At 46.6% G+C, this 72,089-nt stretch overlaps 1 protein-coding gene across 1 annotated transcript; it reads right to left on the minus strand.

Moving 5' to 3' along the window:
• Positions 1-9,286: 9,286 nt before the first annotated feature.
• Positions 9,287-30,487, minus strand: LOC135373312 (uncharacterized). The gene is made up of 4 exons (XM_064606537.1): positions 30,424-30,487; positions 22,928-23,019; positions 10,895-11,110; positions 9,287-9,329 (listed from the first exon to the last, which is right to left on the minus strand). Exons 1-4 carry the CDS (start codon positions 30,481-30,483, stop codon positions 9,299-9,301), a joined length of 399 nt encoding a protein of 132 aa, XP_064462607.1. The 5' UTR covers positions 30,484-30,487; the 3' UTR covers positions 9,287-9,298.
• Positions 30,488-72,089: the final 41,602 nt, after the last annotated feature.

Consider the following 72,089-nt stretch of genomic DNA (forward strand, 5'->3'; position numbering starts at 1 on the left):
TTCGCAAATTTACAAAGTATTGGTTATTTCTGTTGAAGCCGATATCGCTTAAGGTGCAGGTAGGACTTCTGAAATAAAGAAATAGACCTCCCCGTGTTATGTAAACATTGCACCGACTGAAGCGTCACAGTGGTGGGCGTGGAATATTCGCGTGTGCTGGCGTATCTAATCACTTGTCACAAAAACGTAGTTATCGGCGAACTCTGTTGGTAGGGGGTGGGGGTTTACACGTAATTTTACACTCACTACCTAGAAATGCAAAGTCATGTCCCTGATTTGATTATTCAAGACAGTCCTAGTATAAGGTCAGGGTCCTGTGGCGTAATATTCGAGCTTGTAGGAACCAATACATATACTAGCTCGTTAGGTATTTCTCATGCAATGCAAAAATAAATAAATAAATAATAATGAAGGAAAAATAATAATTTCTGGGTTTTCACTGCAGTGCCCACTGACCTCCATCATGACCTCAGTTCCTGGCATGTGCAAGAAATGTGGAAATAAATGCTGAATTTAACAAATGTTGTCATTTATCCCACATGAACAACAGCTTCTAAAAATGATTAATTAATCTTTCCATCACAGAGGGTAGAGCCAAGAAAACCACCTCCAACAAGACATAACATAGAGGTAGAGCAGGACGTCAACCATGAGATTTCACAGCCAGGACCATCGTGGGCTGCAGGTCCAGGGGTATTGTCACCTCAGCCAGTCCGATCCTCACATAACCTTGCTGCTGACCACACATACACAGTGCAAGAGAGTCCACGGACCTTAAAAAGGAAGATAGGCATCACAGTTGAAGCACTGGACAACGTGAAGAAGAAGCTCAAACGCTCTGAAGAAAATGCCCGAAGACTGAAGAAAAAGGTACTCACTGCGGAGAGTGTTATAGAAGATCTCGAGAAGAAATCTCTCGTATCAAGTCAATGCACTGACATGCTTCGTGGCACCTTGTCTGAGGTGCAGCTAGATTTAGTACTGCGCACCCTACAGAACAAAGCTGGAAAAGTAAGCAGAGAGCAGTATCCCCAGTCACTGCGTAGCCTTGCGCTCACTCTCCAGTTTTATTCAGCAAAGGCATACGAGTACGTCAGGAAGACATTTAACCTTTCGCTTCCACACCAGGCGACACTTAGGTCGTGGTACAGCTCTATACACGATGAACCAGGTTTCGCACAGGAAGCCTTTGATGCGCTCAAGGTTCTAGGCCCACATCTCTGAGACACAACATTTACCCTCTACGAGCACATGTTCGAGTGCTCTCCAGAAGAAAACCACGTCATTCGCCTCATAAAGCTTATAGCTAACTGCTATGGCAAGATTCGACTTCACCATCTTGCAAAGGAGCACACAGAAAACGTGAATGACAGACCACGACTACGAAAGAAGCTCTCAAGAATCATAGTATTCAACAATCAATGACAATGAGTAATGGCCGTAGAAGTCCAGTGTTGTAATATTAATTTATAAATTCTACATGTCATGTTCGCAGTGATGTTACTGTGCAATTTTATCCAAGCTTACTGGGTATCACTTTAAACAAGCCGTTTGTGAGGTAGGGTGGAAGTAAACTGCGGTGTTAACCTCGCAAGTGCAATCACACTTGCAGCACTTGTTACGTCATGCGCTCTTCGTGCACAGCGCTTCGAATTTCTGTAACGAACTGCGCCGACAGCTGAACAACTGCAACACACTCGTAGAACACAATACGAATGCCAACGGATTATGGAAAAGGCCAAACGAGAACCATATACAGCGCCTAACGAACCACACAATAACAAACGAAAACCACACACCAACGAAACTACCTTACAATAACAAACAGTGCAAACCCTTTCTAAGCAAAAGGAATTAAATTTATAAGTTGTCATTGACCAAATTCCTCTATTTTTATGCTTCCCGTGCACGTAACTAACGACACCATCTTCGGAGTACAGGAAGCGGAGAAGAAAAAGAACGTAATTACCATGAAAACTACAGACACACCGCCGAAGCACGGTAGGAATACACCAGCACACTGATTCCCAAGAAAGATGCGTGCTAATCAACAATGAGGAGCGTTTAAAGAGTAACAAATGCTCCAAATGGAATCGCTTCCCATTGTTTCCTATGGGAGCAGCCGGCGCCATTGGGCCCTCGAACATGGCGGCCGGTTGCCGCACCTCTCTCCCACGAGCCCCTCTCCTATGCGCGATCCAGCCTTTATACATAGAGATCAGTGGTTTTTATCGCTTCTTGCTTATCACGGCGAAATATAACCTCGACTTGGTCTTCTTGTGACGTCACATGTTTTGTAAATAAAGGGCCGTCTTTTGCATCATGAAATTCGGCATAATTTCGTCGCATCCTAAATTTTGACCTGGCTACCAAACCGAACTGACAGACGTTTTCACGTCAAAATGTAAAGTTCTACTACATGTGCTTCAGAACTGGCGCTTGAATAGGCAATTTTAAGAAATCCCACTTCTGCGAAGGCACGCGTTGCATCTTGGGCGCTTATTGACACTAGAATCATTAAATAGGGGTACAGAGAGTATCGTATTCCTTTTCCGCGCCGGAGCCGCCGTTCGGTGTCCGCGATTGGGTCGATCCTGTCACGTGGTTTCTCTTTCCAAGAACGGGAACGTCCATATTGAGTCCCCTCCATTCAAAACTGGTTCCCTCGGTTGCGAGCTGGCTTGACTGCGCGCTGTTCTCCGGCGGAGAAGGGGGAGATTGGCGGAGGCGAACGCTCCGCCCTCCCTCGGGTACAGGAGAGCGCACGTGACGTAAGCTGTGACGTTCATGCAGTTCGTGAATCGATCCCGGAGATCCGTCCACACCGTCTGAATCTACCCTAGGAATCGACGGGTTCCTATTAGGAAGAAGGAAACCCGATAGGCGTATCGACGGAAGCAAGAGTTTCAACTAAAGGCCGCCGTTCGAAAACCTGTCCTTCGGTGGCCTTTTCGTGCTTGCGAAAGGAAGTCCGAAAGGGAAGTACTGTATGAATTTGGACGGAAAAGTTCTCTTTCGAAGGAAAAGTGGGAGCGGAAAGGAGAGTAGAATCCAAAATTTTGGGCGCAATCACGTGCAAAACCAGATGCTTTAACTTTCGTTCGGCTATCGTAATTTACGCGAAAATGACGAGTTTCGCCGCTGCTGTTAAGCCTGGCGAAGACACTGATCCCAAGAATACAGCAAGAAAAATGCGTACAATTTTGTCTCGCGTTTTCCAACTTTACATAATCTCCCCGGCCCATTTTTGATTCCATCTGCTTATGCTGCGTACCTATAGTATTCTTCAGGCAGGGGCGTCTTTACCGACAAGCGGTTCAGCCTTTCTGAACGCCTCTCAGTGTTCTGAGCAAGCGAATCTCGCATTCAGCGTCATCATGCCAAGTCCAACAGGCCTCTTTCCGCCCAAATGGCATTGATAACCGGGGTCGCGAGAGCCGTTGTATTGGAAGGTCGTCAGGGAAATCCGTTTCAATGCAATTCAGTCCTGTTTCTCCATCCATTTTGGGTAGTCTCGAATAGTACCTAAGTGTACTTCGAACGGTAACTGGCCAGACGCCTCGAAAAGTGGGCGGAGCTTCGGATATGGGCAGGTGCCACGAATGGCCAGACTCACTTTTACAGGGAGACTGCGAGACAACCCGGAACTAGTATAATGGACGTGTAAATAATTTCTATACATTCTTCCGAAACGAGAAATAAAGTTGGTATGGAAGTCGGGGACTCGTTAGTTAACGTTAGTTGCCAAAAGAGCTGGGAATCTCAAAACAAAACCGAAACTCCATAAGGTTCCCTCTCCTACGGTGCTGTACCATGCGTGACGTCACCGGTAGTCTCGCGTGGGCCCCAGACCGTTTTTCGGGCACGCGCTTTGTAATTTCTTCGTGCCACAAGCAAGGCCAGTCATTTACTTTCTCGATTTCGTTCTAAAATATTCGCCAGCGGTAAAAGCAAAACCTACAGAAAGCCACACGCGAGGACTACCGGCGGGATGAAGTCCAATGTTGCTGAACTGTTTTTCCGTGGAGGAGCGTCTAATCACTCAAAGAAAAACATTCATTCGTTCATGCACCATCAAACATCAAGACGTTCGGCACCACAGAACAAAAACCTACCATCAGGCCTGGAAGGGCTCGGCCGAGCGTTTTCATCGACAGCTAAAGGCTGTCATTATGGCGCATGAAAACCCAAACCATTGCTAAGACCATCTTCCGCTGATACTGCTTTGCATTCGATTCACGTTGAAAGTCACCTCCAACACATCGGCAGCAGGAATGGTATACGGCAGCTGCCTTCGCCTGCCGTCACAACCTGCCTGCCGTCACTGTTCCCTGACCTGATCAGTCAGTGTCTCACCAGGAGTCCTTCAACCGTCTTCAAGTATGTCTCTCCTTTCTTCGACCTCTACCCACGCAGGACTCCCCGGAAGGCCCATTTTATATACATCCCGTCTAGAATGCATGTATTTCTGCGCACGGACACCGTACGCGTATCCTTGCAGCAACCACACACCATCCTTTTTCCATTTCTGAAGGCCGGCGACAAATACTACCGAATATGTATAGACTGCCTCAAGACCGCGTGCATTGAGACAGATATCACAGACACCGCCCCCACTGGAATAGAACTGACTCGCAGGCACAGGGGCGCGCGCCAGCACAGGCACGACTTCATCGTCGTCCACGGGCCGCCACATCACCCCCCCCCCCCCTCAGACGCGGAGCGGTGTTGAGCTAGCGGTTGAGGTCCGCGTCGATAGAAGAGAAAGAGGGGCGACACATGGAACAGGGACGGTTGCGCTTAAGTCTTGTTCACGTGAAGTAGCAGCGGATAGATGATGCGGACAAGCGCTGGCGGGGCGGGACCCAGAGGCGGGCCGAAGTGGAGAGCAGGCACATAGGCAGATGTGATGCAAAGGGGGCAGCGACAGAACCGCGACCGGTTCGTGAGCAGTGAGCTCCTAATGTTGTCGCCAAGGAGAGTGCCGTAGAGGACCATCGTGGAGCACGGGGAGGCCAGGAGTAGATTTCAGTGGCCTCCGTGCGGGTCCCCGGTGGAACGTTGGTCCCGGTGCCTCTTGACGGCAACTGGATGGGCTGGCAGTATCCTGTATCGAAGCCTGGTTGAAAGGGCAAGGCGGTTAGGGTTCTTGGGATTGGCGTGGTGATGCGGATGGGGCAGTGGAGTCGCAAGCGGCGTACCGCGACCGGTACTGGAGCGTAATGCTCGTGAAGGTGCCGCATGGTGGAAGCCCGATGAGTGCCATCACGAAGCGTGTGGCGACATGACGTGGGGTGTGCGATCATGGTGACATGAGCTGGGTAGATGGACAAGGTTGGAGAACCGTAGTGTTAAGCGGCCGGGCGTTGCGATGAATGAGCCGCGGTGGATTGACGTCGTCGCCTAGCGGTTTGTCGGTAGAACGGTGCATCGGACCTTCAGCGATGGCTTCAAATGTGGTCGTGCAGAAATTTGGGATGTTAATGGACCGAATTGCGCCGAACTTGATGTTCGTCGTTCGGGTCACCAAATGTAGAGGACGATGGTCTTCCTCTACATGAGTCCTGACCGACAATGATGGAACGTCCCAGCGGGCAGATGTGCGTGGCCTCACGCTAGGAGGGTGCTGATAGAACTGGCTGGCAGGCGCAGGGACGCGCGCCAGCACGGGCACGTCTTCATGCAAAGGCTATGCATAATATCTACAACGTTGCACTCTCATTGGTCGTGTGCCCAGTGTTGTGTGGGTTATCTTAAACAATGGGCACCATAAGATTGGAGCCTGATAATACTCACAAGTCACAACAGAGCAGGCGCTCAGCCCATCCACTCACTCTTACATGTTTCCTCGCTCGTTCATACAAGAGGCAAGCAGCTGCTCATAGCGCATTGACTTTATAGCAAATGACTGGTTGACTTTGCCCTTAAGCCCAAACTTTGCTATCCTGTGACCCATGAAAAATGTAAAATATAGCGTCGCGACCTCCCCCACCCCAACCGGTCCTTTCGCGACGCCACAAGCCTTCCGATCGATCTCAGTGCAGAGACCGTAATGAAAAAATCGACGCTGACTGATTTTGACACTTCAGACAGAGTGAGTCCACTGAAATCATCGACAGAGAGAGAGAGAGAGAAAGAACAAGAAGAAAACGAGCCTGCCAGCGGAATGACTTTTCCTAATGACTAAAGTGAGCTTGTTTGTTTGTCTGCAAGTATATAAGAACGCAAGCGCACAGGACCACTCTGTCGTCTTCCAATGGATCCTGGGTCATGTGGGCATCAGCGCAAAAGAGGACACAGATCGAACAGCCGCAGGCGCGCATCAGTACACCCTGCGAGTCCCCATCATCTTCATCGTGACTAAGCAGCACAAGGACGCGGACAAAGAGCGTAGACAGCAGTCGTCCTCAGCAGTTGTCCGCGTCCTTGTGCTGCTTAGTCACGATGAATGTACACCAACTACCCTGCCTCCACACACTCCCCCATCATCTTGTCTCTGGGGGATCGCCGTTGCTTCGTCTCATGCCTCTCTGGCCCCATGATGCAGTCTCAATGGCAACTTGACATCACCACCCAATCTCTGCTTTACTACGTTGACCCTACACTGTCCCTTACTCTCCCCCGCCGAATGCCGCGTTCCTTTACCACAGTCTTCCACCGCATGAGATTTAATGTGGCTTTTACACCAGCTTTCAAACACCTCCTCGGTGTCGGCGCATCACCTTCTGTTCCACATGTGGTGTGCGCGGTGACCTCCACCACATCCTCCTTGTGAAGGTCGTAGCTAATGGTCGAATGACGCGGCCGACACTGCAAGGACATTTCTGAGTGCATCCTCGGAAAAGGGTTAATGAGCGGAGGGGAAACACGAGGGGAACGTGACCTGGGGGAAAACAAGGAACTCCAGTGCAAAGTCCAGACGACGACGGCGCCATGGTTTAGCGCTGCCAAAGCTACGGGTCTCGCAGTGCAATCAGTCATGGTTTGCAAATCTCATAGTCCGCCATAGCGGACAGACAATCGGGATATTCCCCGTCCGCCCGCGACCGAGCGCTAATCCCACTTCAGCCAAGGACGCTCGAGTCACAACAAAGTTATTGTTCAACCCAGTAAAGGAACCGCGACGTTGGGCGCGGCCTTTATAAGGATACGGCAGCAAGAGGGAAGGGGACTCGGGCAGTGGGGACTCTACCAGTCCACATCTCCATTTTTCCCCAGCCGAGTTTTAACCAACATGTAAATAACAGTGTGTATGATAACTTGTAAATAAACCCTCGCATATCACGGCAACCTAGTCTGGGCTCCAGTCAGTGACAGGCAGCAGGAACAACATATCCGGGCCCGGGAACGACGAAAGGGACGACCAGCTCGGACGAGCGTCAACATCGTCGGGGACTCCGGAGGATCAAGCACAACAAGGCTTCTTCTACTCTCCTGGTCTGCGGACAGTACGATCGCGAGCGCGCCCTCATGCCACCTGCTCTGCAACGCGTCCATCAACGCCAATTCGACTTAGCTAAAGTTTTCGGGCCATGGTCGGACCCATGACATCAGATGTAGGGTCTATGAGTTGCTGATGAGTTCCTCTCCAACACTCGAGTAATGGACGAAGGAAAGCGTCATCATCACCTTCTCATGCTTCCACAAGCGCAATGGGGCAGTATACTGCCATAACGGCGGTGAATGACCCCCACATCATCATCCTATTTATGTGAGTGTGTGTGTTGCTTGTTAGAGCAAAACAAGGGCGGAATTTGGATACAACCACTTTCAGTTCCAGCTTGATCTTGAACTGCGTCTTGTACTTTGTTTTCAGCGACGCCACTGCGGTAAGCCAAGCTCGCACAAGTGTGTTCTGGCAAAGGGAACAATGATCCTTATGGCTTTAGTACTCAAGGGCGTGTACTTTCCTGGAAGCCCTACCCAAAATTCGGGAAGCCACCTCAGTGGAAACTGTCGATGTTCCTCTTCCATGCTTCCGAGCCGCTTCGCGACTCCCCCCCACCCACGTGAACCAGCCGCGATGCCCTGGAGGATCTCGACCCGCAGTTTGAGAGGCACTGCAGGGCTCTATGTGTTGTGTACATGGACCTCGCCCATGCTCGTTTGCCTCTCCCTTATGGTGACTTGCAAGTTGCAAGCGTGAGCAACATACGCCAAAACCGCAAAGAAGAAACCGTTTTGTGTATCTGAAAAAAAAAGAAAGAAAAGATGAATGAAAAAGAAAAAAGTGATGCTAGCACGTATCCCTCATGTCATCCATATAGATTTCAGTATATACGATGATTCTTCAAAGTTGACAGCGTCTTATTTTTTTCTATACAATTGAAAATTCGGTAAGCACTAAAATTGGCTATTTTTGCAAAATATTCTCCGTGTCGCGTGTAGACGCCGCTGTCTTCGCTATGGCAACTCTTTGATGCCTTTGGCGTAGAAACAAGTGGGCTGCTGTTGTAGTCACTGGAGGACATCTTCATAGAGGACTGAGTATGGCTATGGCGGCGTACAGCAACAGAGCCGCGTCTATGGGACGTTTTTTCCGTTTTTTCCGGGACCATTTTTTCCGGATCCCGTCTATGCCGGGTGCGAGAGGGGCATTATAGCCCCAGATTTCTTTGCCACATTTTTCCTCACTCTTGTTTCCAGAGCGTCTAATTGGTGGGGGGGGGGGGGGCTTAGCCCTACAGGGAGGCTCGCCTCGCGGCGTCTCTGTACTGCAATGATGACGAAGAGTGCCTGACTGTGCACGTGGGCATTTACGTTCCGACTGCCAATGAGGAATGCGCAGTTTCACTTTTAGAACGTTTATTCAGACAATTTGGGTATTTAATAATAGTTCCAAGCTACGCGAAAGCTTTAGGGCATCGTAATATTTCTTCATATAACGTTCATACTTGGGCGTTTCGCGTCGCGTTTTTTATTGCATACTTTGGAAGATTTTTCTGCATAAAGTCCCGGGTTACCTTGCTCCTTACAAGCAGTTTGGTTTCGTACGTCCCATGGAGGTTCAAATTATTTCGCGTCGTCAATTTCTACGGCAGTATTATCAACGTGTCACGTGATATCGATGCAAATAATTCGCGCAACGACTAGAACCCTGGAGCCACCTGCCACAAACCATTTATTCTACGCTTCGACACGTTCACTAGAAGAAGAAGTTTGCACTTACGCTGCATATGATTGCGGTCTTTTATTTCACCTCAACCACACGTGAAGAAAGAAAAAAAAACAAAACGAAACAAAATGGAAGGAAGGGGATCCTGTCCTCCAGGCTCACCGGGTCAACGTTTATTTTAAGTCACCAGCTTGCTGTCGCTGAGGCCTGTCCTCTGAAACGCGAATCAAGAGTGTTATGTTAATTTTAAGCATGTGCGACTACAAAAGTTATATTCTCTGTATTATTCAGAAGTCGGCACAGGCGGACATTCATCTATAAGTAGCATCTTATTTCTGTAAAAGTCACGTTACGAAAACTGTCGCATTGATTTCGTATCACGTTCAAAATATCAGTTCGGTCAAAGTTGGCTCATTCGTTAGTAGATTGGCAAGTTTATACATGATCCTTCGACGCAGCGAAACAGGAACGCGGAGAAACGAGTCTGTCGTGTTTGTCCTCGTTCCTGATTCGTTGCATCCAAGGAAGGAAGAAAAGTTGGCTCACTCCGTTCAAAAAGCCTTCTGATATCCCTGCAGTTCTCGTGTCACTGACCCATAACGGTGTTAATGGGAGATTTCGCAAGGATTCGAAAAAAATAAACCTCTACCCGACAAACGTCATCATGACGTTGGTAGACAAACCGAAACCAAAACAGATCGGAAGGGGAAAGCTGGGTTCCACGAATGAGCAATTGTTCGCTGAAAGAAAGTAGGACCGAAGGTCGCGTCCCTTTCAGAGACCACCGTAATCCCCTCAAGACCATGGCTTTCGGGCGCGACCTTGTTCGCCACTAGCTTTGAACGTAGTTCAACTCTACCAAACTCGTGGCGCTGTCGAACATTATGACGTTATTTGTTTACAAACAGGTAGAGGTCTATTAGGTGAGCATCATACCGAACACGGACCGCTCCCTTGATAACGAATACAGCGTTCGCATTCATTTTGTGCGAGTAATAGACCTCTACCCGAGAAACGTCATCATGATGTTGGTAGACAGACTGAAACCGAAACAAATCGAAACGGGAGGGCTGGATTCCACGAATGGGCACTTGTTCGCTGTCTCCTATTGAAAGAAAAGTAGGACCGAAGGTAGCGACACTTTCAGGAACCATCGTAATCCCCTCATGATCGTGGCTTTTGGGCGCGACCTTGTTCACCCCTAGCTTCGAGCGTAGTTCAACTCTACCAAACTGGTGGCGCTGTCGAACAGTATGACGTCATTTGTTTACAAACAGGGAGAGGTCTATTAATTCGTAAATGGTGACAATACCAAACCGAAACCAAAATGCAAAGCGCAGAGCGGTTCGCCCGGAGGAAGATACTGTGACGTCACCCAGCATTGTCGTCTGCTATGAAACTTGCATCCTTCCATGTCGGATGACGTCAGCAGTGCTGCTTTCAGCGCCCACTTGCTTCCCAAGCCTCACTTGGTAATAATTCAAAAATGTGAGCGTCCGAACTTATAATTATAATTAGAAAACCGACCGATTAATTTTACGTAATTAATTTGTAGTTACGAATCAGAAAACAACAATAGTTTGAGTACCCTCACGGCACTGGTACATAACACGAGCCAATCTTTTGGTGTGTGATAAGCTTTTTTTTTACCCTGTGGCTCATATTTCCTGAAACGCACCCTGTATAAGAAGCCGCTATACGATGATTAAAAATGAATCACTCACAAATTCCATGCTGTTGGTGTCAAAGTTTTTTACTTTTTTTAAGTTTTTTACTTACTTTAGTTTTTTACTGTCAAAGTTTTTTACTTTGACAGCGGGTGGGTCATACGAAGCAAAGACCGGAGCAATCTGAATTTCCTTCCCGCCGATAAGGCATGTCAGGAGATGTCCTCGGTTGGAAATCACGAGGTCCACTTCTCCATCGGCTCCACTAGGTTTCGACAAGGTCTTCGGCGGATTCACGGTCTTCGCTTGTTTTGACTCTATAGTTACACTGAGGGAAAAGAAAAGCACACACCGTGAGGAGACGACCCCGTGCCATTTCCAGGAACTTGAAATGGTCTAGTTCAGTAAAGGACGCGTGATTTCTGGTTCAGCTCGAAGGGTTAAAGATACCGTAAAACAATGGAAGCAATGTCACAGAAAATGCGATCATTCGTTAGCGTTAGCTGACAGGCAAAACACCGTCACTATTTTCGTCACAATCGCACGCTTAAAAAAAAAGTTTACTTTTGCTACTTTTTCTTGCCACAGTAGCACTCCTTTTTGGAGAGTACAATTACTTCCAAAGAGGAGTCTCCTCATACCCTTCAGAGAGTGAGGATACCCTTTAACGCCCTACTGGTGTGTTATATTACTCTCTAGTAGGGAGTTAAAGGGCCTGAAGGGAGTGAGGAGACTCTTTTTTTAGAGTAATTATACTCTACAAAAGGGAGCAATATACGTGGCAAGGAAAATGAGTTAAAGTACAACCTGTTTTTTAAGAGTGCACACTCATTGATATGTTGCGAAATTAAGATCGCGGGTAACAGCGTGCCGATGTAGACATCGGCACCCGCACTGCCTGTCAAATGCGGTTTTGAAACTACATTGTGTGAGTTTAACACGGGCATAATGCTGCGAAGTCTACGGCGCGCCGCGCCAAAAACCAAAATCACAGCAGAAAATACTGAACACGTGAGCAGTAACGTTCCCCGCTAAAAAAGTTCGAGGGCGATTAATGTAACTAATGCGATGACAATGCGTTAGACATTCGTCTTGCTTCTAATTGCTTCTCTTATGCTTCTTACATTTTTAAATATTTTGACAAGTATTTCGACTAGTAGAATGTCTGGGATCCATTAGAGAACGCTGCAGTTTAACGGCGCGCACTAAACAGCTTGACGAACGTTCTCCAATTATTATGTTCCATGAAAGAACGTAGCTCACGATATCCAAATATGGAATTCATTTACTTCGAGCGAGCGTCTTTACCACGAGACAATGCCATTCAAAGAGCATAACCCTCGTGAGTCTCTCCTTCATCCCTGGAACCGGATCACGTCACAACGTCCCAACGCATAGCAACACCGCATTCCAGGCGCTGGGGGTCGGGGAGATTTTGCTCTCCTAGCCAATGACGGGCTCCACTGAGGCAAGCTGCAGCTCGCGAAGGAAGCGGTTGCGGGAGCATCCCGGTGAACTCGCGGAGGAATACCGCACTGAAAACATAGTGCGCATATGAAATGGAACATTGTGGGCTTTTGGTACCGTTTGATCTAGCTACCTTGGGATTGACAAGTGGACAGCTGTTCAGAATTGACCTCACTTCCCGATATGACAGCATAATCAATGTATAAGCGTCCCGCATTTTGATTGATTGATGGTGCGCGTTGTCCAAATGATGTGTGGCTATTGTCGCCAGGGCATCGGAAGGCGGGGCATGAGCGCGAAAGAGTGCAGTGAACATTCGGTCGGTTTTGAGCCATTATTTACTTTTTTGCGACAACGAATTTTGGAAAACGTTCACCGTAGGCAACGAATCACACTGTATTAGAAAAAAGTGCACTTTGTATACCTGGTTATTGCCCCTTTAAGCTAACACACGACGTGAGACACAAACTCAGCCGCTCACGAAACTCTCGGAGAAGGCACGAGACACGTCCGAGTACGTCCAGAGACGAGGAGCAACCGACGACGACGGGTCCAGCTGACGAGCTCCGCGCTTCCACGTGACGAGGACGAGCGAATCACCTTGCGGAGCGCAGCCTGATTCGCTCTTCTCCGTCACGTGCCGCGCTGCACATGGGCACTTCACTTCAGTGGTTTATCAAGAATCCCAACCATGAAGGTGTGTTGGAAAAAAATTGTGTGTGTGTGTGTGGGGGTCATTACTATAGTTACGTCCTAACCGCTTAACGTATCATTATCGACGTCTGTCTGAAGCCGAAATCGCAAGGTCACCCCGTCTAGAGAGTATACAGGTGAAAAAGTTAGGAGTGTCACTGAACATTTGGGGGGTGTTAGGGGGTGTAGGGGGTCTGGATAAATCCCTGTCTCACTTACACTACTACGACGCCGGTTCAAAATGGGGCTCTAATGCTTATGCATTAATAATGGAAGACGACCGTACAGCTGACCACAAACTAGTCCTTGGTGCATATATCTCAAGCATGTATGATGAAATTCATTGAAAAGGTTAGCCAGCTGTGAGAGAGAGTGGTTGATTTGTCCCTGTAGATGACGCGCCCTTGGAAGTGGCTAGGGAGGTGTGTGAGCTTAGCTCAATTGGTAGAGCCATAGACCGGTAATCCAGAAGATGTGGGTTCGAGTCCTACAGCTGGGTAACCTTTTCAGTGACTTCCATCTTTCATCGTTAATTTCTTATGCACTTGAGGCTTTGTATGTATTTGTCGTTTCTATGTGTTCCGGCCTCAGAACATCAGTTCTTTCATCTCAAGCATGCCCGTGTTACTTCTGAAAGCGTAATTTGTGTCACGACGACTGGGTAAAAAATGCAGAATGTTTATAGAGCCGTAGAGTATTCCGTGCATTAATAGGGACACTTTATAGGGAACAAGATGATGAATATCATGAACTCTCAGCAAGTTAAATACAACTGTTCTGGAATTCCGAATTGAATGTATTTTATGTAGGCGAAGCTAGCCTCAGTTCCCCACAACGCAGGTTCCCTTTCCAGTTGACGGTGGAGCGGAGTGGTGATAGCCGCACAATCTCTGACGACTCGGCGATAGTAAGACGCTAAGCCCAGGAATGATGGCCAGGTAACGACCTTCGCAGCCCTTGCAGGGCCATCAGGGACATCATCTGGACCAACACGATGCACCAGGTAAAGACTTCGTTGGAAAAATAATCCACTTAACTGGAATTTGATCTTGAGTTGCGCTGACCTTGGACGAGAGAACAAAGCGTTAATGTGTCACAGATGTTCTTGAGGAGTCCTACTGAAAATCATAACGTTGTTCAAATCACAGAGACAGAATTTGAGGTCCCCTACAACGTGCTGCATGAGCCGTTGGAATGTGGAGGGTGCATTGAAAAGCCTAAAAGACAGAACGTTGAACTCGCAGATACCGGCATGTGTCGTGAACGCAGCCTGCTGTCCGTATACTGCGTCCAGCTCTGCTTACCAACAGCCAGACGCTAGATCACATGTAGTGAGGTGCATCGAACCCTCAGCGAGAACATTTCGTTAACGTAACGATAATCGATGCAGAATCGAGGACTGGCATCCTTTTATCGAACCAGTACGGTTGGTGCCGTCCAATGGCTGTCAGAAGATAGGAGATATCCATGTCCAGCTTACTGGTTATTATCTTGTCAACTGCCTTGCGTCCGGTGGGGGCATACGACGTGAACGCAACTTGATTGCCGTTGCTTCGCCCATGCATGTGAACACCGCGATGAATTAGGAGCGTTCTACCTAAGTCGCAATCGCCTTGTGATGTGTAGGCGGTCCACCAGGGACGCACAATGGTTAATGTCCAGGTCCGGCCAATAAGAAAAAGACGTGGCAACCGCTGGTTTGTTCCAGGTACTGCGGCGCTGGGCAGGGTTGAAAAAAATCCGAGTATTTTAAAAAAGATCCTCTATAGTGGGCTTTTTTGGATAAAACCCGGATCTTTTTGGATATTTTTGGAGAATATATACGAGGCTAGAGATGTGACACAGAGTAAAAACAAACGCGCTTTGGTGTTCTTGATTTCGGGTGACCTCTCGTTGTTTTTGTTTTTTTTTTGAACTGCCTGTCCCAGCAACATTGTATCAGCTTCTATTGTTTTTCTAAAAGTGGAGTTTCATGCACGCGCGGTTGAATGGTGTGGACCCTACACGCCTGGATTAGCTGTCGTGTTTCGGCGCACTTTAGTTACAGTGCCTCCAGGAAGCGGAACAAAGTCTCTCCCTGAATGGGCAGAAGTAGAAGAAAGCGGGAAAAAGCTAAATCTGAAGAGTTATAACTAAAAAAAGTTAAATTAAAAGTTACAAAATTAAAAAGTTAAAATCTAACGTTGCGCGTACCTGGGCTTTTGCAAAGAGCCAACACCTCAAGAAAATGAACCAGGAGTTTTCCGTGTGACTATGAATTCAGATTGTCTTTCACATCACATCTGGAGAAAATGTCTAATCCCGATAAAATTGTGTGGATAAAATCCAAAAAATCCGCAGGATAAAATCCATATGGGTTAAACCCAAACAACCCTGGCGATGGGTCGCCGTCCTGGGCACAATGTGGGCGTTCTGAGAGTCGTCCAATCCTGAGGGGTAAACCGGGTTTTTACGCAAGCGTAAGTGCAATCGGGCTAACGTTGTGCCGCGATACAGAGTAACTGGGTCGGGAGATGGATCCGCGACAAGGACGGGAGTACCTCCCACGCCAACTTCTGCTGAAGACCACACTGTGAGGGTCCCTTCCCTCGAATACAAATCTGGCCTCTACTCGATAACTGCTGCGCCACACAGCTACAGGGGCTCAGTGGTGGAAGTCTTCGCATCCAGGAAGCGCTGCGTTAGTGGCTGCAGTACGGCAGTTATCACTGAGTAGAGGTAGAGAGGTTGATATATACGATTTCTTGTGGTTCTCTTATGTCCTGTTTGCAATGGAGCCGTGAGGGTGTCAGCTTCGACGTCGATGATACAACGCTGTCGTGTGGTGGTTCCCGGGACAAATATATCCAGGTCATAAATTCCCGCGACTTCGAGGACGGCGTGATTACCATTGGCGAGTCGCAAAACGGGTTGGGGATGATTCGCTTGGGTCGGGCAACGACAGTTGCTTCCGGATATCGAAGTTCATGATAGTCACCCTGGTTTCAGAGGCGTAGTAACCGGCGAACCTTAAACGGCACAGGTAATCATGAATGGGGGACCTCCGATGTTGCCGGTGGCCTCTCTTTACATGCGTTCCGAGCGTCGCCGTCGTTCGAGCGATAAGTAGGGAGCACCGATTAGTTTACCTGTGCTGGACGAGCGGAAAACCAGGACGGAACTTATCTCCGAGGACTTTGTAAGGTGGCCCGGATTACCGCAGCGGTATGTATAGCAGACTGTGACGTACGCAGGGCGCGTATTCTACGGCCCGATAGAGGTGGAGTCCATTTTCCTTCCAAACTCAGCTTGTACTGATACAAGTGCTGCTATGTTTGTGACTTGGGACACATTGACCAGTGTGTGCGTTCCGACGAAAAGAGATGGGGGAGGGGCAGGGGCGGATTTAGGGTGGTCCGGATGTCCTGACCCCCCCCCCCCCCCCCTCAATTCCAGACTTGAACATAGGGTTCAATGGACCAATCCCAGCATGCACCTGGCACTTGTCCATAGCGGGCCCCCTCCTCGGAAAAATCCTAGATCCACCCCTGGGGAGGTGGGAGGAAGTTGGCGAATAGCTGGAAAACGTGCCCCTACTGCAAGCGCGTCAGCGAACGTATCCTACCAGCGCGTCGAATCCAGACGAACGTCAGCGCGCAGTTCGCCCTGAAGTCGGCCCAGGACGCATACTGACACCCCTATGTCCCCCACTCCCTCCTGCTGTCCTCTGTCCATCTGTCTGTATACCGCTCATACACTCCTAAAAATGAACTTCACCACATAGCACGCTCCTAGCCAACCATCACCCCGAATGACAACGTTCTCGCCCTAGATTTGTTGAAAACGGGAGGAGGAGCCTATTTTGTGTTCATTATGCACGGCACAAAATAGGCTCCTCCTCCCATTTTCAACGAATCTAGGGCGAGAACGTTGTCATTCGGGGTGATGGTTGGCTAGGAGCGTGCTATGTGGTGAAGTTAATTTCTAAGAGTGTAGCCACGGTTGCTTCGCGGCGCTAACACGAAATAAAAAAAATAAAGGTTCGCACTCCGTCTGCAGTTAAGCCGCGCACACGAACGGGAGCACAGCGCAGGTGACCGCCTAGGAGGACGTCTGCTTCGCGTTCGCACCGCAATATACTACTACGTGAAAAGAGCTCGGTAAACACGCCGACTTCCGCTTAAAAGTGCGAGCGCTGACTGACGCGACCATGTTCCTTGGAACACGGTGTTACGCTCTTGGCTGTACAAACACGTACGGCACTAACCCTAAGCAGCATTCCAGGAGCAGGTCTCACACTTCTACGCGACTCGCAGACGCTACCCATAACTCCCGGGCGGCGGTCGGACGCCAAGGCCTATCGCCGCTCCCTGACTGGCGTTGTCTGCGCCGAAGGGGCGCTCACTGATTGGCCTCGTCCGAGTGACGTTTACAGAGAGGGAATTCCGGAATGTCCTCAACATCCGTCGTCTGCCGTTGTCGTGCATTACGTGAAATTGGACAGAAACAACTCCGCTGATTCGCATCGGATTTTCGGCGTGTAACATGGCGCTAATTAATTAATTCATGTGTAACATGGCGCTAATTCGCATCGGGTTTTCGGCGTCATTATCGGTGATGAGCGAGGAGTAACATATAGCACTGTATTTCCCGCGTCTCGTGCAGATGCTGTCGCTGCGGTGCGCTAGACGATAAAGTCCCTTTACTAGAGGATCTGGAGCACATTCTTCTTCATTGCCCACACTACCAACGTTACCCGAATCGCGCTCTCCGGGTAGTCAGCTGGGCTCTCGCCCCGTCTCCTTATCAAAACTGCTTGGTCCCTGTCCTAATCCAGCCGACCAACGCTCTGCGCTCACAACTTATTTTAACCGTTCTGGACACAATAGGACTTGGGTGCTTATTGTGAAGGGGCTCATTATTTCATTCCTCGCCAGAAAATGAGGTAGACTATCGCCTCTGGCAGTGAAACTCCCCATTCTTCATCTTAACACAAAGTTGTTGTTGTTGTTCTTGTTGTTGTTATTTTTGGAATCGACTGCGACGGACTCCATATTCCCTTTAAAAAGGTGGATTTATTTAAATAATATCGGGCTTTAATACTGCCATCTCGCATTTTCCAGAAAACGTCTAACTAACAATTTAAGTGATGAATCTTAGGTAATTGGAGCTGGACGGAGCTGGACGGACTCTTAGGTAATTAATCGTCAAGTATACGTTGTGTTTCCCACAGGTTGTCCTCTCATCCGCATGACCCACATGTGAAAGCCACACCTGCACTCTTAAAAATGAACTTCACCGCATAGCACGCTCCTGCCCACCATAATCTCGAATGATATCGTTATCTGCCCCGATTTGTTGAAAATATGGGCGTACGCCTTTTTTGTGACACTTATGCTGTTCATAATTGTCACAAAAAAGGCGTACGCCCCCCGTTTTCAACAAATCAGGGCTGATAACAATATCATTCGAGATGATGGTTGGCTAGGAGTGTGCTATGCGGTGAAGTTCATTTTTAAGAGTGTGGGTATCTCTCGTAGCTTCATTATAAGAATTGTGTAAAGGATGCCCTGTATTTTGCGCACTGAGTCCTTGCGCGGGGTTGGTTTACCATACGGCATAAACTTGCGATGGGCCAATCGAATCCGCGAATCCTCGAATCCTAGGCAGGGATTCGAGATTCGGGAATCCGAATCCCAACTTCCGAAACCGCGAATCGAATCTTTCGAATCCACCAGCCACGTTTGCTTGTTTCTTTTCCAAAGTTGTGCCTCCGCCGAAAGCCTGAGCGGGTTCCATGGCGGGTTCCATGGCGCGCCAAAACGACTGCACAGAGCTCCGACATTACAAGCTTAAAAGTAAAACGGTTTCGATTAACTTTTATGAAAAGAATTCAGAGTCGAGAGTTTATGTATTTCCTATAGCCTATGAACAACATGTTAGACAAATTACACTTAGGAACAAGCATATGGGCCATGTTTTCTCTTGAATGTGAAATATTATTTCATTTGTTCTTCATTAAACAAAGATATCAAATTCTGCTTCAAAACACTTTTAAGTAAAAGTGTTTTTTTTCCGGCCTTTTGAACTTCATTCTTCTTTCTTTTTCTTTTTTTCGAGAAAGGATTCGAAAGATTGGAGATTCGTAAGATTTGTGGATTCGCAGAACCTTCCTTGGATTCGGATTAGGGAAATTCTGGATTCGTCCCCTCCATAAAATAATATATCTTCCCCTCTAGAGTCACTGAATAGCATCGCTCAGAGTATTGCATTCTTTTTCCCCCGCCACTATGCCGAACCCCGTCTGGCAACATTGAAAGCGCCGCTCTCCCCACCCACCACACTCTTAGAAACGAACTTCACTGCATAGCACGCACCTAGCCAACCATTATCTCGAATTATATCGTTACGTGCCCTGATTTGTTGAAAACGGGAGGCCTTTTTTGTGACACTTATGCTGTTCATAATTGCCACCAAAAAGGCGTACGCCTACCGTTTTCAGCGTACCGAGCGTAGGAAGTTCATTTTTAAGAGTGCACAACCCCACCCTTAAAAATTAACATCACCGCATAGCACGCTCCCAAAGCCAACTATAATCCCTATATACGAGGGGCGTTCAAGTCAAACCGGGACTTTTCATTTCTCGCAAAAGTAAAATGAACTTACAGACGAGAAATTAGTTTTATTTTTCAACATAATCCCCAGCTGCACTAATGCTCATGTCCCAGCGTTTCAGGAGGGCTTGGATGCCAGCAGCGTAGAAATCCTTACCGGCGCGTAGCATCCATGGTCGGAACGTATATTCTTGACGTCGTCGTCGCAGCTGAAGTGGCGGCTGTCTATTGTAATTAACATTCCAAGCTCCTGTCTGTTGTAATTAACCTTTCAGTTTCCTGTCTGTTGTAATTATCGTTTCAGTTTCCTCTTTATTGTAATTAACATTTTAGTTTTCTCTCGGTAGTTACTGGCCTTTCAGTTTCCTGTCGTAATTAACATTTCAGTTTCATGTCTGTTGTAATTAACCTTTCAGTTTCCTCTCTATTGTAATTAACATTTCAGTTTCCTGTCTGACGTAATTAACATTTCAGTTTTCTCTCTCTAGTTACTAGCCTCTCAGTTTCCTGTCTGTTGTACGAGGCGCGTTCAAGTCAAACCGGGACTTTTCATTTTTCACAAAAGTAAAATGAACTTACAGACGAGAAATTAGTTTTATTTTTTCAACATAATCCCCAGCTGCACTAATGCTCATGTCCCAGCGTTTCAGGAGGGCTTGGATGCCAGCAGCGTAGAAATCCTTACCGGCGCGTAGCATCCATGATCGGACCGTATATTCTTGACGTCGTCGTCGCAGCTGAAGTGGCTGCTGTCTATTGTAATTAACATTCCAAGCTCCTGTCTGTTGTAATTAACCTTTCAGTTTCCTGTCTGTTGTAATTATCGTTTCAGTTTCCTCTTTATTGTAATTAACATTTTAGTTTTCTCTCGGTAGTTACTGGCCTTTCAGTTTCCTGTCGTAATTAACATTTCAGTTTCATGTCTGTTGCAATTAACCTTTCAGTTTCCTCTCTATTGTAATTAACATTTCAGTTTCCTGTCTGACGTAATTAACATTTCAGTTTTCTCTCTGTAGTTACTAGCCTCTCAGTTTCCTGTCTGTTGTACGAGGCGCGTTCAAGTCAAACCGGGACTTTTCATTTTTCGCAAAAGTAAAATGAACTTACAGACGAGAAATTAGTTTTATTTTTCAACATAATCCCCAGCTGCACTAATGCTCATGTCCCAGCGTTTCAGGAGGGCTTGGATGCCAGCAGCGTAGAAATCCTTACCGGCGCGTAGCATCCATGATCGGACCGTATATTCTTGACGTCGTCGTCGCAGCTGAAGTGGCGGCTGTCTATTGTAATTAACATTCCAAGCTCCTGTCTGTTGTAATTAACCTTTCAGTTTCCTGTCTGTTGTAATTATCGTTTCAGTTTCCTCTTTATTGCAATTAACATTTTAGTTTTCTCTCGGTAGGTACTGGCCTTTCAGTTTCCTGACGTAATTAACATTTCAGTTTCATGTCTGTTGTAATTAACCTTTCAGATTCCTCTCTATTGTAATTAACATTTCAGTTTCCTGTCTGACGTAATTAACATTTCAGTTTTCTCTCTGTAGTTACTAGCCTCTCAGTTTCCTGTCTGTTGTACGAGGCGCGTTCAAGTCAAACCGGGACTTTTCATTTTTCGCAAAAGTAAAATGAACTTACAGACGAGAAATTAGTTTTATTTTTCAACATAATCCCCAGCTGCACTAATGCTCATGTCCCAGCGTTTCAGGAGGGCTTGGATGCCAGCAGCGTAGAAATCCTTACCGGCGCGTAGCATCCATGATCGGAACGTATATTCTTGACGTCGTCGTCGCAGCTGAAGTGGCGGCTGTCTATTGTAATTAACATTCCAAGCTCCTGTCTGTTCTAATTAACCTTTTAGTTTCCTGTCTATTGTTATTAACATTTCAGTTTCCTGTCTGACGTAATTAACATTTCAGTTTTCTCTCTGTACTTACTAGCCTCTCAGTTTCCTGTCGTAATTAACATTTCAGTTTTCTCTCTGTAGTTACTAGCCTCTCAGTTTCCTGTTTGCTGTAGGAGGGGCGTTCAAGTCAAACCGGGACTTTTCATTTTTCGCAAAAGTAAAATGAACTTACAGGCGAGAAATTAATTTTATTTTTCAACGTAAACTCCAGCTGCACTAATGTACTTGTCCCAGCGTTTCACGAGTGCTTGGATGCCAGCAGCGTAGAAATCCCTACCGGCGCGTAGCAGCCATGATCGGACCGTATATTCTTGACGTCGTCGTCTCTGCTGAAGTGGCGGCTCCCAAGGAACGCCTCCAGTGGCCCGAAGAGATGGAAATCGCTGGGTGCGAGGTCTGGACTGTAAGGGGGATGTGGGAGCAACTCCCAGCCAAGTTTCTGTAAGGTGCGTGTCGTGAGATGCGCGGTATGCGGGCGTGCATTGTCCTGTACGAGGAGAACTCCTTTGCTGATGAGGCCCGGCCGCTTTTGCTTCAGCTCCTTATGCACAATCCCGAGAACCTGGCAGTAATATGTACTATTTATAGCCCTATATGCACCATTGATACCGAGACATGTTATCCGTCGGTCCTTGACGATCGGGCGCTCCACAGGTTGGATGTTCTCAGGAACTCTGACACTGGACTCTGAGCCGCGCCGGCCGGGATCGCCCAGCACTGATGTACGGCCGTCTCGGAACCGTTTGCGCCACTCAAACGCTTTGCTGCGGCTAAGTGTATCGTGACCATACTGAGCCTGAGGTTTTCTGTGAGTTTCAGATGACTTTACGCATTCATTCACGAGAAACTTCATGACAATTCAGTGTTCGATGTGTGCGCTCACCTCGTTGTCGGCCATCTTGTCCACCACGTGCCTTCTGTTTTGCACAGCCTTTGGACCACCACGGGGTGAACGCGGAGGCCTGTCGCGTGTGAAAATAACGAAAAAGAAGTAGCTCGAGCCATTTGTACACTCAGGAGACAGAAAGTCCCACTTTGACTTGAACGCCCCCGTACATCCGTCTCGCACCTGATTTGTTGAAAATAGGGGGCGTACGCCTTTTTTGTACCAATTACGTACTGCATAAGCTGTAAAAAAAGAGAAAAAAACATAGAGGCGTACGCGTTGCATTTTCAACAAATCAGGGGAGAGGCCGACGTCATTCGGGATGAAAAAATTTGGAACCCGAGAAAGGGACAGAGGAGGGACGACACGACACGTTCTCGAACGTTCTGGACACGTGTCGTGTCGTCCCTCCTCTGTCCCTTTCTCGGGTTCCAAATTTTTTCACCATGTACCAGCTGGCCTGCACCCTTGCCCTTTTGTCATTCGGGATGATGGTTGGCATTAACCTCCATGTGTAAAATCTATGATTGGCTACGATAGCCAAAGTATGCATCACAATCCAATCACTCATTGTTTAAAATGTGATATCATATCAGCTTCCCACCTGGTGTCTCCTGATTTCTTGAATTCCCCAGTGATAGTTATAGAACCACCTGGGCCGATGAAGATCAGATTTTTCGAGTATATGAAGACATCCTACGAGAGAAAGGGGAAAAAATATTAGCAGTCGTACTGCCGCTAGCAGGCCACGCGGTCGAACCGTATCCGCTTATAAGGCTGTTGCAGCAAACAGTGCCGTGTATTAAAAGAGAGTCTGGTCATTAGGAGGAGCCCAAAAAGGGGGCTCGACCTACCAATCAAACTTGGGCGCATTTCATTGGTTGCCGTATTTCATAGGGGCTGTCATGACACTATAATTTCTCCAAAATGGAGAATGCCGCTTGGAACGGCCAAGCGAAGATTTCGTAACAACAAATTTTCACAGACAACATAAATTTCATACTGAGAGTTTATATCACCATCTGCAAAATCAGCTTCAACTTTCGCTCCGCCATCATTATTAAGGCGCTAACGTTAGGCCTAGGCCTAGGCTAAAGTTAGGCCTAGTGAAGACCGCGATCCCAAGAAAATATCAAGAAAGACGGACGTGATCAGTAAGTGTTTGCATCATATCGTTGAATTTTATTTATACATACATCTTACCGCAATTTTGATTCAATCTACTTACGTTACGTGATTTAAAAGTTAACACCGGCACTCGTCTGCTACGAGGAAGCGGTTGTACCACTCTCGTGGTCATTCACGTCTGCCAGCAACCATTTCTGCAATTCTGAGCCTTCCCAACATGCCCTTCTCTCCGTGCAGATGGCGTTGATCAAAGTGGGCGCAAAATCCGTCGTTTTTGTCTGTCACCAGCGATACCCGTTTCAATCCAAATCCGTCCAGTTTCTCCAAAATGGTGGCACCCAGTTTAATAAGGGTGAACTATAAGTACTGGATGGATGTAATAAAAAAAGAATTGTATGTCGACCTGTGATTGGCCAGAGAGCCCATAGAGTGGGTGGAGCTCGAGGTATAGGCAGGTCCCATGTATGGCCACGGAAAAAAAATTGGGGAGTTTCATCGGCGGGTTCTGCTTGGTTTTTCGAGCGGTATGCGTCTAGGACAGCTACAGAGCATGAGGGAAATTCACAGGAAAAGCGGTTTGTCTTGTCAAGTGCGAACAACTCGGGACCATGTATTTGAAAGTGCCACGTCGTCTGATAAACTACCGCGCGTTCCATATTATGGTCCGCTGACGTTCGCACCACCTGGCACACAGCAACAGGTCTATTGGTGTACGAGAAAGGCTGATTCACATTACCGCGTTTATACGGCTGCGTACACGTATACCTTCGTTCCATCCTGAAAGATGCTCCGTTGTGATGATTCGCTGTAAGCGGACGTAACACGCAAGCGCAGCTGTTATGCGGGTGCTCAAAAAGACAGTCACTGTTTAATGCCGTAATATTTCGTGCCATTCGTGCAGTGCCACAGGAACTGTTTATGCCGCTGTGACACACGCATCAGGCTGATCGCTGAACGGCAGGACAATTTAAGGTTTTGTACCGATTGAAACCATTTTGGAGCACCAGCCAGAGCTCCAAGGGCCTTTGACAAACTTCCAACCGATGACCACACGAGGCTATGATATTTCAAAGAGACCATGTTCCATCGTCGAGTGGCCATTAGTTCGGTCATCTGATCATTGATCATCGATGGATCATCGATATCTTTCAAACAACTCAGAGGGAAAAGGCGCTGGCGCCAATCGCATGAAGCCACGTCAGCACCTCTTTTCCGTGAGTTGTCTGAATTCGTTAATTTCTGGGTGTTTGAGGCTTATGTATCTGTGTCGTCCCTAATTGTGGTATGCCTCGGCCATCTCTTCTTGTTTGCGTCCATTGAAATCTTTGGGCGACAACTGTGGTTGTCGCATGTTGTTGTTATGCACAGAAATGCCTCAGGAGCAGCCTGTTGTTCGTAGCAACAGACCTTTGATGTGTATCGTCACATCGAAGCCCAGGGATACAGAATAGTAGCAAGTACCTCTGTACCAAGTACCGGCGAAAAAGTGTTCTCAGTCCCCCCCCCCCCACATTCTGTTAGTGTTCTCAGTAATCTGAAATCTATAAGTACATAGTTATTTCTTACATTACCAACATCTTCCAGATCATATAGAATTGCAAGCCAATGTTCAGATCAGCAGACACCAGTGTTGTTAGTTATTCAGATGCATATACCAGTTAGTCTTTTCAACTATGAAGGGAGACAACATATGGTGGATGCATGGAAACCATGTCTGAAACTCATGGGGGAATAAATACTGTAGGGCTTTCAACAATAAATTTGAAATTGGAAATTGTAAGACTCCAACGTACCAGTGAAACACAAACGCAGCTACATTACCATTTCATAAAATTTGTTTCGAGTCTTCAGATGTCTCCACATGCGTTCTTCCAGGCCATTCATAATGTTCTCTTCCAGGGGTGATTGCGTGAGCATCAAATTAATATAGGTAGTCACTGACCCTTCTGAAAGCTACAGATGGAAACCGCCATGAAGTAAATGCCTTGTCCCCAGTGCGTAGTATGATAAGCTAGCCTTCCACACAGGTGACTGTATCTGTCTTGCGGTTCAGTTTCACTCTTTCGTGGTCACTCACCTGCAAGCATAGCTGGGCGTCCTCACTCATGAGGACCCTCATGAAGACGCCTCACCCTCACCTCACGACGATGAGGTGAGGGTGAGTGAGGCCAGACCACGCTGAATGTTCCTCACGACGACAGTCGTGAGGCATTGTCCCTCATGAGGCCCACCGTGAGGCTCCTCATGAGTCCAGTCGTCGTGAGGCCAGCAATACGTGAGGGTACAAGGTATTCCGTGAGGAGCCTCACAGATGAGGCCTTTCGTGAGGGACCTCAGGGATGAGGCCGTGAGGCCTTTCGTGAGGGACCTCACGGTTGAGGCCATGAGGCCTTTCGTGAGGGGCCTCACGGATGAGGTGATGGGTTCGGGCTCCTTTTTGCAGATGCCAAACATTAACGTTAAGTCTCACTGTGGCAGTAACACCTGTCACCAAATTTATCCAAGCACAGCACGAAACCCTATAAGCAGTTTAATGCCGCGTAGTATCATTAGTACCAACTACCGACACAGTAGTTCAACGCCAACGTGTCATGTGAACGTGACAGAAAGTTCTTTTGAGGCTCATGTGCCTCCTAGTGACTTGAAGACACATCAGACCATGAGGGTATTCACGAGGCGACATCTGGGGGCACCTGGGTGGCGTATTCTGGGGGCACCTTGGCGAAGGGAACCGTCGTGTGCTGCCATCATGTGTTGTGCGGGCAATTCGGGAAAAGTTTCCTTCGACGTACTACACTGGATTTAGACCTACATCGCAGAGAGAAAACTGATGTACCATAACTATTTTCAATACATACTTTTGTGGATCTATGCTACATTGTCAACTCATTTCATACAAAGGAGCAGTGAAACAAAATTGCTGTTTGCTAATGTTCTCTTGTGCCGAGTCCCCTCATTGTCGAAATGTCGATAGTTGACATTTAGCACAATAATATCTGCTATGCACTTTTGACGATACAGCAACCGAATGGTTCACGTACTTTGCGAACCTTCCTTTCACAGGCAGCAGCGACACATCTCTAAACGGTGTTGCCTGGCCTCTACAAGTGCCTTCTTGTCTACAGGGAGCTCGTTCTTCGTTAGACTGGGCACTTCATCGGGAGGGTTTGCAGCCCATGCGTCGTCAAATGTAGGCCATTTATGGTAGAGCTCTACCACCTTGTCCAGAAGCTTGCGAGCATAATCTGAAAACGGCAACAAAATGTGCTCATGCTTTTGAATTTAATATGGATAGGCTGACATGGCACCGGCTCAGTACTTGTGTCTTGTTCGTGGTTCACTTACTGAAGGTAGGCTCCTCCTTGACGGGCAGTGCAACATACTCTCCAGAGTACACCCTCGATCGCTTCATGAGGTAGCGCAGTTCTCCATCTTCTGTGAAAGCATGGGCCCTGTTGGAGTTTTCATTGAAATGCAGGATGGCCAGCTGCGTCCTACATGTTCAATGGGGAAAGTAATTATCCTGGTGCCTTATATGTAAGCGTACTTCATAAATTCGCAATACATTTGCATGCACACAAATAATTTCCAGCAGAATGCAGCTTACTGAATAGGCCTACAAACCTGCATTTCATAGTTTTGGGGCCATACCCAACAGATTTGGAAGCAAACCGGATGAGAAGGCTGTGGAATGCTTCCAAGTTTGATGTCTGACCATCAGGAGAAAGCTTTGGAATATCCTTCAGCAGATACTTTGCCAGAGTTATCTCTGCCAGCTTCCTCTGAGGCTGTGACCCTTCACAGGAACATAATATATAATTAGAGTTAACACAAATGAGAAAAACTATTGCATGTTGAATAGCTCTGTTGCAAGTTCATTTACCAGGAGTGAGCCACGGTCGGTGGTTCTGGTCCAGGACAGGGTGCAGACAGCGTGTATATGGGTCTTCATGACCGTCATGAATGTTGCACACATGATTGTTGAGGCTCTTCCACATCGATAACGCACGTTCTGCATCTCCTTCGCTGTGGGTGACACAGTAGTACAGATGCGTCACCACGGGCTTTGAGCATAGCTCAAGTGGCATGGCCAGACCCCTCTTTTCAAGGGAGACTCCGGGACATTTCGAAACTATCTCAATAGCTGAGTAAATAGGTTCGATACATCCTTCTGATATGCGAAATAAAGTTGGTTTGGAAGTCAGGGACTCGTTAGTTGCCAAAAGAGCTGGGATGCTCAAAACAAAACCGAAACTTCTGAAGGTTCCCTTTCCTAGCTCCTGTACCACGCGTGACCTTTTAAAAGGGGGGTCTGGCCATTCGTGGGACCTGTCAATGTCCGAAGCTCCGCCCACTTTTATTACAGTCTGACGCACGAGACTACCGGTGACGTCACGCGTGGCACAGGAGTAGGAAAGGTAAGCTTTTGAAGTTTCGGTTTCGTTTTGAGCTTCCAAGCTCTTTTGGCAGCTAACGACTCCCCGACTTCAAACCGACTTTATTTCGCATATCCGAAGAATGTATCGAACCTCTTTCCACAGCCATTGTAACAGTTTCGGATTGTCCCGGAGTCTTCCTTTAACGATCGCGAGCTGCCAGATCCGGTTTGCTAAGGCCCTCTATTATTTCGCTCTGCGGTGTCTTATAGCTGTGCAATTGAATTGACAAAAAAAAAAAAAAAAGCCGTCTGAGAAATCAGTCGCGGACGCGTGTCAAGATCTTCTTGTGACGTAGTGAAGGTTCCGTGCGTCGTTTCTTCCGAGCTTATTATAGCGCTACTTATCGATGACCTGCGCCCCTACGTCAATGATTACGTTTTGCCGCCGCGCAAAGGATACTGGTAGCCACTATCGGCTTCCTCAGCCTATCAGCCGACGGGTTGTTCGCGCATCTTGCCCACTACAGCAAAATATGACATCGAACCGGTCTTGTCGTGACGTCACATGTTTGTAAACAGAGGGCCGTCCATACATGCTTGAGCCAACACCACCTAGATAGAGAAAGCCTGCTTACTCATCGCCGTGACGTAACAACTCAACCAGCCAATAAGGATCGGGTTTTCAACGGCTGATAGCCAATCGCGAACGTGCTCTCAGCGGTCGTAGCCATGAAGACGAGCCACCGTCAGCCACATGGGCAGCCACTGTCGTCTGCGACGGAGTCGTTTGGACGGGGAACGTCCTCGCGTACTAAATGGGAAAACAAAATAAGGCGCCAAATAGTTCCATATTTTTCTCGAGACTAATTTTTTGAAAGCCCGTTGCACTGTTAGTCCACAGGTTCAAATCTGCGTAGTTAGCCGCAATCATTGGCGAGTTCTTGAACTGACAACATTGGCAAATCGCTGTAGCGGACGAATTCTGACTATATGTATCCAGGAAGCGGAGGAAGGAGAGGAGGCATTAAACGGGCTTTCTGTATCAAGGTGACGTCGCTTGAGCTGCGCCGCCGCGCGTCACTGGTCACGTGAGCGGAGCAGCATACGTCACGACGTCCTCTCGTTCTGCGATGCGCTCTTTCCACGAGGGGACGAATTTTTCAAAGGTGGGCTGAAGAGAGCCCTCGCGCTCGCTCTGTATAATAGTCTTTTCGCACGAACTCATTTTATTCGTTGGAGAAAACTCTGCACCGAAAAAAATAAAGAAATAAATCGGAAGTCACCTCAGTGCTCCTTCAACGAAGGGGGATCGTCATCACATCTGTGGAAGTGATCAGCAGCGTACGTGGCCTTATGTGCAAATCTGCGCGTCTTACCGCGAGATTGTCGGATGACGTGTGTATTGACGTTCGCTGTGACGCGTGACCAGGACCCGTCCAGAATGCGTAGCGTTCTCTCGGCACGCCTCGGTTTCTTTGCTTTTCCTCGTTTTTGTGATTTCAAGTGAGCGCACCGATGCAACTGAGGCTACGAGTGGCGTACAGATGTGAACGGATAGATGGAGAGAGGATAGGCAGGAAGGAGTGTGGGGGGAAACGAGGTTCGTATGCACCCTGGACCGACTTCAGGGGAAACCGTGCAGACATCCGTTCGGAAAATAGAGGGAAAAACCTCATACAGCACAGCTGGTGGTAGGATTCGAACCCACGACCACCTTTGACCTCAGCACCAACTTGGCTACCACGCCAGAACGATAGAACGAGTGGGGCCCCTTAACCCGCTCAGTCATGCAGAAGGCGGCGCTTTCTTCTATGGACCAATACACTGGGGGACGGCTAGTGTTGACACTGCTGGTGCCTTCCCTTTGTATGTGCATTCAATGAGGTCACGTTGCACTTTTGTTGTGTTGGAAAACTTTTGTTTTGTTTTGTACACGTTTTGTCCACCCCTGCATTGGCCCCAACCGGGGGCTGGACTCAATAAAATGAAGCATAATGCTCACCGGGGTTGCGGAATGGGATCACCCATTCCATTCCAATCAATTCAATTCCGAGGAATGGAGATGTGTGATAATTCCATTCCTTTCAATTCCTCGGAATGAAAAGGTATGGCCAATTCCCACTCCTGGAATGGCTTGGCAATCCCATTCAATTCCTTTAATTCCATCAATAAAAGGAAAAGGACCGGTAACCGTGCTGGGCAGCCCAGCAGTGCTATAGAGGCGATTGACCCATTTACCCATCACGAAAAAAGCAAAAAGAGAAGGTTATTTTGCCCTTGACCGTGTGGCACCAAGACCAGTCCATTCCAATTCCATTCCGCCAGCGAAAAAATGCCTAATTCCATTCCATTTCCCGAACAGTTTCCGCCATTCCATATTCCAATTCCATTTCGGGCTCTGCTAAATCTGGAATGATTCCGGAATCATTCCAACCTCGGAGTGGCAACTCCGCAACCCTGATGTTCAGAATGGCCAATGCCTGCCACGTATTCGCAGCCCTCTCGAGATGTGTAGCCCGACTCCGTCCATGGGTAAGAGTGTCCCACCTTTATTTAATATTCGCTACAGTAACGACTCTGCTCGCGACACTCACCTCTGGTAAGAGCGTTGACATCATGTTCTTTGGACAAGTGACATGCATCTCTGTGAACATCACGTTATTGTAAGTTCTATCATTCGACGCTGGAACGTAATTGAAGATCTTGTAAAAAGTGGCGACTTCCAGCGTTCCTTCCTTTCCAACCATGACGCTCTGTGTACATGTACATCTCGTGGTCGTGCGTTGGCAGTGATGTAAATACGCGTACCATCCTGTACGATGTCGGATAACAACCTTTGTGCTTCTTCGGGTGTCGTGTTTTATCGCAAATAAAAAAAGAAAAAAAGAGAATAGCTTCTTGACTGCGAGAGCACTACGCTTACGGAGACATTCAAGCCATCCAGCCAACGCGGAGCCCCCTTCACGTCGGCTTCCCCGCATTCTAAAATAAAAGCTTCTCGCTTTGCACTATCGAAAACTGTAGGCGAAAAATTCACGGAGAGATCGTTCCTTGATACACGATAAGCGTGTTTACTTATCAAAAATTTTTTTCTGCTTCCACTGGACACACAAGTACATCTGAAAGAGTGCATTACAGCAACCTTATTTCAGAGGAGCAAGTACCTGACGGAGCGCGAGCGCCGCGGCCACAATTAGACTTGAGGAATCGGGACCACGCTTTCTCAACGGCGGCTCGGCAGAGTTCGTTCTCCTTACTTCTCCGTGCTCCAAATGCATCGACGGGGCAGCGCTTTCCTCGGAATGCGGAGAGGAATGGAAATTCGGCGCTAGCAGACGACGCGTGGTTATCGGGTCGCCATCTCTCCCGTGTGGTGGCGCTCGCGGCCCCGCCGTCACCAGGGGAACGGAATGACGCGAAGGCAGTAGAGCAATTACGAACAGCATGCGCTATGAGCGATATCATATTTTAACAGTTCCAATCACTTCAGGGCGTGGTCGGGCTAAGCCTAAACGACGAAATCCCGCCGAAGTCCCCTCGTCACAACACGTACACGAAAAACCTGGGCTACCCGCGATACCTTTTTCGCACAGTGCCAATCCCTTCAGCGCGTGGTCGGGCCAAGCCTAAACGACGTAATTTTGCTACAGCCCCTCCCCCCCCCCCCAAACACGCAGTAAACACGATAAGCCTGCAATTTTTTTTTCTCACAGTTCCAATCACTTCAGCGCGTGGTCGGGCTAAGCCTAAATGACAAAATTTCGCCGCAGCCCCGCCGTCCAAACACACAGTAAACACGAAAAGCCTGCGCTATCCGCGATATCTTTTCTTTTCACAGTTCCAATCACTTCTCGCGTTGACCCGTCCCTCCTTGGCATGCGTGGAAAATATGAACACTCTTCGCCATTGCTAACACCACATCTCTAATCACGCGCCCTGATTCAGCCTATTTTTCGCGAAAACCCGCCGGCTGTCCCCCTCCCCGACACGCGTCGTAAATAAGAACACTGTCCGCCATTACTAACATCACATCTCTAATCACGCGCCCAGGCACTCGAGCTAAGCCCACTTTTTTTTTTTTTTTTTCGGGACAACCCGCCACCTGCCCTCTTCTCAGACACGCGTCGAAAATATGAACACTCCGGGCTTGGAGCCATTGCTAACACCACTCTCTAATCACGCGCCCTGGTTCAGCCTATTTTTCGGGAAAACCCGCCGGCCGCCTCCCTCCCAGACACGCGTCGTAAAAATGAACACTCTCCACCATTGCTAACACCACATCTCTAATCACGCGCCCAGGCACTCTAGAGTGGCTAACCCGAACTGCGCCAGCGGACATCGACGCATGCCATCGATAGAAATACGTTCTAACGAAGGATCTCTAACGACGCCCGCCATAAATATGAACACGAGACACTTACCGAGCCAACACACCACACGTAGTAGGTCATCCGCTCTCTGAACACTCCTTTGGGCATTAGTCCACGTCTGGGAACTAGTGTACCGTCTCTCGTCAAAAGATACCTGGGAAAGAAAGGAACAATCAGATGTGTCCAAGGTTAACGTACGCAGTGGGGTCTGCTTCTAATTCAACTACGCGGGCGATGTCGACAATTCTATGAAATTTTCTTGCACTATATCAGTCGTAACGCAATCCACTTGCCGCCGTACTGAGAGTAGCAGAGAAGTCATTATTAACACGCTGTTTTCTTTACAGAAAAGAGCTAAACAGGCCAGTAACATGCACCACAAGAATTGATTCACCGGCAAAGCTTACACCCCCTGTCTACACTGGCTCACGCGTGCATTGGAATGATAGCAATCTGTCAGACACATCAACGCACGCATCAAATATGAACACAATGCACTCACCGCAATACAGTCACAATTACCGCCGCGGAAATTAAAATGTACAGTTCGCCGCAAGAAACGGTTGAGGGGACACACTGCTCCTCGCTCGACCGACCCTTCCATCCCCAATTCTCCGGAGCAACTGGCGAAAACTGGTTTCCGCGGCAAAGGGAGAGGGCGCTCACACCCACTGACAAGCCCACTGACAAGCAAATCACTTCCGTTCCCCTGGTGACGGGGGAGCTGCGAGCGCCGCCACACGCGAGAGATGGCGATCCGATAACCGCACGTCGTCTGCTAGCTCCAAATCACGGAGGAGAAGTAAGGAGACCGGACTCCGCTGAAAAACGACGTCCCAATTTATCGAGTCAATTGTTGGCCGCGGCGCGGCGCTCGCGTTCCCTCCGGTACTAGCTCCGCGAAATCGCCTGCACGGCAATGCGCCGTTTGTGCTCGAATACTCTACTAAAAAGCGTTCAAAACGAATGTTTCTTTGATAAGCATAAACAACGCTGTCTCCAGTAACGAGTTAATATTTTGTGGTCAGCTACAATTATCTTTTCTTTTCTTTTTTTTTTCGGTTTCTGCTACCTCGTTTTTGTCTCATAGGTGGAAACTACCTGTCCGATAAAAATGGAATCGGAAATAAGAAGAAAAAAAACGAAACTTTAATACGTAAGACAAACGTCTTACATTGCCAAAGGTGTAGTGTCGAATGCCTCCGTCAGAATCCTCTGTCGCTTCTCCCCGGCCGTCTCGGGTATCGTGCCCTTCTCTCTGTGGGCGCGCGTACTTTGACCGCTGCGCTAATACGCTAACATACCCCAAAGGAAGCAAACGTTGTTCCGAAAAGCCACATTTGAGTGGTATGGAGGAAAGAAAGTCTGGAGGGAAGAAAGAACGTTAGAAGCTGTGTAATCGAAAGTTGCCGGATGTGATCTTTCCGGAATTGCGCGTTATGTGGGTCGTTGCATAAGCTGGGATTGAGAAAGTTTTATCTCCGTACGTGTCAAGCAGTTAAGAGTCCTTTGTGTGTGTGAGTGTAAGGAGGGGCGGGACGCTCTGATGATGGGACACGGTGCGGTTGCGAAGGTTCTGGCGCTTAGTTTCTTATATCTTGTCATGTATGCCAATCGCTAGCTTTTGGGAACTGCAAAATAAAGTCGGAATCTAGTCTCTAATTTATGTTGGCGAACACTGAAATCTTGAACAACACATTACTTCTATATTATACACTATCGCTTTGGTGTTCATTTTCAAGTTACTTCTGTACAAGCATGCTGCTCAAAGCGTTGCACCGGATATTTTACCACCACACAAAAAAAAGGGAACAATAATGCAAAACCACCAATACATACCTGCAGGAAAAGCTAAAAAGCCCTAATTCCAGTAGATATGGGATTTACCCCGCCCCCCCCCCCCCCGGTACACCAAGATGAAAATCGTCTTCGAGAAACAGGAAGTGCATGCACTGAATCCCGTACCGCGCGTGTGCAAAACCTGCGACAGAAGTGCGTTCTGGTACCTTGGTATTAAATTCGTGTGTAGTGGCATGCGAAATATGTAACTCTCTATCCCAGCGGATGCATCACAATTACGACAAAAGGCTCCTGTTTCCCAAAGCGTTGTGCATACGCGACAAAGCTCTCGTGCAACAGCTAGAATGCAAATGCGGATTAACCAGCCCAATGACATCATTACCCTACACTGCCAGGTGTTCCCGGGAACTAATACTGATCAATGCAAACTATTATCAATGTACATCTCGTGGTCGTGCGTTGGCAGTGATGTAAATACGCGTACCATCCTGTACGATGTCGGATAACAACCTTTGTGCTTCTTCGGGTGTCGTGTTTTATCGCAAATAAAAAAAGAAAAAAAGAGAATAGCTTCTTGACTGCGAGAGCACTACTCTTACGGAGACATTCAAGCCATCCAGCCAACGCGGAGCCCCCTTCACGTCGGCTTCCCCGCATTCTAAAATAAAAGCTTCTCGCTTTGCACTATCGAAAACTGTAGGCGAAAAATTCACGGAGAGATCGTTCCTTGATACACGATAAGCGTGTTTACTTATCAAAAATTTTTTTCTGCTTCCACTGGACACACAAGTACATCTGAAAGAGTGCATTACAGCAACCTTATTTCAGAGGAGCAAGTACCTGGCGGAGCGCGAGCGCCGCGGCCACAATTAGACTCGAGGAATCGGGACCACGCTTTCTCAACGGCGGCTCGGCAGAGTTCGTTCTCCTTACTTCTCCTCCGTGCTCCAAATTCATCGACGGGGCAGCGCTTTCCTCGGAATGCGGAGAGGAATGGAAATTCGGCGCTAGCAGACGACGCGTGGTTATCGGGTCGCCATCTCTCCCGTGTGGTGGCGCTCGCGGCCCCGCCGTCACCAGGGGAACGGAATGACGCGAAGGCAGTAGAGCAATTACGAACAGCATGCGCTATGAGCGATATCATATTTTAACAGTTCCAATCACTTCAGGGCGTGGTCGGCCTAAGCCTAAACGACGAAATCCCGCCGAAGTCCCCTCGTCACAACACGTACACGAAAAACCTGGGCTACCCGCGATACCTTTTTCGCACAGTGCCAATCCCTTCAGCGCGTGGTCGGGCTAAGCCTAAACGACGTAATTTTGCTACAGCCCCTCCCCCCCCCCCCCCCAACCACGCAGTAAACACGAAAAGCCTGCGCTATCCGCGACATCTTTTCTTTTCACAGTTCCAATCACTTCTCGCGTTGACCCGTCCCTCCCTGGCATGCGTGGAAAATATGAACACTCTTCGCCATTGCTAACACCACATCTCTAATCACGCGCCCTGGTTCAGCCTATTTTTCAGGAAAACCCGCCGGCAGTCCCCCTCCCAGGCACGCGTCCTAAATATGAAAATACCTTGGAAAGAAAGGAACAATCAGACGTACTCCTAGCAATGTGTCCAAGTTTAAAGTACGCAGTGGGGTCGGCTTCTAATTCAACTACGCGGGCGATTTCGAAAATTCAATGAAAATTTCTTGCACTATATCAGTCGTAACGCAATCCACTTGCCGCCATACTGAGATTAGCAGAGAAGTCATTAACACGCTCTTTTCTTTACAGAAAAGAGCTGAACAGGCCAGTAACATGCACCACAAGAATTGATTCACCGGCAAAGCTTACACCCCCTGTCTACACTGGCTCACGCGTGCATTGGAATGATAGCAATCTGTCCGACACATCAACGCACGCATCAAATATGAACACAATGCACTCACCGCAATAGAGTCACAATTACCGCCGCGGAAATTAAAATGTACAGTTCGCCGCAAGAACCGACACTGAACTCCAAGGGAGAGCAGGAGCGCCATCTTGTTTCCGCACCATACTGGTACCATCTCCAGTTGAGGATCAAAGACGGCTTACATAATGCTCGCCGTGGGATTGGTGATGATGATGATTTGAGTTTTTTTTTTTTTGCGCAACAGCTACTAGGGCTATAATGCGCCAGATAACAAGGTAAGCCGTGGGAGCATGCGATGATTGTTGTGCGATAAACCATGTATTGTCCATCAAAGTGTCCCGAGGATGTCAAGGTGTCAAGGTGAGCTCAAGGCCGTCAACGTAGATGAGCTGCTTTCAAGAGAAAAAAGCATTTTACCCGCGCACGGTAGATGGCATCTTACGCTAAAGTGCGCATGCGTGTAGCTACGGAGCGCCGAAACAAGATGGCGCGTCCTCGCTCTTGGAACACAGTGTCGATACTCTGAAGCGAAGCTTATCTAGTGACTCTAGTATCAGTGTACCACCACCGCGTTTTCACCGCTTCTTGCTTATCACAGCGAAATATGACCTCCACCTGGTCTTCTTGTGACGTCACATGTTTTGTAAATAAAGGGCCACCTTTTGCATCATGAAATTCGGCATAATTTCGTCGCATCCTAAAATTTTGACCTGGTAACAAAACCGAACTGACGGACGTTTTCACGTCAAAATGTTTTAAAGTTCTACTACATGTGCTTCAGAACTGGCGCTTGAATAGGCAATTTTAAGAAATCCCACTCCTGCGAAGGCACGCGTTGCATCTTGGGCGCTTATAGACACTAGAATCATTAAATAGGGGTACAGAGAGCATCGCATTCCTTTTCCGCGCCGGAGCCGCCGTTCGGTGTCCGCGATTGGGCCGATCCTGTCACGTGGTTTCTCTTTCCAAGAACGGGAACGTCCATATTGAATCCCCTCCATTCAAAACTGGTTCCCTCGGTTGCGAGCTGGCTTGACTGCGCGCTGTTCTCCGGCGGAGAAGGGGGAGATTGGCGTCCCGTTGCTAGGCGACGCAGCCGCCCCGGACCCAATATGGCGGTCTCGCTCGCCGGGGCGGTTCAGTGTCGCTACTCTGTTCCCTATTCAGTGACTCTAATTGACGCGTGAAAGAAAGATTGCGTTTCGTTTCCGCTGACACGTGTTAACGTTAACGCATAGAGACGGAACGCTCGCGATGTATTCTGCCAAATACGGTGACATGAATATCATGCGTAAGAGCACCCAAGAGAGCGATCCTGCTCGAGCTATTAAAAGGGGGTTCCCACGAAGAACCGGGAGCAGGGAGTTATCCTCGTGGAGCGAGTGACGTCACGGGGATCGACAGCTGCTCGCGCGGGCCGTTTGCATGGCGGAGGCGAACGCTCCGCCCTCCCTCGGGTACAGGAGAGCGCACGTGACGTAAGCTGTGACGTTCATGCAGTTCGTGAATCGATCCCGGAGATCAGTCCACACCGTCTGAATCTACCCTAGGAATCGACGGGTTCCGATTAGGAAGAAGGAAAAACCCGATAGCGTATCGACGAAAGCAACAACCTGTCCTACTGTGGCTTATTCGTGCTTGCGAAAGGAAGTCCGAATGGGAAGTACTGTTTGAATTTGGACAGAAAGGTTCTCTTTCGAAGGAAAAGTGGGAGCGGAAAGGAGAGTAGAATTCAAAAATTTGGGCGCAATCACGTGCAAAACCAGATGCTTTAACTTTCGTTCGGCTATCGTAACTTACGCGAAAATGACGAGTTTCGCCGCTGCTGTTAAGCCTGGCGAAGACACTGATCCCAAGAATACAGCAAGAAAAATGCTTACAAAATTGTCTCGCGTTTTCCAACTTTACATAATCTCCCCGGCCCATTTTTGATTCCATCTGCTTATGCTGCGTACCTATAGTATTCTTCAGGCAGGGGCGTCTTTAGCGACAAGCGGTTCAGCCTTTCTGCACGCCTCTCAGTGTTCTGAGCAAGCGAATCTCGCATTCAGCGTCATCATGCCAAGTCCGACAGGCCTCTTTCCGCCCAAATGGCATTGATAACCGGGGTCGCGAGAGCCGTTGTATTGGAAGGTCGTCAGGGAAATCCGTTTCAATGCAATTCAGTCCTGTTTCCCCATCCATTTGGGTAGTCTCGAATAGTACCTAAGTGTACTTCGAACGGTGACTGGCCAGAAGCCTCGAAAAGTGGGCGGAGCTTCGGATATGGGCAGGTGCCACGAATAGGACAGACTCACTTTTACAGGGAGCCTCCGAGACAACCCGGAACTAGTATAATGGCCGTGTAAATAATTTCGATACATTCTTCCGAAACGAGAAATAAAGTTGGTTTGGAAGTCGGGGACTCGTTAGTGAACGTTCGTTGCCAAAAGAGCTGGGAATCTCAAAACAAAACCGAAACTCCTGAAGGTTCCCTCTCCTACGTTGTGTACCATGCGTGACGTCACCGGTAGTCTCGCGTGGGCCCCAGGCCGTTTTTCGGGCACGCGCTTTGTAATTTCTTCGTGCCACAAGGAAGGCCAGTCATTTACTTTCTCGATTTCGTTCTAAAATATTCGCCAGCGGTAAAAGCAAAACCTACAGAAAGCCACACGCGAGGACTACCGGCGGGATGAAGTCCAATGTTGCTGAACTGTTTTTCCGTGGAGGAGCGCCTAATCACTCAAAGAAAAACATTCATTCGTTCGTACATCTTCGCCTGCTTCATCAAGACGCTCGGCACCACAGGGGTATAAACATCAACCTACCATCAGGCCTGGAAGGGCTCGGCCGAGCGTTTTCATCGACAGTTAAAGGGTGCCATTATGGCGCATGAAAACCCAAACCATTGCTAAGACCATCTTCCGCTGATACTGTTTATCATTCGACTCACGTTGAAAGTCACCTCCAACACATCGGCAGCAAAAGTGGTATACGGCAGCTGCCTTCGCCTGCCGTCACAACTTACTGTTCCCTGACCTGATCAGTCAGTGTCTCACCAGGGGTCCTTCAACCGTCTTCAAGTATGTCTCTCCCTTCTTCGACCTCTACCCACGCGGGACTCCCCGGACGGCCCATTCTATATACATCCCGTCTAGAACGCATGTATTTCTGCGCACGGACACCATACGCGTGTCCTTGCATCAACCACACACCATCCTTTTTGCATTCCTGAAGGCCGGCGACAAATACTACCAAATATGTATAGACTGCCTCAAGACCGCGTGCATTGAGACAGATATCACAGACACCGCCCCCACTGCTAATTTCCCCCCTCGCATCTTCACCGGCGCTCCTTGCCAAAACCTCCTGAGGGTACCGGTGGTGGTGGTGAAGGGGCAGCTTCACGACTGACGCCCTGGAGGAAGTGTAGAGGAGGTGGTGTCCCTCTACACCAGTCCAGATCGACGATGATGGAATGTCCGGGCGGGCAGATGTGCGTGGCCTCACGCTAGGATGGTGCCGGTAGAACTGACTCGCAGGCGCAGGGGCGCGCGCCAGCACAGGCACGTCTTCATCGTCGTCCACGGGCCGCCACATCACCTCCCCCCCCCGTCAGACGCGGAGCGGTGTTGAGCTAGCGGTTGAGGTCCGCGTCGATAGAAGAGAAAGAGGGGCAACACGTGGAACAGGAACGGTTGCGCTTAAGTCTTGTTCACGTGAAGTAGCAGCGGATGGATGATGCGGACAAGCGCTGGCGGGGCGGGATCCAGGGGCGGGCAGAAGTGGAAAGCAGGCACATAGGCAGATGTGATGCATGTGATGCAAAGGGGGAAGCGACAGAACCGCGACCGGTTCGTGAGCAGTGAGCTCCTAATGTTGTCGCCAAGAGGAGTGCCGGGGAGGACCATCGTGGAGCACGGGGAGACCAGGAGTAGAATTCAGTGGCCTCCGTGCGGGTCCCCGGTGGAACGTTGGTCCCGGTGCCTCTTGACGGCAACTGGATGGGCTGGCAGTATCCTGTATCGAAGCCGGTTTGGAAGGCAAGGCGGTTAGGGTTCTTGGGATTGGCGTGGTGATGCGGATGGGGCAGTGGAGTCACCAGCGGCGTACCGCGACCGGTACTGGAGAGTAATGCTCGTGAAGGTGCCGCTGGTGGAAGCCCGAGGAGTGCCATCACGAAGCGTGTGGCGACATGACGTGGAGTGTGCGACCATGGTGACATGAGCTGGGTAGATGGACAAAGTTGGAGAACCGTAGTGTTAAGCGGCCGGGCGTTGCGATGAATGAGCCGCGGTAGATGGCGTCGTCGCCTAGCGGTTTGTCGGTAGAACGGTGCATCGGACCTTCAGCGATGGCTTCAAATGTGGTCGTGCAGAAATTTGGGATGTTAATGGACCGAATTGCGCCGAACTTGATGTTCGTCCTTCGGGTCACCAGATGTAGAGGACGATGGTCTTCCTCTACATGAGTCCTGACCGACAATGATGGAATGTCCCAGCGGGCAGATGTGCGTGGCCTCACGCTAGGAGGGTGCTGATAGAACGGACTGAACGGACGGAACTGGCTGGCAGGCGCAGGGACGCGCGCCAGCACGGGCACGTCTTCATGCGAAGGCTATGCATAATATCTACAACGTTGCACTCTCATTGGTCGTGTGCCCAGTGTTGTGTGGGTTATCTTAAACTATGGGCACCATAGGATTGGGACCTGATAATACTCACAAGTCACAACAGACCAGGCGCTCAGCTCATCCACTCACTCTTACATGTTTCCTCGCTCGTTCATACAACAGGCAAGCAGCTGCTCATAGCGCATTAACTTTATAGCAAATGACTGGTTGACTTTGCCCTTAAGCCCAAACTTTGCTATACTGTGACCCATGAAAAATGTAAAATATAGCGTCGCGACCTCCCCCACCCCAACCGGTTCTTTCGCGACTCCACAAGCTTTCCGATCGATCTCAGTGCAGAGACCGTAATGAAAAAATCGACGCTGACTGATTTTGACACTTCAGACAGAGTGAGCCCACTGGGCTAGAAATCATCGACAGAGACAGAGAGAGAGAGAAAGAACAAGAAGAAAACGAGCCTGCCAGCGGAATGACTTTTCCTAATGACTAAAGTGAGCTTGTTTGTTTGTCTGCAAGTATATAAGGACGCAAGCGCGCAGGACGACTCTGTCGTCTTCCAGTGGATCCTGGGTCATGTGGGCATCAGCGCAAAAGAGGACACAGATCGAACAGCCGCAGGCGAGCATCAGTACACCCTGCGAGTCCCCATCATCTTCATCGTGACTAAGCAGCACAAGGACGCGGACAAAGAGCGTAGACAGCAGTCGTCCTGTCTACGTTCTTTGTCCGCGTCCTTGTGCTGCTTAGTCACGATGAATGTACACCAACTACCCTGCCTCCACACACTCCCCCATCATCTTGTCTCTGGGGGATCGCCGTTGCTTCGTCTCATGCCTCTCTGGCCCCATGATGCAGTCTCAATGGCAACTTGACATCACCACCCAATCTCTGCTTTACTACGTTGACCCTACAATGTCCCTTACTCTCCCCCGCCGAATGCCGCGTTCCTTTACCACAGTCTTCCACCGCATGATATTTAATGTGGCTTTTACACCAGCTTTCAAACACCTCCTCGGTGTCGGCGCATCCGCTTCTGTTCCACATGTGGTGTGCGCGGTGACCTCCACCACATCCTCCTGGTCTGCGGACAGTACGATCGCGAGCGCGCCCTCATGCCACCTGCTCTGCAACACGTCCATCAACGCCAATTCGACTTAGCTAAAGTTTTCGGACCATGGTCGGACCCGTGACATCAGATGTAGGGTCTATGAGTTGCTGATGAGTTCCTCTCCAACACTCGAGTAATGGACGAAGGAAAGCGTCATCATCACTTTCTCATGCTTCCACAAGCGCAATGGGGCAGTATACCGCCATAACGGCGGTGAATGATCCGCCACATCATCGTCCTATTTATGTGAGTGTGTGTGTTGCTTGTTAGAGCAAAACAAGGGCGGAATTTGGATACAACCACTTTCAGTTCCAGCTTGATCTTGAACTGTGTCTTGTACTTTGTTTTCAGCGACGCCACCGCGGTAAGCCAAGCTCGCACAAGTGTGTTCTGGCAAAGGGAACAATGATCCTTATGGCTTTAGTACTCAAGGGCGTGTACTTTCCTGGAAGCCCTACCCAAAATTCGGGAAGCCACCTCAGCGGAAACTGTTGATGTCCCTCTTCCATGCTTCCGAGCCGCTTCGCGAATCCCCCCCACCCACGTGAATCAGCCGCGATCCCCTGGAGGATCTCGACCCGCTGTTTGAGAAGTACTGCAGGGCTCTATGTGTTGTGTACATGGAGCTCGCCCATGCTCGTTTGCCTCTCCCTTATGGTGACTTGCAAGTTGCAAGCGTGAGCAACATACGCCGAAACCACATAGAAGAAACCGTTTTGTGTATCTGAAAAAAAAAAAAAAAAGATGAATGAAAAAGAAAAAAAAAGTGATGCTAGCACGTATCCCTGATGTCATCAATATAGATTTCAGTATATACGATGATTCTTCAAAGTTGACAGCGTCTTATTTTTTTCTATACAATTGAAAATTGGTAAACACTAAAATAGGTTATTTTTGCAAAATATTCTCCGTGTCGCGTGTAGACGCCGCTGTCTTCGCTATGGCTACTGTTTGATGCCTTTGGCGTAGAAACAAGTGGGCTGCTGTTGTAGTCACTGGAGGACATCTTCATAGAGGACTGAGTATGGCTATGGCGGCGTGCAGCAACAGAGCCGCGTCTATGGGACGTTTTTTCCGTTTTTTTCGGGACCATTTTTTCCGGATCCCGTCTATGCGGGGTGCGAGAGGGGCATTATAGCCCCAGATTCCTTTGCCACGTTTTTCCTCACTCTTGTTTCCAGAGCGTCTAATTGGTGGGGGGGGGGGGGCGCTTAGCCCTACAGGGAGGCTCGCCTCGCGGCGTCTCTGTACTGCAATGATGACGAAGAGTGCCTGACTGTGCACGTGGGCATTTACGTTCCGACTGCCAATGAGGAATGCGCACTTTCACTTTTAGAACGTTTATTCCGACAATTTGGGTATTTAGTAATAGTTCCAAGCTATGCGAAAGCTTTAGGACATCGTAATATTTCTTCATATAACGTTCATACTTGGGCGTTTCGCGTCGCGTTTTTTATCGCATACTTTGGAAGATTTTTCTGCATAAAGTCCCGGGTTACCTTGCTCCTTACAAGCAGTTTGGTTTCGTACGTCCCATGGAGGTTCAAATTATTTCGCGTCGTCAATTTCTACGGCAGTATTATCAACGTGTCACGTGATATCGATGCAAATAATTCGCGCAACGACTAGAACCCTGGAGCCACCTGCCACAAACCGTTTATTCTACGCTTCGACACGTTCACTAGAAGAAGAAGCTTGCACTTACGCCGCATATGATTGCACTCTTTTATTTCACCTCAACCACACATGAAGAAAGAAAGAAAAAAAAAACGAAACAAAATGGAAGGAAGGGGATCCTGTCCTCCAGGCTCACCGGGTCAACGTTTATTTTAAGTCACCAGCTTGCTGTCGCTGAGGCCTGTCCTCTGAAACGCGAATCAAGAGTGTTATGTTAATTTTAAGCATGTGCGACTACAAAAGTTATATTCTCTGTATTATTCAGAAGTCGGCACAGGCGGACATTCATCTATAAGTAGCATCTTATTTCTGTAAAAGTCACGTTACGAAAACTGTCGCATTGATTTCGTATAACGTTCAAAATATCAGTTCGGTCAAAGTTGGCTCATTCGTTAGTAGATTGACAAGTTTATACATGATCCTTCGACGCAGCGAAACAGGAACGCGGAGAAACGAGTCTGTCGTGTTTGTCCTCGTTCCTGTTTCGTTGCATCCAAGGAAGGAAGAAGGGAGGAAGGAAGGAAGGTTGGCTCACTCCGTTCAAAAATCCTTCTGATATCCCTGCAGTTCTCGTGTCACTGACCCATAACGGTGTTAATGGGAGGTTTCGCAAGGATTCGAAAAAAATAAACCTCTACCCGACAAACGTCATCATGACGTTGGTAGACAGACCGAAACCAAAACGGACCGGAAGGGAAAAGCTGGGTTCCACGAATGAGCAATTGTTCGCTGAAAGAAAGTAGGAGCGAAGGTCGCGTCCCTTTCAGAGACCACCGTAATCCCCTCAAGACCGTGGCTTTCTGGCGCGACCTTGTTCGCCACTAGCTTTGAACGTAGTTCAACTCTACCAAACTCGTGGCGCTGTCGAACATTATGACGTCATTTGTTTACAAACAGGTAGAGGTCTATTAGGTGAGCATCATACCGAACACGGACCGCTCTCTTGATACCGAATACAGCGTTCGCATTCATTTTGTGCGAGTAATAGACCTCTACCCGAGAAACGTCATCATGACGTTGGCAGACAGACTGAAACCGAAACAAATCGAAACGGGAGGGCTGGATTCCACGAATGGGCACTTGTTCGCTGTCTCCTATTGAAAGAAAAGTAGGACCGAAGGTAGCGACCCTTTCAGGAACCATCGTAATCCCCTCATGATCGTGGCTTTTGGGCGCGACCTTGTTCACCTCTAGCTTCCAGCGTAGTTCAATTCTACCAAATTATGGCGCTGTCGAACACTATGACGCCATTTGTTTACCAACAGGGAGAGGTCTATTGTTGAACACAAACGAAAACGATCTAAGCGTGTTGCACTTCTCCGCAGGCAACACAAGGTCTAACTCAACTGCTCACGCGCGCTGCACCTGCGTAATGCTATTTTGTGTCCGAAGTAACTTGGAAGTAACTCGTTCTTTTTTTAAGTAACTCAGTAACTGCGAGTTACATTTCAGATCGAAGAACTTCGTTATTAACTTAGTTACATTTTGCACACGGTAACTTAACTTGTAACGAGTTCTTTTTGACGGGTAACTTCTCAACCTCTCACACCCTCGACAACTTCCACTCTTTCCAACTATACATGTTTGTTCCCTGGTGTTCGCTTATGAATCTAAGTCGTACTAGAGGGAAAATTCTCGTTCATCTTTCTTTATTATTTTTTTCAAAAAGAACCACGGAACATCTAAACATACAGGGTGTTTCACGGGAATGAGCCAAAGCTTAAAAAAAAAAAAGAAAGAAAAGAAAAACGGTTCATCGCACACCACAAAAAGACGGACTACATAGTGTTACCAGTGGTGTGAGGATACTCCATCTAATTGTTTTGTAATTAGTTAACTAATTAAGTGAAATTGATTAGTCACTGTTTAGTTATGACTGAGTATTAGAGCAAAAAAAAAAAAAAAGAGAAACTTGCACTGGGCGATAGAACGACACAAAACCTTTGGTTGCAACTTTTTACCTCTAACGGATCCTTCTTTTTTTTTTATAACCGAACCGCACTTTCCGGGTGTCTTAGTCAGCTGTACATTCGCAGCTTGTCCCTATTAGTATTGCTTGGCCCCTGACCGAATCCATCCCACCAGTGCTCTGCGCTCAAAGCTCTTTTGACCTTTTTGAACACAATGGGACTTCGATCGTTATTGTGATAGGGCTCATTACTTCATTCCCCGCATCACCACCAGCAGTTGGGTGCAGCAGTTGTGTTATTGAACGAAGACTAGTCACAGTTCACATTGACATTTCCCACGTCGAGACTGGGAGGTACCCGGGTTCGAATCTCGTTGCCGGCTGTGTTGTATGGGTTTTTTCCTGGGTTTTCCTCGGACGCTTTCAGACATACGTCGGCACAGTTCCCTTAGAAGTCGGCCCAGGACGCGCATTCCGCCAGGGACGTTGCCCACCTCTGTGAGGCTGACAACGGCGATCCCTTACCACCACCACCACATTTCCACATTTTGACTTCATTTCCGCTTGACATTGACTCCTCGCTCGTCTGCGACAACGTCCTGCGTCGATTTTTTGCAAATCCGAAAGTTGGCCTTTGACGCCGGCTAAGAAAAAAAAAAAAAAAAAGGAAGGATCCCTTAGAGGTACACTCCCGTCAACCTTAATAATAACACCGGAAAAACTCGGTCTCGTTTCCGAGCGCGAAAACAGCCACCCTTGGGCCACTGGGGCAACCATAAATAAATTTTAAAAAATCCTTACGTTAAACTAACAGAATAATTTTGTTCAACTATGATTTCCTCGTGGCTCCAAGGTTTGCTGTAATAGCGCTCGGGGAAGTGACCATATTTTTTCCGGTGTTATTATTAAGGTTGACGGGAGCTGTACAAAGTTGCAATCAACGGGTTTCGTGTCGTTGTATCGCACGCTACAACTTTCGCAATGACATTTCGGTTCTAATCCTTATAATTAGAAAACCGACCGATTAATTTTACGTAATTAATTTGTAGTTACGAATCAGAAAACAACAATAGTTTGAGTACCCTCACGGCACTGGTAACACCAGCCAGTCTTTTGGTGTGTGATAAGCTTTTTTTTTACCCTGTGGCTCATTTTTCCTGAAACGCACCCTGTATAAGAAGCCGCTATACGATGATTAAAAATGAATCACTCACAAATTCCATGCTGTTGGTGTCAAAGTTTTTTACTTTGACAGCGGGTGGGTCATACGACGCAAAGACCGGAGCAATCTGAATTTCCTTCCCGCCGATAAGGCATGTCAGGAGATGTCCTCGGTTGAAAATCACGAGGTCCACTTCTCCATCGGCTCCACTAGGTTTCGACAAGGTCTTCGACGGATTCACGGTCGTCGCTTGTTTTGACTCTATAGTTACACTGAGGGAAAAGAAAAGCACACACCGTGAGGAGACGACCCCGTGCCATTTCCAGGAACTTGCAAGGTGTCCGGAGTTAACCCCTGAGATTCCTACGATTTTCAACGGCCCTTCTAAATGGTCTAGTTCAGTACAAGACGCGTGCTTTCTGGTTCAGCTCGAAGGGTTAAAGGTACCGTAAAAAAATGGAAGCACTGTCACAGAAAATGCGATCATTCGTTAGCGTAAGCTGACAGGCAAAACACCGTCACAATTTTCCGTCACAATCGCACGCTAAAAAAAAAAAGTGTACATTTTGCTACTTTTCCTTGCCACATGTAGCACTCCCTTTTGGAGAGTACAAATACTTTCAAAAGAGGAGTCAAAGAGGAGTCTCGTCACACCCTTCAGAGAGTTAGGATACCCTTTAACTCCCTACTGGAGTGTAATATTACTCTCCACTAGGGAGTTGAAGGACCTGAAGGGAGTGAGGAGACTCCTTTTTGAGAGTGATTGTACTGTACAAAAGGTAGCAATATACGTGGCAAGGAAAAGGAGTTAAAGTACAACCTGTTTTTTAAGAGTGCACACTCATTGATTTCTTGCGAGATTAAGATCGCGGGAAACAGCGTGCCGAAGGCACCCGCACTGCCCCGGCAAGTGCGCCTTCGAAACTACATTGTGTGAGTTTAACACGGGCCCAATGCTGCGAAATCTACGGCGCGCCGCGCCAAAAACCGAAATCCCAGCAGAAAATACTGAACAAGTGAGCAGTAACGTTGCCCGCTAAAAAAGTTCGAGGGCGATTAATGTAACTAATGCGATGACAATGCGTTAGACGTTCGTCTTGCTTCTAATTGCTTCTCTTATGCTTCTTACATTTTTAAATACTTTGATAGGTATTTCGACTAGTAGAATGTCCGGGATCCATTGGAGAACGTTGCAGTTTAAAGGCGCGCACTAAACAGCTCGACGAACGTTCTCCAATTATTATGTTCCATGAAAGAACGTAGCTCACGACATCCAAATATGGAATTCATTTACTTCGAGCGAGCGTCTTTACCACGAGACAATGCCATTCAAAGAGCATAACCCTCGTGAGTCTCTCCTTCATCCCTGGAACCGGATCACGTCACAACGTTCCAACGCATAGCAACACCGCATTCCAGGCGCTGGGGGTTGGGGAGATTTTGCTCTCCTAGCCAATGGCGGGCTCCACTGAGGCAAGCTGCAGCTCGCGGAGGATGCGGTTGCGGGAGCATCCCGGTGAACTCGCGGAGGAATACCGCACTGAAAACATAGTGCGCACATGAAATGGAACAGTGTGGGCTTTTGGTACCGTTTGATCTAGCTACCTTGGGATTGACAAGTGGACAGGTGTTTAGAATTGACCTCACTTCCCGATATTACAGCATAATCAATGCATAAGCGTCCCGCATTTTGATTGATTGATGGTGCGCGTTGTCCAAATGATGTGTGGCTATTGTCGCCAGGGCATCGGAAGGCGGGGCATGAGCCCGAAAGAGTGCAGTGAACATTCGGTCGGTTTTGAGCCATTATTTACTTTTTGCGACAACGAATTTTGGAAAAACGTTCACCGTAGGCAACGAATCACACTGCATTAGAAAAAAGTGCACTTTGTATACCTGTTTATTGCCCCTTTAAGCTGACACACGACGTGAGACACAAACTCAGCCGCTCACGAAACTCTCGGAGAAGGCACGAGACACGTCCGGGTACGTCCAGAGACGAGGAGCAACTGACGACGACGGGTCCAGCTGACGAGCTCCGCGCTTCCACGTGACGAGGACGAGCGAATCACCTTGCGGAGCGCAGCCTGATTCGCTCTTCTCCGTCACGTGCCGCGCTACACATGGGCACTTCACTTCAGTGGTTTATCAAGAATCCCAACCATGCAGGTGTGTTGGAAAAAATTGTGTGTGTGTGGGGGGGGGGGGGGTCATTATTATAGTTACGTCATTACCGCTTAACGTATCATTGTCGACGTCTGTCTGAAGCTGAAATCGCAAGGTCACCCCGTCTAGAGAGTATACAAGTGAAAAAGTTAGGAGTGTCACTGAACATTTGGGGGGTGTTAGGAGGTGTAGGGGGTCTGGATAAATCCCTGTCTCACTTACACTAATACGACGCCGGTTCAAAATGGGGCTTCTAATGCTTATGCATTAATAATGGAAGACGACCGTACAGCTGACCACAAACTAGTCCTTGGTGCATATATCTCAAGCATGTAAGATGAAATTCATTGAAAAGGTTAGCCAGCTGTGAAAGAGACTGGTTGATTTGTCCCTTCAGATGACGCGCCCTTGGAAGTCGCTGGGGGTGTGTGTTAGCTTAGCTCAATTTGTAGAGCCATAGACCGGTAATCCAGAAGATGTGGGTTCGAGTCCTACAGCTGGCTAACCTTTTCAGTGACTTCCATCTTTCATCGTTAATTTCTTAGGCACTTGAGGCTTTGTATGTATTTGTCCTTTCTATGTGTTTCAGCCTCAGAACATCGGTTATTTCATCTCAAGCATGCCCGTGTTACTTCTGAAGGCGTAATTTGTGTCACGACGACTGGGTAAAAATGTAGAATGTTTACAGAGCCGTAAAGTATTCCGTGCATTAATAGGGACACTTTATAGGATATAAGATGATGAATATCATGAACTCTCAGCAAGTTAAATACAAATGTTCTGGAATCCCGAATTGAATGTATTTTATGTAGGCGAAGCCAGCCTCAGCCCGCACAACGCAGGTTCCCTTTCCAGTTGACGGTGGAGCGGAGTCGTGATAGCCGCACAATCTCTGACGACCCGACGATAGTAAGACGCTAAGCCCAGGAATGATGGCCAGTTAACGACCTTCGCAGCCTTTGCAGGGCCATCAGGGACATCATCTGGACCAACACGATGCACGAGGTGAAGACTTCGTTGGAAAAATAATCCACTTAACTGGAATTTGATCTTGAGTTGCGCTGACCTTGAACGAGAGAACAAAGCGTTAATGTGTCACAGATGTTCTTGAGGAGTCCTACTGAAAATCATAACGTCGTTCAAATGACAGAGACAGAATTTGAGGTCCCCGACAACGTGCTGCATGAGCCTTTGGAATGTGGAGGGCGCATTGAAAAGCCTGAAAGGCAGAACGTTGAACTCGCAGATACCGGCATGTGTCGTGAACGCAGCCTGCTGTCCGTATACTGCATCCAGCTCTGCTTACCAACAGCCAGACGCTAGATCACATGTAGTGAGGTGCATCGAACCCTCAGCGAGAACCTTCGTTAACATAACGATAATCGATGCAGAATCGAGGACTGGCATCCTTTTGTCGAACCAGTACGGTTGGTGCCGCCCAATGGCTGTCAGAAGATAGGAGATATCCATGTCCAGCTTACTGGTTATTATCTTGTCAACTGCCTTGCGTCCGGTGGGGGCATACGACGTGAACGCAACTTGATTGCCGTTGCTTCGCCCATGCATGTGAACACCGCGATGAATTAGGAGCGTTCTACCTAAGTCGCAATCGCCTTGTGATGTGTAGGCGGTCCACCAGGGACGCACAATGGTTAATGTCCAGGTCCGGCCAATAAGAAAAAGACGTGGCAACCGCTGGTTTGTCCCAGGTACTGCGGCGCTGGGCAGGGTTGAAAAAAATCCGAGTATTTTAAAAAAGATCCTCTATAGTGGGCTTTTTTGGATAAAACCCGGATCTTTTTGGATATTTTTGGAGAATATATACGAGACTAGAGATGTGACACAGAGTAAAAACAAACGTGCTTTGGTGTTCTTGATTTCGGGTGACCTCTCGTAGTTTTTTTTTTTTAACTGCCTGTCCCAGAAACATTGTAATAGCTTCTATTGTTCTCCTAAAAGTGGAGTTCCATGCACGCGCGGTCGAATGGTGTGGACCCTACACGCCTGGATTAGCTGTCGTGTTCCGGCACACTTCAGTTACAGTGCTTCCAGGAAGAGGAAGAAAGTCTCTCCCTGAATGGGCAGAAGTAGAAGAAAGCGGGAAAAAGCTAAATCTGAAGAGTTATAACTAAAAAAAGTTAAGTTAAAAGTTACAAAATTAAAAAGTTAAAATCTAGTGTTGCGCGTTCCTGGGCTTTTGCAAAGAGCCAATACCTCAAGCAAATAAACCAGGAGTTTTCCGTGTGACGTTGAATTCAGATTGTCTTTCACATCACATCTGGAGAAAATGTCTAAAAAATCCAGATGAAATTGTGTGGATAAAATCCAAAAAATCCACCGGATAAAATCCATATGGGTTAAATCCAAACAACCCTAGCGCTGAGTCGCTGTCCTGGGCACAATGTGCGCGTTCTGAGCGTTGTCCAATTCTGAAGGGTAATCGGGGCTTTTACGCAAGCGTAAGTGCAATCGGGCTAACGTTGTGCCGCGATACAGAGTAACCGGATCGGGCGATAGATTCGCGACAAGGACGGGAGTGCCTCCCACGCCAACTTCTGCTGAAGACCACACTGTGAGGGTCCCTTCCCTCGAATACAAATCTGGCCTCTACTCGATAACGGCTGCGCCACACAGCTACAGGGACTGAGTGGTGCAAGTCTTCGCATCCAGGAAGCGCTGCGTATGTGGCTGCAGTACGGCAGTTATCACTGACTAGAGGTACAGAGGTTGATGTATACGATTTCTTGTGGTTCTCTTATGTTCCGTTTGCAATGGAGCCGTGAGGGTGTGAGCTTCGACGTCGATGATGCAACGAGATGCAGAACCTCTACGCCGAGAATGCGGTCATGCGATATGCCACGCACGACCAAAACAATGAAAGATGAAAGTCACTGAAAAGGTTAGCCAGCTGTAGGATTCGAACCCACATCTTCTGGATTACCACGCCATTACCACACATTACCCCACATCTTCTGGAACCTTTGTCCTTTCTATGTTGTTCCAGCCTCAGAACATCAGTTCTCTCATGTTCAACCAAAACAAGTTGAGCGGTGGTGGTGGTTCCCGGGATGAAGGGTGTCGACTGTATATCCACGTCATAAATTCCCGCGACGTCGAGGAGGACGTGATTACCATTGGAGTCGTAAAACGGGTTGGGGATGATTCGCTTGGGTCGGGCAACGACAGTTGCTTCCGGATATCGAAGTTCATGATAGTCACCCTGGTTTCAGAGGCGTAGTAACCGGCGAATCTTAAACGGCACAGGTAATCATGAATGGGGGACCTCCGATGTTGCCGGTGGCCTCTCTTGACATGCGTTCCGAGCGTCGCAGAACAGTAGGGAGCACCGATTAGTTTCCCTGTGCTGGACGAGCGGAAAACCAGGACGGAACTTATCTCCGAGGACTTTGTAAGGTGACCCGGATTACCGCAGCGGTATGTATAGCAGACTGTGACGTACGCAGGGCGCGTATTCTACGGCCCGATAGAGGTGGAGTCCATTTTCCTTCCAAACTCAGCTTGTACTGATACAAGTGCCGCTATGATTGTGACTTGGGACACATTGACCAGTATGTGCGTTCCGACGAAAAGAGATGGGGAAGGGGCAGGGGCGGATTTAGGGGGGTCCGGATGTCCTGACCACCCTCAATTCCAGACTTGAACATAGGGTTCAATGGACCAATCCCAGCATGCACCTGACACTTGTCCATAGCGGACCCCCCCCCCCCTCGGAAAAATCCTAGATCCACCCCTGGGGAGGTGGGAGGAAGTTGGCGAATAGTTGGAAAACGTGCCCCTACTGCAAGCGCGTCAGCGAACGTATCCTACCAGCGCGTCGAATCCAGACGAACGTCAGCGCGCAGTTCGCCCTGAAGTCGGCCCAGGACGCATACTGACACCCCTATGTCCCCAACTCCCTCCTGCTGTCCTCTGTCCATCTGTCTGTACGCCGCTCATAGCCACAGTTGCTTCGCGGCGCTAACACGAAATAAAAAAAATAAAGGTTCGCACACCGTCTGCAGTTAAGCCGCGCACACGAACGGGAGCACAGCGCAGGTGACTGCCTACGAGGACGTCTGCTTCGCGTTCGCACCGCAATATACTACTACGTGAAAAGAGCTCGGTAAACACGTCGACTTCCGCTTAAAAGTGCGAGCACTGACTGACGCGACCATGTTCCTTGGAACACGGTGTTACGCTCTTGGCTGTACAAACACGTACGGCACTAACCCTAAGCAGCATTCCAGGAGCAGGTCTCACACTTCTACGCGACTCGCAGACGCTACCCATAACTCCCGAGCGGCGGTCGGACTCCAAGGCCTATCGCCGCTCCCTGATTGGCCTTGTCCCAGTGACGTTTACAGAGAGGGAATTCCGGAATGTCCTCAACATCCGTCGTCTGCCGTTGTCGTGCATTACTTGAAATTCGACACAAACAAATCCGCTGATTCGCATCGGATTTTCGGCGTGTAACATGGCCCTAATTAATTAATTAATGTGTTACATGGCGCTAATTGGCATCGGATTTTCGGCGTCATTATCGGTGATGAGCGAGGAGTAACATATAGCACTGTATTTCCCGCGTCTCGCGCAGATGCTGTCGCTGCGGTGCGCTAGAGGATAAAGTCCCTTTACTAGAGGATCTGGAGCACATTCTTCTTGATTGCCCACACTACCAACGTTACCCGAACCGCGCTCTCCGGGTAGTCAGCAGGGCTCCCGCCCCTTCTCCTTATCAAAACTGCTTGGTCCCTGTCCGAATCCAGCCGACCAACGCTCTGCGCTCAAAACTTATTTTAACCGTTCTGGACACAATAGGACTTGGGTGCTTATTGTGAAGGGGCTCATTATTTCATTCCTCGCCAGAAAATGAGGTAGACTATCGCCTCTGGCAGTGAAACTCCCCATTCTTCATCTTAACACAAAGTTGTTGTTGTTGTTCTTGTTGTTGTTATTTTTGGAATCGACTGCGACGGACGCCATATTCCCTTTAAAAAGGTGGATTTATTTAAATAATATCCGGCTTTAATACTGCCATCTCGCATTTTCCAGAAAACGTCTAAGTAACAATTTAAGTGATGAATCTTAGGTAATTGGAGTTGGACGGACTCTTAGGTAATTAATCGTCAAGTATACGTTGCGTTTCCCAGAGGTTGTCCTCCCATCCGCATGGCCCACATGTGAAAGCCACACCTGCACCCTTAAAAATGAACTTCACCGCTTAGCACGCTCCTAGCCCACCATAATCTCGAATGATATCGTTATCTGCCCCGATTTGTTGAAAATAGGGGCGTACGTCTTTTTTTGTGACACTTATGCTGTTCATAATTGTCACAAAAAAGGCGTACGCCCCCCGTTTTCAACAAATCAGGGCTGATAACAATATCATTCGAGATGATGGTTGGCTAGGAGTGTGCTATGCGGTGAAGTTCATTTTTAAGAGTGTGGGTATCTCTCGTAGCTTTATTATAAGAATTGTGTAAAGGATGCCCTGTATTTTGCGCACTGAGTCCTTGCGCGGGGTTGATTTACCATACGGTATAAACTTGCGATGGGCCAATCGAATCCTCGAATCCTAGGCAGGGATTCGAGATTCGGGAATCCGAATCCCAACGTCCGAAACCGCGAATCGAATCTTTCGAATCCACCAGCCACGTTTGCTTGTTTCTTTGTGCCTCCGCCGAAAGCCTGAGCGGGTTCCATGGCGGGTTCCATGGCGCGCCAAAACGACTGCATAGAGCTCCGACATTACAAGCTTAAAAGTAAGACAGTTTCGATTAAGTTTTATGAAACGAATAAAGACAATGGCAATGAAGAAATGGCTAGGAAGCAAGCGAGCTGGTGAAGATGATGCATAATGTAAAAACCCCGAGACTAGGGAACGCGAAATTGAGACCTCGTGTTGTGTCTGTCCCTTCGTGTTCCCTAGTCTCGGGGTTTTTACATTATGCAAGAATTCAGAGTCGAGAGTTTATGTATTTCCTATGGCATATGAACAACATGTTAGACAAATTACACTTTGGAACAAGCATATGGGCCATGTTTTCTCTTGAATGTGAAATATTATTTCATTTGTTCTTCATTAAACAAAGATATCAAATTCTGCCTCAAAACACTTTTAAGCAGGGTGTCGAACCGCAAAAAATACGGGTTCGGTTCGGGTTCAGGTTCGCGTTGTTTTGATTTCGTTCCGGTTCAGTTCCGGTTCGGCCACGCCAAAAACCGAACCGGTTCGCAAACCGGTTCGCAGCCCCGAACCGGTTCGCGAACCGGTTCAACGCTTCCGTTTTATACGTTCCATAAAACTGTTTTTTTCAGGAAATGCGTGGCTAATAGCTTACTGCTGTTGTCTGCATTGACGTCTTTAGCGGTGAGGTAGCTCTTTAGCGAGAGAAATAAGAAATGGATGAACACTTCTTGCAAATAGAGTCCACGCTGATGAAGCGGTGTTGTCCCGCTACTTTCTGTTCCCAAAATCTCTTTTTCACACGCACAGTGCCAGCAACATAAACTGAAAGGAAGCCTAATAAGATGGACAGCGTAAGATAGACGACAGTACGTGCCGGCACACTGCCTTCGCAGCGTGAATCGATCTGAAACCGTACTGAAGCATGTCGAAAATAAGCCTGCCAGCCTTACTCTGTCCGAACTCACAGCAGTGTACTGGTTAATCCACCTCAAAAAGGCAATGTATCACGGCACAACTGCACTACCAATAAGCAGAACCACATTTACTTTTCAAACCACGAACAATCAAACAGGCACCGTTCTGCGTACGCCCCTTCTCCACTTCTCATGTTTCTGACTTGTTTAATTTTTACTTCTCACGTGTAAAAAGAAATCTTGGGCGCTTATTTGATCACATATTCGTCGTGTAGAGCTACATAACTGGCCTACTTCATTCCTGTTGCATCCGTCCGCGTGGCACCTCGTCTCTGAAGAGTAGACGCCGCATCACCGCGTGCGTGGGGCGCCAGTCGCGGCGCTCACAAGGACAACTGCGCTTCAACATGTTAAAAAGATGCTGAAAGTACACTTACTATACGTCGTCGTCTGACTGCTAGGTGAAAATTTCTGAAATCCTATCTGAGGCCTATAAGGCCTCTTTCCGTTTACAAACAAAAGACGCCATTGTTGTGTGGGCAACCACACGAACGCGACTCTCGATTGCCGTGTGTAATTGCAGATTGATTCAGGTGTTGTCGAATTGTAATTTCTGGCAAACTGTGTCACATTATTCAAATTGTCCCGGACTCTCTGTTAATTTGTTTTGCCCACACCGGCCTTGTGACTTCACCCGCGGAAACTGGTCTTACGTGATGATGATACCGATGTGTCTTCGTTCGGGGATAGAGAGGAACTCTTGTGCTGACTTCTATGCCCGAACCGTTTTGTTGCGAACCGGTTACCGCTATTATTTTTTATGGTTCTGCTCCGGTTCGGGTTCAGCAGTGTTCTGAAAATTTCGGTTCGGGTTCGGGTTCGGTTCCGGCAAAAATAACGGTTCGGGTACGGTTTTCGGTTCGGGTTCGGGTTCGGTTCGACACCCTGCTTTTAAGTAAAAGTGTTTTTTTTTTCGGCCTTTCAAACTTCATTCTTCTTTCTTTTCCTTTTTTTCGAGAAAGGATTCGAAAGATTGGAGATTCGTAAGATTTGTGGATTCGCAGAACCTTCCTTGGATTCGGATTAGGGAAATTCTGGATTCGTCCCCTCCCTAAAATAATATATCTTCCCCTCTAGAGTCACTGAATAGCATCGCTCAGAGTATTGCATTCTTTTTCCCCCGCCACTATGCCGGACCCCGTCTGGCAACATTGAAAGCGCCGCTCTCCCCACCCACCACACTCTTAGAAACGAACTTCACTGCATAGCACGCACCTAGCCAACCATTATCTCGAATGATATCGTTACGTGCCCTGATTTGTTGAAAACGGGAGGTGTACGCCTTTTTTGTGACACGTATGCTGTTCATAATTACCACCAAAAGGGCGTACGCCTACCGTTTTCAGCGTACCGAGCGTAGGAAGTTCATTTTTAAGAGTGCACAACCCCACACTTAAAAATTAACATCACCGCATAGCACGCTCCTAAAGCCAACTATAATCCCTATATACGAGGGGCGTTCAAGTCAAACCGGGACTTTTCATTTTTCACAAAAGTAAAATGAACTTACAGACGAGAAATTAGTTTTATTTTTCAACATAATCCCCAGCTGGCACTAATGCTCATGTCCCAGCGTTTCAGGAGGGCTTGGATGCCAGCAGCGTAGAAATCCTTAGCGGCGCGTAGCATCCATGATCGGACCGTATATTCTTGACGTCGTCGTCGCAGCTGAAGTGGCGGCTGTCTATTGTAATTAACATTCCAAGCTCCTGTCTGTTGTAATTAACCTTTCAGTTTCCTGTCTGTTGTAATTATCGTTTCAGTTTCCTCTTTATTGTAATTAACATTTTAGTTTTCTCTCGGTAGTTAATGGCCTTTCAGTTTCCTGTCGTAATTAACATTTCAGTTTCATGTCTATTGTAATTAACCTTTCAGTTTCCTCTCTATTGTAATTAACATTTCAGTTTCCTGTCTGACGTAATTAACATTTCAGTTTTCTCTCTGTAGTTACTAGCCTCTCAGTTTCCTGTCTGTTGTACGAGGCGCGTTCAAGTCAAACCGGGACTTTTCATTTTTCGCAAAAGTAAAATGAACTTACAGACGAGAAATTAGTTTTATTTTTCAACATAATCCCCAGCTGGGCACTAATGCTCATGTCCCAGCGTTTCAGGAGGGCTTGGATGCCAGCAGCGTAGAAATCCTTACCGGCGCGTAGCATCCATGATCGGACCGTATATTCTTGACGTCGTCGTCGCAGCTGAAGTGGCGGCTGTCTATTGTAATTAACATTCCAAGCTCCTGTCTGTTGTAATTAACCTTTCAGTTTCCTGTCTGTTGTAATTATCGTTTCAGTTTCCTCTTTATTGTAATTAACATTTTAGTTTTCTCTCGGTAGTTACTGGCCTTTCAGTTTCCTGTCGTAATTAACATTTCAGTTTCATGTCTATTGTAATTAACCTTTCAGTTTCCTCTCTATTGTAATTAACATTTCAGTTTCCTGTCTGACGTAATTAACATTTCAGTTTTCTCTCTGTAGTTACTAGCCTCTCAGTTTCCTGTCTGTTGTACGAGGCGCGTTCAAGTCAAACCGGGACTTTTCATTTTTCGCAAAAGTAAAATGAACTTACAGACGAGAAATTAGTTTTATTTTTCAACATAATCCCCAGCTGGGCACTAATGCTCATGTCCCAGCGTTTCAGGAGGGCTTGGATGCCAGCAGCATAGAAATCCTTACCGGCGCGTAGCATCCATGATCGGACCGTATATTCTTGACGTCGTCGTCGCAGCTGAAGTGGCGGCTGTCTATTGTAATTAACATTCCAAGCTCCTGTCTGTTGTAATGAACCTTTCAGTTTCCTGTCTGTTGTAATTATCGTTTCAGTTTCCTCTTTATTGTAATTAACATTTTAGTTTTCTCTCGGTAGTTACTGGCCTTTCAGTTTCCTGTCGTAATTAACATTTCAGTTTCATGTCTACTGTAATTAACCTTTCAGTTTCCTCTCTATTGTAATTAACATTTCAGTTTCCTGTCTGACGTAATTAACATTTCAGTTTTCTCTCTGTAGTTACTAGCCTCTCAGTTTCCTGTCTGTTGTACGAGGCGCGTTCAAGTCAAACCGGGACTTTTCATTTTTCGCAAAAGTAAAATGAACTTACAGACGAGAAATTAGTTTTATTTTTCAACATAATCCCCAGCTGGGCACTAATGCTCATGTCCCAGCGTTTCAGGAGGGCTTGGATGCCAGCAGCATAGAAATCCTTACCGGCGCGTAGCATCCATGATCGGACCGTATATTCTTGACGTCGTCGTCGCAGCTGAAGTGGCGGCTGTCTATTGTAATTAACATTCCAAGCTCCTGTCTGTTGTAATTAACCTTTCAGTTTCCTGTCTGTTGTAATTATCGTTTCAGTTTCCTCTTTATTGTAATTAACATTTTAGTTTTCTCTCGGTAGTTACTGGCCTTTCAGTTTCCTGTCGTAATTAACATTTCAGTTTCATGTCTATTGTAATTAACCTTTCAGTTTCCTCTCTATTGTAATTAACATTTCAGTTTCCTGTCTGACGTAACTAACATTTCAGTTTTCTCTCTGTAGTTACTAGCCTCTCAGTTTCCTGTCTGTTGTACGAGGCGCGTTCAAGTCAAACCGGGACTTTTCATTTTTCGCAAAAGTAAAATGAACTTACAGACGAGAAATTAGTTTTATTTTTCAACATAATCCCCAGCTGGGCACTAATGCTCATGTCCCAGCGTTTCAGGAGGGCTTGGATGCCAGCAGCATAGAAATCCTTACCGGCGCGTAGCATCCATGATCGGACCGTATATTCTTGACGTCGTCGTCGCAGCTGAAGTGGCGGCTGTCTATTGTAATTAACATTCCAAGCTCCTGTCTGTTGTAATTAACCTTTCAGTTTCCTGTCTGTTGTAATTATCGTTTCAGTTTCCTCTTTATTGTAATTAACATTTTAGTTTTCTCTCGGTAGTTACTGGCCTTTCAGTTTCCTGTCGTAATTAACATTTCAGTTTCATGTCTATTGTAATTAACCTTTCAGTTTCCTCTCTATTGTAATTAACATTTCAGTTTCCTGTCTGACGTAACTAACATTTCAGTTTTCTCTCTGTAGTTACTAGCCTCTCAGTTTCCTGTCTGTTGTACGAGGCGCGTTCAAGTCAAACCGGGACTTTTCATTTTTCGCAAAAGTAAAATGAACTTACAGACGAGAAATTAGTTTTAGTTTTCAACATAATCCCCAGCTGGCACTAATGCTCATGTCCCAGCGTTTCAGGAGGGCTTGGATGCCAGCAGCGTAGAAATCCTTACCGGCGCGTAGCATCCATGATCGGACCGTATATTCTTGACGTCGTCGTCGCAGCTGAAGTGGCGGCTGTCTATTGTAATTAACATTCCAAGCTCCTGTCTGTTGTAATTAACCTTTCAGTTTCCTGTCTGTTGTAATTAACCTTTCAGTTTCCTCTCTATTGTAATTAACATTTCAGTTTCCTGTCTGACGTAATTAACATTTCAGTTTTCTCTCTGTAGTTACTAGCCTCTCAGTTTCCTGTCTGATGTACGAGGCGCGTTCAAGTCAAACCGGGACTTTTCATTTTTCGCAAAAGTAAAATGAACTTACAGACGAGAAATTAGTTTTATTTTTCAACATAATCCCCAGCTGGGCACTAATGCTCATGTCCCAGCGTTTCAGGAGGGCTTGGATGCCAGCAGCGTAGAAATCCTTACCGGCGCGTAGCATCCATGGTCGGAACGTATATTCTTGACGTCGTCGTCGCAGCTGAAGCGGCGGCTGTCTATTGTAATTGACATTCCAAGCACCTGTCTGTTGTAATTAACCTTTCAGTTTCCTGTCTGTTGTAATTAACGTTTCAGTTTCCTCTTTATTGTAATTAACATTTTAGTTTTCTCTCGGTAGTTACTGGCCTTTCAGTTTCCTGTCGTAATTAACATTTCAGTTTCACGTCTATTGTAATTAACCTTTCAGTTTCCTCTCTGTTGTAATTAACATTTCAGTTTCCTGTCTGACGTAATTAACATTTCAGTTTTCTCTCTGTAGTTACTAGCCTCTCAGTTTCCTGTCTGTTGTACGAGGCGCGTTCAAGTCAAACCGGGACTTTTCATTTTTCGCAAAAGTAAAATGAACTTACAGACGAGAAATTAGTTTTAGTTTTCAACATAATCCCCAGCTGGCACTAATGCTCATGTCCCAGCGTTTCAGGAGGGCTTGGATGCCAGCAGCGTAGAAATCCTTACCGGCGCGTAGCATCCATGATCGGACCGTATATTCTTGACGTCGTCGTCGCAGCTGAAGTGGCGGCTGTCTATTGTAATTAACATTCCAAGCTCCTGTCTGTTGTAATTAACCTTTCAGTTTTCTGTCTGTTGTAATTATCGTTTCAGTTTCCTCTTTATTGTAATTAACATTCCAGTTTCCTGTCTGACGTAACTAACATTTCAGTTTTCTCTCTGTAGTTACTAGCCTCTCAGTTTCCTGTCTGTTGTACGAGGCGCGTTCAAGTCAAACCGGGTCTTTTCATTTTTCGCAAAAGTAAAATGAACTTACAGACGAGAAATTAGTTTTATTTTTCAACATAATCCCCAGCTGGGCACTAATGCTCATGTCCCAGCGTTTCAGGAGGGCTTGGATGCCAGCAGCGTAGAAATCCTTACCGGCGCGTAGCATCCATGATCGGACCGTATATTCTTGACGTCGTCGTCGCAGCTGAAGTGGCGGCTGTCTATTGTAATTAACATTCCAAGCTCCTGTCTGTTGTAATTAACCTTTCAGTTTTCTGTCTGTTGTAATTATCGTTTCAGTTTCCTCTTTATTGTAATTAACATTCCAGTTTCCTGTCTGACGTAACTAACATTTCAGTTTTCTCTCTGTAGTTACTAGCCTCTCAGTTTCCTGTCTGTTGTACGAGGCGCGTTCAAGTCAAACCGGGACTTTTCATTTTTCGCAAAAGTAAAATGAACTTACAGACGAGAAATTAGTTTTATTTTTCAACATAATCCCCAGCTGGCACTAATGCTCATGTCCCAGCGTTTCAGGAGGGCTTGGATGCCAGCAGCGTAGAAATCCTTACCGGTGCGTAGCATCCATGATCGGACCGTATATTCTTGACGTCGTCGTCGCAGCTGAAGTGGCGGCTGTCTATTGTAATTAACATTCCAAGCTCCTGTCTGTTGTAATTAACCTTTCAGTTTCCTGTCTGTTGTAATTATCGTTTCAGTTTCCTCTTTATTGTAATTAACGTTTTAGTTTTCTCTCGGTAGTTACTGGCCTTTCAGTTTCCTGTCGTAATTAACATTTCAGTTTCATGTCTGTTGTAATTAACCTTTCAGTTTCCTCTCTATTGTAATTAACATTCCAGTTTCCTGTCTGACGTAATTAACATTTCAGTTTTCTCTCTGTAGTTACTAGCCTCTCAGTTTCCTGTCTGTTGTACGAGGCGCGTTCAAGTCAAACCGGGACTTTTCATTTTTCGCAAAAGTAAAATGAACTTACAGCCGAGAAATTAGTTTTATTTTTCAACATAATCACTAGCTGGCACTAATGCTCATGTCCCAGCGGTTCAAGAGGGCTTGGATGCCAGCAGCGTAGAAATCCTTACCGGTGCGTAGCATCCATGATCGGACCGTATATTCTTGACGTCGTCGTCGCAGCTGAAGTGGTGGCTGTCTATTGTAATTAACATTCCAAGCTCCTGTCTGTTGTAATTAACCTTTCAGTTTCCTGTCTGTTGTAATTATCGTTTCAGTTTCCTCTTTATTGTAATTAACATTTTAGTTTTCTCTCGGTAGTTACTGGCCTTTCAGTTTCCTGTCGTAATTAACATTTCAGTTTCATGTCTATTGTAATTAACCTTTCAGTTTCCTCTCTATTGTAATTAACATTTCAGTTTTCTCTCTGTAGTTACTAGCCTCTCAGTTTCCTGTCTGTTGTACGAGGCGCGTTCAAGTCAAACCGGGACTTTTCATTTTTCGCAAAAGTAAAATGAACTTACAGACGAGAAATTAGTTTTATTTTTCAACATAATCCCCAGCTGGGCACTAATGCTCATGTCCCAGCGTTTCAGGAGGGCTTGGATGCCAGCAGCGTAGAAATCCTTACCGGCGCGTAGCATCCATGATCGGACCGTATATTCTTGACGTCGTCGTCGCAGCTGAAGTGGCGGCTGTCTATTGTAATTAACATTCCAAGCTCCTGTCTGTTGTAATTAACCTTTCAGTTTCCTGTCTGTTGTAATTATCGTTTCAGTTTCCTCTTTATTGTAATTAACATTTTAGTTTTCTCTCGGTAGTTACTGGCCTTTCAGTTTCCTGTCGTAATTAACATTTCAGTTTCATGTCTATTGTAATTAACCTTTCAGTTTCCTCTCTATTGTAATTAACATTTCAGTTTCCTGTCTGACGTAATTAACATTTCAGTTTTCTCTCTGTAGTTACTAGCCTCTCAGTTTCCTGTCTGTTGTACGAGGCGCGTTCAAGTCAAACCGGGACTTTTCATTTTTCGCAAAAGTAAAATGAACTTACAGACGAGAAATTAGTTTTATTTTTCAACATAATCCCCAGCTGGGCACTAATGCTCATGTCCCAGCGTTTCAGGAGGGCTTGGATGCCAGCAGCATAGAAATCCTTACCGGCGCGTAGCATCCATGATCGGACCGTATATTCTTGACGTCGTCGTCGCAGCTGAAGTGGCGGCTGTCTATTGTAATTAACATTCCAAGCTCCTGTCTGTTGTAATGAACCTTTCAGTTTCCTGTCTGTTGTAATTATCGTTTCAGTTTCCTCTTTATTGTAATTAACATTTTAGTTTTCTCTCGGTAGTTACTGGCCTTTCAGTTTCCTGTCGTAATTAACATTTCAGTTTCATGTCTACTGTAATTAACCTTTCAGTTTCCTCTCTATTGTAATTAACATTTCAGTTTCCTGTCTGACGTAATTAACATTTCAGTTTTCTCTCTGTAGTTACTAGCCTCTCAGTTTCCTGTCTGTTGTACGAGGCGCGTTCAAGTCAAACCGGGACTTTTCATTTTTCGCAAAAGTAAAATGAACTTACAGACGAGAAATTAGTTTTATTTTTCAACATAATCCCCAGCTGGGCACTAATGCTCATGTCCCAGCGTTTCAGGAGGGCTTGGATGCCAGCAGCATAGAAATCCTTACCGGCGCGTAGCATCCATGATCGGACCGTATATTCTTGACGTCGTCGTCGCAGCTGAAGTGGCGGCTGTCTATTGTAATTAACATTCCAAGCTCCTGTCTGTTGTAATGAACCTTTCAGTTTCCTGTCTGTTGTAATTATCGTTTCAGTTTCCTCTTTATTGTAATTAACATTTTAGTTTTCTCTCGGTAGTTACTGGCCTTTCAGTTTCCTGTCGTAATTAACATTTCAGTTTCATGTCTACTGTAATTAACCTTTCAGTTTCCTGTCTGACGTAATTAACATTTCAGTTTTCTCTCTGTAGTTACTAGCCTCTCAGTTTCCTGTCTGTTGTACGAGGCGCGTTCAAGTCAAACCGGGACTTTTCATTTTTCGCAAAAGTAAAATGAACTTACAGACGAGAAATTAGTTTTATTTTTCAACATAATCCCCAGCTGGGCACTAATGCTCATGTCCCAGCGTTTCAGGAGGGCTTGGATGCCAGCAGCATAGAAATCCTTACCGGCGCGTAGCATCCATGATCGGACCGTATATTCTTGACGTCGTCGTCGCAGCTGAAGTGGCGGCTGTCTATTGTAATTAACATTCCAAGCTCCTGTCTGTTGTAATTAACCTTTCAGTTTCCTGTCTGTTGTAATTATCGTTTCAGTTTCCTCTTTATTGTAATTAACATTTTAGTTTTCTCTCGGTAGTTACTGGCCTTTCAGTTTCCTGTCGTAATTAACATTTCAGTTTCATGTCTATTGTAATTAACCTTTCAGTTTCCTCTCTATTGTAATTAACATTTCAGTTTCCTGTCTGACGTAACTAACATTTCAGTTTTCTCTCTGTAGTTACTAGCCTCTCAGTTTCCTGTCTGTTGTACGAGGCGCGTTCAAGTCAAACCGGGACTTTTCATTTTTCGCAAAAGTAAAATGAACTTACAGACGAGAAATTAGTTTTAGTTTTCAACATAATCCCCAGCTGGCACTAATGCTCATGTCCCAGCGTTTCAGGAGGGCTTGGATGCCAGCAGCGTAGAAATCCTTACCGGCGCGTAGCATCCATGATCGGACCGTATATTCTTGACGTCGTCGTCGCAGCTGAAGTGGCGGCTGTCTATTGTAATTAACATTCCAAGCTCCTGTCTGTTGTAATTAACCTTTCAGTTTCCTGTCTGTTGTAATTAACCTTTCAGTTTCCTCTCTATTGTAATTAACATTTCAGTTTCCTGTCTGACGTAATTAACATTTCAGTTTTCTCTCTGTAGTTACTAGCCTCTCAGTTTCCTGTCTGATGTACGAGGCGCGTTCAAGTCAAACCGGGACTTTTCATTTTTCGCAAAAGTAAAATGAACTTACAGACGAGAAATTAGTTTTATTTTTCAACATAATCCCCAGCTGGGCACTAATGCTCATGTCCCAGCGTTTCAGGAGGGCTTGGATGCCAGCAGCGTAGAAATCCTTACCGGCGCGTAGCATCCATGGTCGGAACGTATATTCTTGACGTCGTCGTCGCAGCTGAAGCGGCGGCTGTCTATTGTAATTGACATTCCAAGCTCCTGTCTGTTGTAATTAACCTTTCAGTTTCCTGTCTGTTGTAATTAACGTTTCAGTTTCCTCTTTATTGTAATTAACATTTTAGTTTTCTCTCGGTAGTTACTGGCCTTTCAGTTTCCTGTCGTAATTAACATTTCAGTTTAATGTCTATTGTAATTGACCTTTCAGTTTCCTCTCTATTGTAATTAACATTTCAGTTTCCTGTCTGACGTAATTAACATTTCAGTTTTCTCTCTGTAGTTACTAGCCTCTCAGTTTCCTGTCTGTTGTACGAGGCGCGTTCAAGTCAAACCGGGACTTTTCATTTTTCGCAAAAGTAAAATGAACTTACAGACGAGAAATTAGTTTTAGTTTTCAACATAATCCCCAGCTGGCACTAATGCTCATGTCCCAGCGTTTAAGGAGGGCTTGGATGCCAGCAGCGTAGAAATCCTTACCGGCGCGTAGCATCCATGATCGGACCGTATATTCTTGACGTCGTCGTCGCAGCTGAAGTGGCGGATGTCTATTGTAATTAACATTCCAAGCTCCTGTCTGTTGTAATTAACCTTTCAGTTTTCTGTCTGTTGTAATTATCGTTTCAGTTTCCTCTTTATTGTAATTAACATTCCAGTTTCCTGTCTGACGTAACTAACATTTCAGTTTTCTCTCTGTAGTTACTAGCCTCTCAGTTTCCTGTCTGTTGTACGAGGCGCGTTCAAGTTAAACCGGGTCTTTTCATTTTTCGCAAAAGTAAAATGAACTTACAGACGAGAAATTAGTTTTATTTTTCAACATAATCCCCAGCTGGGCACTAATGCTCATGTCCCAGCGTTTCAGGAGGGCTTGGATGCCAGCAGCGTAGAAATCCTTACCGGCGCGTAGCATCCATGATCGGACCGTATATTCTTGACGTCGTCGTCGCAGCTGAAGTGGCGGCTGTCTATTGTAATTAACATTCCAAGCTCCTGTCTGTTGTAATTAACCTTTCAGTTTTCTGTCTGTTGTAATTATCGTTTCAGTTTCCTCTTTATTGTAATTAACATTCCAGTTTCCTGTCTGACGTAACTAACATTTCAGTTTTCTCTCTGTAGTTACTAGCCTCTCAGTTTCCTGTCTGTTGTACGAGGCGCGTTCAAGTCAAACCGGGACTTTTCATTTTTCGCAAAAGTAAAATGAACTTACAGACGAGAAATTAGTTTTATTTTTCAACATAATCCCCAGCTGGCGCTAATGCTCATGTCCCAGCGTTTCAGGAGGGCTTGGATGCCAGCAGCGTAGAAATCCTTACCGGCGCGTAGCATCCATGATCGGACCGTATATTCTTGACGTCGTCGTCGCAGCTGAAGTGGCGGCTGTCTATTGTAATTAACATTCCAAGCTCCTGTCTGTTGTAATTAACCTTTCAGTTTCCTGTCTGTTGTAATTATCGTTTCAGTTTCCTCTTTATTGTAATTAACGTTTTAGTTTTCTCTCGGTAGTTACTGGCCTTTCAGTTTCCTGTCGTAATTAACATTTCAGTTTCATGTCTGTTGTAATTAACCTTTCAGTTTCCTCTCTATTGTAATTAACATTCCAGTTTCCTGTCTGACGTAATTAACATTTCAGTTTTCTCTCTGTAGTTACTAGCCTCTCAGTTTCCTGTCTGTTGTACGAGGCGCGTTCAAGTCAAACCGGGACTTTTCATTTTTCGCAAAAGTAAAATGAACTTACAGCCGAGAAATTAGTTTTATTTTTCAACATAATCACTAGCTGGCACTAATGCTCATGTCCCAGCGGTTCAAGAGGGCTTGGATGCCAGCAGCGTAGAAATCCTTACCGGTGCGTAGCATCCATGATCGGACCGTATATTCTTGACGTCCTCGTCGCAGCTGAAGTGGTGGCTGTCTATTGTAATTAACATTCCAAGCTCCTGTCTGTTGTAATTAACCTTTCAGTTTCCTGTCTGTTGTAATTATCGTTTCAGTTTCCTCTTTATTGTAATTAACATTTTAGTTTTCTCTCGGTAGTTACTGGCCTTTCAGTTTCCTGTCGTAATTAACATTTCAGTTTCATGTCTATTGTAATTAACCTTTCAGTTTCCTCTCTATTGTAATTAACATTTCAGTTTCCTGTCTGACGTAATTAACATTTCAGTTTTCTCTCTGTAGTTACTAGCCTCTCAGTTTCCTGTCTGTTGTACGAGGCGCGTTCAAGTCAAACCGGGACTTTTCATTTTTCGCAAAAGTAAAATGAACTTACAGACGAGAAATTAGTTTTATTTTTCAACATAATCCCCAGCTGGGCACTAATGCTCATGTCCCAGCGTTTCAGGAGGGCTTGGATGCCAGCAGCGTAGAAATCCTTACCGGCGCGTAGCATCCATGATCGGACCGTATATTCTTGACGTCGTCGTCGCAGCTGAAGTGGCGGCTGTCTATTGTAATTAACATTCCAAGCTCCTGTCTGTTGTAATTAACCTTTCAGTTTCCTGTCTGTTGTAATTATCGTTTCAGTTTCCTCTTTATTGTAATTAACATTTTAGTTTTCTCTCGGTAGTTACTGGCCTTTCAGTTTCCTGTCGTAATTAACATTTCAGTTTCATGTCTATTGTAATTAACCTTTCAGTTTCCTCTCTATTGTAATTAACATTTCAGTTTCCTGTCTGACGTAATTAACATTTCAGTTTTCTCTCTGTAGTTACTAGCCTCTCAGTTTCCTGTCTGTTGTACGAGGCGCGTTCAAGTCAAACCGGGACTTTTCATTTTTCGCAAAAGTAAAATGAACTTACAGACGAGAAATTAGTTTTATTTTTCAACATAATCCCCAGCTGGGCACTAATGCTCATGTCCCAGCGTTTCAGGAGGGCTTGGATGCCAGCAGCATAGAAATCCTTACCGGCGCGTAGCATCCATGATCGGACCGTATATTCTTGACGTCGTCGTCGCAGCTGAAGTGGCGGCTGTCTATTGTAATTAACATTCCAAGCTCCTGTCTGTTGTAATGAACCTTTCAGTTTCCTGTCTGTTGTAATTATCGTTTCAGTTTCCTCTTTATTGTAATTAACATTTTAGTTTTCTCTCGGTAGTTACTGGCCTTTCAGTTTCCTGTCGTAATTAACATTTCAGTTTCATGTCTACTGTAATTAACCTTTCAGTTTCCTCTCTATTGTAATTAACATTTCAGTTTCCTGTCTGACGTAATTAACATTTCAGTTTTCTCTCTGTAGTTACTAGCCTCTCAGTTTCCTGTCTGTTGTACGAGGCGCGTTCAAGTCAAACCGGGACTTTTCATTTTTCGCAAAAGTAAAATGAACTTACAGACGAGAAATTAGTTTTATTTTTCAACATAATCCCCAGCTGGGCACTAATGCTCATGTCCCAGCGTTTCAGGAGGGCTTGGATGCCAGCAGCATAGAAATCCTTACCGGCGCGTAGCATCCATGATCGGACCGTATATTCTTGACGTCGTCGTCGCAGCTGAAGTGGCGGCTGTCTATTGTAATTAACATTCCAAGCTCCTGTCTGTTGTAATTAACCTTTCAGTTTCCTGTCTGTTGTAATTATCGTTTCAGTTTCCTCTTTATTGTAATTAACATTTTAGTTTTCTCTCGGTAGTTACTGGCCTTTCAGTTTCCTGTCGTAATTAACATTTCAGTTTCATGTCTATTGTAATTAACCTTTCAGTTTCCTCTCTATTGTAATTAACATTTCAGTTTCCTGTCTGACGTAACTAACATTTCAGTTTTCTCTCTGTAGTTACTAGCCTCTCAGTTTCCTGTCTGTTGTACGAGGCGCGTTCAAGTCAAACCGGGACTTTTCATTTTTCGCAAAAGTAAAATGAACTTACAGACGAGAAATTAGTTTTAGTTTTCAACATAATCCCCAGCTGGCACTAATGCTCATGTCCCAGCGTTTCAGGAGGGCTTGGATGCCAGCAGCGTAGAAATCCTTACCGGCGCGTAGCATCCATGATCGGACCGTATATTCTTGACGTCGTCGTCGCAGCTGAAGTGGCGGCTGTCTATTGTAATTAACATTCCAAGCTCCTTTCTGTTGTAATTAACCTTTCAGTTTCCTGTCTGTTGTAATTAACCTTTCAGTTTCCTCTCTATTGTAATTAACATTTCAGTTTCCTGTCTGACGTAATTAACATTTCAGTTTTCTCTCTGTAGTTACTAGCCTCTCAGTTTCCTGTCTGATGTACGAGGCGCGTTCAAGTCAAACCGGGACTTTTCATTTTTCGCAAAAGTAAAATGAACTTACAGACGAGAAATTAGTTTTATTTTTCAACATAATCCCCAGCTGGGCACTAATGCTCATGTCCCAGCGTTTCAGGAGGGCTTGGATGCCAGCAGCGTAGAAATCCTTACCGGCGCGTAGCATCCATGGTCGGAACGTATATTCTTGACGTCGTCGTCGCAGCTGAAGCGGCGGCTGTCTATTGTAATTGACATTCCAAGCTCCTGTCTGTTGTAATTAACCTTTCAGTTTCCTGTCTGTTGTAATTAACGTTTCAGTTTCCTCTTTATTGTAATTAACATTTTAGTTTTCTCTCGGTAGTTACTGGCCTTTCAGTTTCCTGTCGTAATTAACATTTCAGTTTCATGTCTATTGTAATTAACCTTTCAGTTTCCTCTCTATTGTAATTAACATTTCAGTTTCCTGCTGACGTAATTAACATTTCAGTTTTCTCTCTGTAGTTACTAGCCTCTCAGTTTCCTGTCTGTTGTACGAGGCGCGTTCAAGTCAAACCGGGACTTTTCATTTTTCGCAAAAGTAAAATGAACTTACAGACGAGAAATTAGTTTTAGTTTTCAACATAATCCCCAGCTGGCACTAATGCTCATGTCCCAGCGTTTCAGGAGGGCTTGGATGCCAGCAGCGTAGAAATCCTTACCGGCGCGTAGCATCCATGATCGGACCGTATATTCTTGACGTCGTCGTCGCAGCTGAAGTGGCGGCTGTCTATTGTAATTAACATTCCAAGCTCCTGTCTGTTGTAATTAACCTTTCAGTTTCCTGTCTGTTGTAATTATCGTTTCAGTTTCCTCTTTATTGTAATTAACGTTTTAGTTTTCTCTCGGTAGTTACTGGCCTTTCAGTTTCCTGTCGTAATGAACATTTCAGTTTCATGTCTGTTGTAATTAACCTTTCAGTTTCCTCTCTATTGTAATTAACATTCCAGTTTCCTGTCTGACGTAATTAACATTTCAGTTTTCTCTCTGTAGTTACTAGCCTCTCAGTTTCCTGTCTGTTGTACGAGGCGCGTTCAAGTCAAACCGGGACTTTTCATTTTTCGCAAAAGTAAAATGAACTTACAGACGAGAAATTAGTTTTATTTTTCAACATAATCCCCAGCTGGCACTAATGCTCATGTCCCAGCGTTTCAGGAGGGCTTGGATGCCAGCAGCGTAGAAATCCTTACCGGCGCGTAGCATCCATGATCGGACCGTATATTCTTGACGTCGTCGTCGCAGCTGAAGTGGCGGCTGTCTATTGTAATTAACATTCCAAGCTCCTGTCTGTTGTAATTAACATTTCAGTTTCATGTCTGTTGTAATTAACCTTTCAGTTTCCTCTCTATTGTAATTAACATTCCAGTTTCCTGTCTGACGTAATTAACATTTCAGTTTTCTCTCTGTAGTTACTAGCCTCTCAGTTTCCTGTCTGTTGTACGAGGCGCGTTCAAGTCAAACCGGGACTTTTCATTTTTCGCAAAAGTAAAATGAACTTACAGCCGAGAAATTAGTTTTATTTTTCAACATAATCCCCAGCTGGCACTAATGCTCATGTCCCAGCGTTTCAGGAGGGCTTGGATGCCAGCAGCGTAGAAATCCTTACCGGCGCGTAGCATCCATGATCGGACCGTATATTCTTGACGTCGTCGTCGCAGCTGAAGTCGTGGCTGTCTATTGTAATTAACATTCCAAGCTCCTGTCTGTTGTAATGAACCTTTCAGTTTCCTGTCTGTTGTAATTATCGTTTCAGTTTCCTCTTTATTGTAATTAACATTTTAGTTTTCTCTCGGTAGTTACTGGCCTTTCAGTTTCCTGTCGTAATTAACATTTCAGTTTCATGTCTATTGTAATTAACCTTTCAGTTTCCTCTCTACTGTAATTAACATTTCAGTTTCCTGTCTGACGTAATTAACATTTCAGTTTTCTCTCTGTAGTTACTAGCCTCTCAGTTTCCTGTCTGTTGTACGAGGCGCGTTCAAGTCAAACCGGGACTTTTCATTTTTCGCAAAAGTAAAATGAACTTACAGACGAGAAATTAGTTTTATTTTTCAACATAATCCCCAGCTGGCACTAATGCTCATGTCCCAGCGTTTCAGGAGGGCTTGGATGCCAGCAGCGTAGAAATCCTTACCGGTGCGTAGCATCCATGATCGGACCGTATATTCTTGACGTCGTCGTCGCAGCTGAAGTGGCGGCTGTCTATTGTAATTAACATTCCAAGCTCCTGTCTGTTGTAATTAACCTTTCAGTTTCCTGTCTGTTGTAATTATCGTTTCAGTTTCCTCTTTATTGTAATTAACGTTTTAGTTTTCTCTCGGTAGTTACTGGCCTTTTAGTTTCCTGTAGTCATTAACATTTCAGTTTCATGTCTGTTGTAATTAACCTTTCAGTTTCTTCTCTATTGTAATTAACAGTCCAGTTTCCTGTCTGACGTAATTAACATTTCAGTTTTCTCTCTGTAGTTACTAGCCTCTCAGTTTCCTGTCTGTTGTACGAGGCGCGTTCAAGTCAAACCGGGACTTTTCATTTTTCGCAAAAGTAAAATGAACTTACAGACGAGAAATTAGTTTTATTTTTCAACATAATCCCCAGCTGGCACTAATGCTCATGTCCCAGCGTTTCAGGAGGGCTTGGATGCCAGCAGCGTAGAAATCCTTACCGGTGCGTAGCATCCATGATCGGACCGTATATTCTTGACGTCGTCGTCGCAGCTGAAGTGGCGGCTGTCTATTGTAATTAACATTCCAAGCTCCTGTCTGTTGTAATTAACCTTTCAGTTTCCTGTCTGTTGTAATTATCGTTTCAGTTTCCTCTTTATTGTAATTAACGTTTTAGTTTTCTCTCGGTAGTTACTGGCCTTTCAGTTTCCTGTCGTAATTAACATTTCAGTTTCATGTCTGTTGTAATTAACCTTTCAGTTTCCTCTCTACTGTAAGTAACATTCCAGTTTCCTGTCTGACGTAAGTAACATTTCAGTTTTCTCTCTGTAGTTACTAGCCTCTCAGTTTCCTGTCTGTTGTACGAGGTGCGTT

This window comes from Ornithodoros turicata, chromosome 1 (assembly GCF_037126465.1).
Source record: "Ornithodoros turicata isolate Travis chromosome 1, ASM3712646v1, whole genome shotgun sequence".
NCBI lineage: Eukaryota > Metazoa > Arthropoda > Arachnida > Ixodida > Argasidae > Ornithodoros > Ornithodoros turicata.

Coding starts and splice junctions, on each gene's coding strand:
- LOC135373312 (XM_064606537.1), bottom strand. CDS start 30,483: ATGTTCACAGAGATGCATGTCACTTGTCCAAAGAACATGATGTCAACG. Junction 23,020..30,423: donor TGTCAACGCTCTTACCAGAG/GTGAGTGTCGCG, acceptor TTTCTCTCGTAG/GATGTCTTCATATACTCGAA. Junction 9,330..10,894: donor TTTGACAGTAAAAAACTAAA/GTAAGTAAAAAA, acceptor TTCGCGTTTCAG/AGGACAGGCCTCAGCGACAG.